We start from the raw sequence: 72,089 nt of genomic DNA on the forward strand, positions 1-72,089 counted from the left end.
AAGCTAGACAATGGATGTCGAGCTATTACTACACGTGTAAGTTCAGTCGAGCAGTCTTGGAGCTCTATGGATATGCCACAGTTATATGATACATATTAGACGAAAGAATAATAGACAAAGCCTTAGACAGACAATAAACTGGGTATTTGGATGATTACTTGATATGCCTACTTTAAGGGCAAAAACAAGTACAGCATAGACCGAAAAACTATATTGACGTCAGATGTAAAATCTCAGATTAATATTTGTGTTTCAACAATGCATTAAAACAGAACTTTGCACGTCTGGTAGCATTTTCACCTTTTTTCTCTATGGAGCTCCCCCTTACAGTTTTTATTGCACATGTGTCATACTGCTAGTGAATAGAGTTAGACAGTGATAATTGTTATTCGAATGATGATACTTATGTTTGAGTTGCAGTATTGACAGGACCTGTTAGACAGGAGCTTTATGTAAAACTATTGCTGAACTGCAGGGATTAACGCAAAAGATAGCAGACCTCCTGTTCTCTAATACAGCAGAGTATACTCAACACTAGCAGTTTAAAATAAAATGAAATTAAATGCAATTTTGATCAGATTTTATATGATCACTTTGTTCTTGTAATTCCACTGTTTTCAATATTTTCAATAAAACTGATGCAAGGCGTGATATCCAAAGAATCCACCTGTTACTTACACAAGTGTTGCAGGCCAAGCCAGGTCCTTTAAGAGCGGGTGTGGCCTTGTGGGTACTGTGTTTGTGTGTGTGTTGTAATATTTGAAATAGGGAAATGGCCCTTTAAGGCATTTGATACCTGCTTACAACAGTAGATATCAAATGTAAGGTTGGAGTATAGTTTATGCTTAATAAACAGACGAGCATTGTGGAACCCCAGTACGCGTGTGGCTGAGTCTTTGATTTAAGCAGCGAGACGATGGGAAGAAGATGGAGGAGAGACAGACAGACAGACAGACCACCCACCATGCCTGCAATTGATTGCTGTGTCAACTGTGCTTGACACCGCTGCTCTTTAGAGCATCACACACACATACATACAGCATACACACACACAGGAGTAGCAAATCCAGTGGTAGCAGAGAGCAGGACAGGCATGACTAATCTATCATCCCGACAACAGGAGTCGACAGGCTGACTCGAGTATTAAAAAACTTCCCCTCAAGACTCCAAATTCATCCGATTCACCGTAGCACTCTTACACATTCACACAGCTCAACACAGTCACATAGAGAAACAATACTCACTTTACTTTTTTGTCATTTATATCATTATTCATTTGCTTATATGACTTAATGTGGAATTTCAGCCATTCCCAAACTTGAAAACATTTTTCAACTCAAAATTGTTGGTTTTACTCACTGATCTGAGACACTTTAACTGTCACAGCGCTGGACTTCTTCTCAGCAGCCATGTGCCACCTCCCACCTCCTCCCGCGCTCTTTCCTCCTTTGTCAATGAAGGCTCGGACTCGGCAGGTGTATTCTCCTCCGTCCTCCTCACCGACTCCCCTCACAGACAGCCTGTACTCCCCGGCTCCTGTTCTCTCCAGGCTCGCCTCACCTCGCTTTCCTTGCACGGTGCTTGAGGACGTGTTTGAGATCACAACCCCGCTGCGCTCCATGGTGATGATGTCACGGTCGCCGGCCAGCCAGGTCACTTCCAGGGCGAGGGCCTGCAGGTTGCTGGCACCGACGGAGCAGAGGAGGGTCAGTGTGTCGCCGGGGGAGAGGAGCGGAGACGAAGACGAGGACGTAGTTTTCACACTGAGGGACTGACCTTGAGAGGACAGAGACAGTGTCAGACCCTTCATCATTCTGTGTTCAGGCAATAAATATAGAGTCTGAGTGTCTTTAAAACCCTGAAATAATTGGTTGTTTTTGTTTACTCATAAAAATGCAGACATGGCTTCAACATATGTTAAAAGACAGATCAATCAGAAAATCCAACACATCTAAAGATAAGGTAATAAGGAAATAATTGACAAATTAAGTCATAACTAAAACATGTGCATTTAAGATCGCGGTTGCTGCGTTCCATTTAAAATGGAAGTTGGAACCGGGAATGACTATACTTCTGAACACTTCTAAATTTTAGTAAATAAATCATTCAGCAAGTAACATTCAGAGGAGCGGATTTGTTCAGCAGTGATGCTAAAGATGTTTCACACGCACTCAAAGTAAAAAAGCCCTACAAATGAAAAGTGGCCATTAGTCTTTTCTGTATATCTTCAAACAGAGTTGAATCAGGGCTTTGGATCTGGTCTCCACTAACAACGCAGACTGCAGTATGTGGGGAAGAGTCTCTGTATGGTGTCTGAGAAAGGACAAAAGAGACAAAGCCCACTCTGTTTGACATTTCTCATCCTCTTTACTCAAGCCGGTGAGTCAATAAGAACAGACTGGGACACAATGGACCTGAGAGTGACACCTCTGTGTGTGTGTGTCTCATCTCTGGTTTCATTATAAACCACTAGGTGTTTTCAAACACTTAAGAGGATATGGTTACCCAGAAGATGTAAGATATGGTGACCACAGCAACCAGAATAAATGAAAGAGAGATGGTGGGTGTGTGTGTGTGTGTAGATATATATACACACATAGATATAGATATACAGCTTCACACATTTAAAAGGCTTTTGGAGGGGTTTTAGGGTTAGTGGTTAAGCATTCAGTTGGTATGACTAAGGATTGCATTGTGTTAATAGTAGTAAGTAAGTAACTGAGTAGGTATGCTGTGTGAGAATGTGTGTGTTCACGTCTTTTAGGCCGTAATTTTGATTCAAACCCATCTTTTTAAAGGGCATATGGGCTGGTACTCACAAATATAATGGGCTTTTCGAGGTTGAAGCACTGGTTTTATGGTTCTAGAGTTAGAATTAGGTTTAGGTTAGACGTTAGGCTTAGGCATTTATCTGTGATGGTTAAGGGATAGGGGTGGAAATATTTAGATAACCTTTGATTACAATTCTGACAGCAACCATTATGATACTAAAGTGATTCTAAATTCAGATTCTAAAGTGACTATGTAATTACATCTTAATGCATTATTTGTTTATTTATTTATTTTTTTATTGTATTTTCTTCCATTAGCATTTATTAATACAAAATTGAACAACATACGGAGAACCAAGGGAAGAAAGAAAAATCGAAATATTTTTTTTCAGAGTTTCAGAGTTTTCTCAGTTTTGAGATTCGTCATTACTTGCTAACTTTTTTGCTGATCGGCAGCAACAGGAGTCGTTTGTTTATCCTCCACCTCCGGGTGGTAATGTGACATCTTGTTGCCCATTTGGGTTGTGTTACCAAGAAATTTTAGTTTGGTTTTAAAGAGTGCACATACTTTTGTTTTGTTGGCTTTTATTCAACTTGCTTCTTCGGTTTATAGTCCAGATTGTGATGGTCTGATTTTACACTTTTGTGATTTCTCGATTATGGTGGTTTCATAATCAATACAGATTAATTTAAGAAAGAATCACAATTCATTGGAAAAAAGATGACTTCTCTGACCTCTAGTAATGGGCTAGGGAACATGGTATGTCTATTGCTGTTTTTCCATCATGGTACAGTTCAGTTTGGCACAGTATGGTACAGTTTACAATGGTAAAGCCCTTTGTAAGGCTTGCGTTCCAACTGCGAACAGCACCTTCATGTGGTAGGCAAGGTGTGGGCCATGTCCAATGGCCATGTCAGCGAGATATGTAGCATGACATTCAACGCGACAGACAACAATGAAGGATAACTTTTTTTCTGCTTGGTTTGTGGCTGTTTTTCTAAACAAGACGTGAAGCTTTGTATGAGAAAAGACTGCAGGCGGAAGAGATATTTGTTGCACAATAAACTGACTGTTGTGGGTGGAGCTGATTTACCCAACATTACCATACTATCTTACTCTGGTACCTCAAGGGAACGGGGCCAAAAAATGGAATGTTAGATGCTGATTATTTTTGGTACTTTTTTTTTGTGTACCGTACTGTGCGAAATGGAATTGTTCCACATACACTGCTTATCAGTGTCCTCACTAAGATTGTTGCACAAGAATGTGTGTGTCTTCTCTAAAGACAAGATGAGACAGAAATACAGGCAGTGAGGGTCAAGAGCCTCCAAAGGGGGGCCAAGTGTAGAAAAAGACAGAGTTTCACAGGGAACATAAATAAAAGACAGGGAGACAAAAAGAGAGAGAGACCTCTCCCACATCCCTCTCTTCATTTTCCCATCCTTCATTTCCTTCCTGAAACCCAACACAGTAGCTCAGAAAACTGCAAACACATGCAGAGCAGTAGCCTCATTTATCAAGAAGCGGGAGAAAAGATTTGAAGATTATCTCTGGCTCCCTACAGGAAAATTATCTACACATTCAAATCTCTATTATAACTGCACACATACGGTGTAATTACTGCTGAGTATGAAGGGAAACTCCTAATGCAGGGCCATATTTAACAATGTCACACAGATTCGGGGCCGATAGTGCTTTAGCTCCTGAACTTTCCAAAATAAAGGTTTTCTAATCATGTAAGAGAGCATTACATAAGTGTAATGAGTGTCATTATGAAGTAGGCCTAGGTAACATATTGATAATGAATAATTGTTTCTAACACACGTAAATGTCCTTCATTTAAAATTTAAACAACTGTTACCACCATGTGGCAGCAGCAGAAAGCATTTAGTTAGCGGACATCATGTATTTTTGCAGAAGTGATGACATTTACGATATTTCTTGAATGCATCTCGAAGAAGCTCCTCCTAGTCAACACACTGTAGATCCCGCAGAAGTGATGGAAATTGCCAAGGTCTTTGAATGCATTTTGTTAGCTGCTCAACGCAGCGTGAACCCTTCCTTAGTTTATAATATTCAGATAATAATGTTTTTCTTACCTGTTGGAATGACTTTAACAGTTCCCATCTCCTTTGTACTCTCCACAATCTTTATCCACTTTCCGCCATTCTCGTTTTCATGCGTCCACTCTGTTCCGTTGCACTCATAAGTCCCATCGTTGGACGTCATCACCCTGGATATCACCAGCTCAAACACTCCATTCTTCCCAGGAACAAGTCGGATGCCTCCATCGGCGTAGCGCCGCGCAAACTTTGCCCCTGTGGTGACACCACCCTGTGGACCAAACGTCAGGATTTCCTCTGATGTTGTGGCGGTCTTCAGCAGCCAGGTAACCGACAGGTAGGTGGGGTGGGTGAGCACCCGGGTGACATTACAAGAGAGTGTGATGTCACTTCCTTCTGGCACTTCTTGGGGCAGGGTCTGCGGGGAGACGCTGAGGGTGTTGGGAATGACTGGAAAGAGATGGAAATAAAAATTTCAAATAAATAAAAACACTCTTAAAAGACGGAAACTGTTCAATATGAACATCAAAGAAAAACATTTTGATAAAGTAAATTAAGCTTAGTCTTCCTTTATTAATGATATTTCAAAAGAGAAAATGAGAGGATTCAAGACACAGAAAAACAAATGGCTGCACTGGAGAGGCAGAGAAAACGGCACAAATAATATTTACGACTATTGACTTTAACTGATAACACACGATATTACAGTACTCTTACATGTCAAAGCTTTTTATATACATATTAAGAAGATGATCTATAGGTTTACAGAGAACGCCCAAAAGTGACATGGAAGGGAAAAAAAAGATTCCCTTATTATTCATAAAGGTCAAGAGACGTCCATATCATTTTGACCCTCAATATCAATACAATATATTTTATATCAACTGTGAGTTAACAGTAAATCCTGCTATAAAAAGCAGTGGTTTATTTTTATTCATTCTTTTTCCATTAAAAAAATAAAAAATAAGGGTAATAAAATTAGTATTATATAAAGTAGGTATAAAGATACTGAATGAGCTAATAGAAAATGGCAAGAATATACATTTTAAATAGACTAAATAAAGTCAGTAAAGTAAAGCATTCTCCATTGGCCAATCCACTATCTTCCACATCATCAGGAGTGATAGTGGAGGTTGTTTTTAAAAAAGATGAATAATAATATAATAACAATTAGCACATTTCTTCTTGTTTAAGTGTTTTATGATGACTCGGGGGAACTACAACTGTTTTTGGACTCATGTAACATAACAATCACGTGTGTTTAAGGCAGAAAAGTTAAAAGGTGAGGGTTCACGTACTTGCTCTCACCGTCCAGCAGGTCAAAGAGTCCCGTCGACTTCTCACTGATCAGTTGAATGCAGCCACTGTTGTCATTGTAGTCAATGTTTTGCCAAGCAATGCCCTCTGACACATAATCTTCCTGGAAACAGAATTTATATTATTTCTGTGGGTGAAGTATGTGGCCCTTTTTCCAACTGTGGTCCCAGCTCGCCTCACCTCGAGACACTCGACACACACAAACCAGTGACTAGTGACTTGTAAAGCAGTTGTTTTCAGTGTTACTGAATCGTTAGAATCAGTTCATTAAAAATATTTGTACAGTACTTCCTCCATGACCGGTGCACAGACTCCGTCTGACACAGTCATTGGACTGAAACACAGCGGCAGAGTTTGTGATGCGATCGGCACTTGCGATCAGCAGTGCTGTCACCAGACACCAAATACACCAGACTCCTCTGTTAAATATTGAGATTTTAAACATTTCCCTGGTAATTGTTGGCGATAAACCCAAATTTTTAGGATGTATTAAGTCTTTTTAACTAATCTACAGTTCGGCATTGTTCGGCTTTGATTTTTGTGTCAGATGTCTCTTCCTGTGACCAATCAGTGGCCGGCAGACTGATGATGTCATGCATAGTATCGCCTCCGCAGGTGCTAAAAATAGTACCTGGTACAAGGTGCTATCGCTAACGGAAATGCAACTTAACCGTGCCAAGGTGCCATAAGTGACAGTCAAACAGCAAATACTGCAATACAGCCAGAGAGAAACAGTTCATGAAACAATGAGTCTGTGGGTTTTAAGGTGTCAACTGATTATTGTCAACTGGATTGGGTTTCAGCTGTGTTTGTACTGTGCAAAAGTATTGAACAATGAAAGGGACGTTTGGCTGAAAACACGAATGACACCTACTTGCTGAACCCTGAAGATGTGCTGGTTGATGTAACACTGCAGTTTCTCGTTGGAGTAGTTGATGCACAGCTGCTCAAAGCTGTTTGTCCGGAGGTTCTCAAATCCAAACATGTCCAACACACCGATGGACAAACACTGCAAATAAACACAGTAGACGGAACAATTCATGTGTCGGAGTTGTTTCTCTCCCCGTTTATACTCCTGGTGGGAGTTTCTATGCACTCTTACTCGCATACAAGCATGCACTTGCACGAGTGTTAATGATCTCTTCATTACTTACTAGTATAACAGCTAAAAGATTATGTGCTGACTCACTCATAGTTACTGTTCCTGAAGCAACATCCGTATTGAATAACAACAAAACACAAGATTGTTCCAGTGCCTTGATGATGTCACTGAATATGATGTCATTTAATATATTCAAGTTTCATTCCCTATTTTAACTCTTTCCATATATTCAGATTTTCATTCAATATATTCAAGTTTCAATTTTCATTCAATATACATATATATACACATATATACATATACATACATATATATGTATATATTTTGTGATGAGTATTGCATTTTTTTAAGGATCATTAGTGACTTACAGAGACTGAATCCTCCATGTCTCGTCTATTGAACAGTGCATGGTTGATATGAAGGGTGATCCAGTCAAACAGAGTGCTGTATAATGACATGGCCATAGAGTCCCGCATTTTGGAGGCCTACACACAGAGAAACAAACAAACAAACAAATCAAATCAAAACTGAAATCTGCCTCCTATTAAATGCACAATAAGATCCCAATAAGAGTGCTTGAAACTTAACCTTTTCGAGTGTGTATGGTGAGTCTATGGTGGCATTAGCGGTCACCACTCTCTTCTTGGTCAAAGTCTTCACCAGCAGCTCTTTTTTCACCTAAAAATAACTTTAAAAGTTCTGAAATACTGCAATAGACACATTCATAAATCATTCAATATGAGGTCTAGCAGATCCAATTGTGTTTTATGAACAAACCTTGAGCAGGTCAGTCAGTGTAGACAGGACTTCAGGAGGTCCAGCCTCCAGGATCTGAGTGTCGTCTGATGCTGTGATCGTCACATTGCCCAGGTGGAGGATGGCGGAGAGGAGGGAGAATATGCTACATGGAACAAACACACACACACACAAATAGAAGTGGTATTACACACAGCCAAACGAAGTCTGCTGAAGTTGTAGCATCGTAATGCAGGTGATGTAGACGGTAGAGGTGTGAATTTTGTCATGATTCGATTCAAAGCAATGATATCTTAAAGAAAGTTTTGAACTGAATGATTTAGAATTCCTATTTTTGTCATCACGGATTCTATAGCTGAACAATCTTGGTGAAAACATCATTGCAAATGTGATTTGAGCTGCAATACAAGCACAATTTTTAAGTGTGTCAGCTCTCGATTAATTCAAGGAATCTCCAGTGTGTGCAATGCAGATTTGACATGGAGACCCTCACCTTCCTTTCACCTGTATGTGGGATACCATGGCAACCATGGCAGTAAATGACATTCTTTGTTGTAAGAACAGACCAGTGTGTGCAGTGCCAGGTGCCGTCAAAACATTCTTTTCAACTAGAATGAGTTGTCATTGAGTCCTAACTGATTCTTTGAGGTGTCAAATTGACTGCATTCTTCAGGTGGTAAGAAGATTGGGCACAGAGAGAAAACACTGAGACAAATATGTCGTATTATTCACATTTGGATTTACAGTTAAAGCCTTGAACATCAAGCTCCAGTTTACCAGGGTCTTTCCGACATTACTTCTGACTGATAACACACACGCTCGCGTGTGCACACATACACATACACACAAACGTCGTACGATATCTTTCAGTATCTTATTTATATCTCTTCTCCTGCGTATACAGCCTCGCTGTTTGCTGCCAGTCATAAAACACAGCTGAATGGAGTCTGGGACTCTAAACATTGCTGTGCTGGTGTAAACGTACCAGTGTCAACCTTGAGCAACTGAGAATTAGCACACTGAGTACTGTAGAAGTTACAGTACTCAATAAACAAATTCCAAAATTCCGACTACAAATGGAACGCACCATAAACATGAAGACAGTCGAGGACGTAGTTGTCATCTTTGAGAAACCCTGACAGATATTTTGCACAATTTTCATTTTACCGCAGCATGAATTCTGAGATTAAGTAAGTAAACTTCTTTTTTACATGTGGCCCTAATACTCTTCCATAGAAACAACTAATCAGTTAAGGGAGAACAAAGAATTGACAGAGGGATTAATGATACAAATGATTGGTCATTTTTTTTTACACTTTACTATGTGGAAAACCAATTTGAATGGAATATCAGAGACTGCACTACAGGTGCTGCTGGTGCAGTTATATGTGCAACACTGTGTCCTGAAGGCTGTTTTGCACTTGCCAACAATGCTCCCTGCATTCTTCTCCTGTTTGACTTGACAAGCTCCGACCTGTTATTGAAACTAACGAAGGAAGCAGAAACTCTTCCCAACAGTGTTCAGTTAAATTGCACAATACATTTCTTGCAGTTTTTAGATCAGTACAATAACATGACACACCATCTAACTGATAAGTAGAGTGAAATGTTGTTGGTGGGGCATTTACAGTAAATACTTCTGGTATTCTTGGCTTTCCACACAGTCTTAGAGGACCAGCTATGCTGTAATAGTATTAGATATTGGGTCTATTTTAACTGTCTGGCATTTATAGCTCTGTCCTTCATGACAAATCCCACCTAAATTCATCCATTACCTATACCTGTTATAGTTTGAGGGTCTCTGGGGAAGCACCGTTAAAACCACCTGATGGTCCCGTCAGAAAATCCCCCACATGCCTTCGATAAGTATTATCACGAAAAGAAGAATTATCCATGAACTCAGTGGATCCCAAACTAAACTGGGGGGCATGGAGAGACCAATGATGACGGAAGCTGCACTGCAAGTAAAGCATGATTATGTTTTTTTTAAAAGAAGAGGCAGGCCCAGGTTTGTTCTTTTTTTGTCGATCGGTTTTGTTTTTATAATTCTCGATTTGCTCTTTGTGAATGAAATGACGTAACATTTGTACACTGTGTCCTTCATCAGAAAACGAGCAACACTATCAGACATGACTACAGTAGCAGTTTAACTTTGAGCAGTCAGATTCACTTCTGAAACTTTATACGGGCGCTTCCTTATGTTGTGAATTTGCAGTTTACTTGCACAATGTTGCTGTTCCGTTGCCTCAGTCCATTTTGACATCAAACAAATCACTTCCTGTGTGCGGCGCTGGAATGTCACCGTGTGACAGGAGATGTAAACACTGCTATACTAAGGAACACAGAGTTGTGTGGAGCTGACAGACTTCATCAGCATTGTGTGAAGTCATTTGACAACATTTTGAACTCAAGTGATATTTATTAAGTTACACACTATAGCTTTAAATTCTGCCTCCTTGACAAATTACTTACTTAATAATGACTTACTTAACACTGAATTACATGCGAGCGTCACTAGGTTTCTGTCGTCCTTCATTCAGGGAATCCCTCCTGACTCTGCTCACTCTCTCACTCTCACTCTTGAAAACTGATTTCATTTTGGTCCCTGTATACACGGTTCAGTCTGACTCCGGCCAGCAGGATTTCACCTGCAGCGTTTCTTATCAAACCCACACATACTGTTTTTTTGTGGAGGCCAGGAAGCCGACCATTTCCATAGCTTGCTGGAGCCTTTTGTACGCCTGCCCGAATTTCTCCACATCGTCTATATGGAAGCCCTGCTGCAAAAGAAACAGAGATGTATAGAGAGAGAGATGAGTGTAAACATTAAGTAAGACAAAGGTGCGTTTCCACCGGCTCATCTTGACTCTCCTTGGCACAGCATGACACGGAACGTGGGATAATCTCCAACAATTACCAGGGAAATGTCTAAAATCTCAATATTTAACAGAGGAGTCCGGGTGTATTTAGCGACAGCACTACTGATGGCGAGCGACATCACAAACCCTATCGCTGTATTTGAGTATATAGTACCCATGTTGAGTAGGTACGATTTTGTAGTTGAAAACCAACCTAAACTGTGCTGTGCCATGGTGAGTTGAGGCGAGACAAGGTGAGACGAGCTTGGACTATAGGTGGAAAAGGGGCTAAAGACATATAACTGGTAGATTAATTCAAAAATCAGAGGAACGGAGTCAAAGAGCAGTTTTAAAAGACGAGTAACATTCTGTGGCAAATTTCATTTACTTTTGTCAACTAACAAATCTCTGAAGTTTGCAATTCTTTGTATAATACTGAGTCGTTTAAATTAGAATAAAAAAAAAAACAACATGCCTGATGAAGATGTAATGTTTTGGTCCGGTATTCAATTGCTTTGAAAAATATCAGCCCTAGACCAAACTTCTTAATATATGCATGGAAAGAAATTAGATCATCATGACGATATAAATTATAAAAACAAAAAATTCCTTAAAATGTGTACAAATTATTTACTCCCTCTCTTGTGTTTCATTCACAGTTTTACATTTTCATAATTTTCATCTCTCTAAAATAACCCGACTTCACTGACAATACAGTTTAGTCTTAGGTTTATTATTATCAGGGATGCAAAACCTACAAAAAAAAAAATCTAATTCCATGACACTGATATCAACTGCACTGAAGTTAAAATAATTCTTTATATATACATACAAGATACAAATATCATATGCAGTGGTTAAATCCTTATTTTGCCTACACTAAATAATAAAAAGTAGCATGAATAAATAACTTTAGAATAAAAATTAAACTGAAGGTTTAAGTGCAGTAGAAGAAACCTGATTTTAAAGTGAAGTAAAGTGCTTTACGATATGTTAGTGGGAGTGAGTGATCCATGTTGCATTGTCACAATAAACTAAAAATACACCTGAAACCAAATAGAGAGACATTTCTTGTTCACTAAAACATAAATCAACATGCTGGAGTTTGACATGTTCTTAAATTGTTAATATACGGAGATGATTGTGAAGAAAAACAGGTGCACTTATAAACCAGGTCTTACAGTTTTATGTGAGCGCACACGAGGAGAGCTATAATTTACCCAAGTTTTTACGATATCAAGCATGTCTTTCTATTTAACATCAATCGCTGGATTTACCTATTTCAATCACATCAAATCACACAGCAGATCATAACCTGTCCTATATTTCTGATGCTGTAAAGACAGTGGAGCAAAGGTACCTGCTTGAGGTAGAGATAATCTTGTGGCTTTAGTAGATAAAAGTCCTCCCGCTCGTCTTTGGACGCTCCCACCAGCAGATAGTAGAACACGTGGTAGTTCCTGCGGGTCAGAAAACAGAGCTCACATACAGTCCACCATGTGACTTTCATTTCAACTCTGTTGTTGACTCAACACTGCACTGAGAACTGAAAACGTGTCTTGAGTTTTTTTGTGGCTTTGAGTTTCACTTTCATGCATTGATATTCTACAAAAAATGAGTACTTCTCCGAGTGTAAGAAACACCAAACTTCACAATAACAGCATGATTAGAGTTGAAACAATTAATCGATGAATCGATTACTAAATTATTCGACAACTATTTTGATTATCGATTAATCGGTTCAAAGCTTTTTTCATGATTAAAACAAGATTTCCGAATTTCTTTGCTCCGGATAACGAAGAAATCAATAAAAGTTAATAATTTTGGTTTGTGGACAAAACAAGACATTTGAGAACATCATCATTTCCAGGTTTGACGAACACCACTCAACATTTAACGTTTTCTGATATTTTATGGACCAAGCGATTAACTGATTAATCGAGGAAATAATCAACAGATTAATCGATTATGAAAATAATCATTAGTTGCAGCTCTAAGCATGATTATAGAGCTCCAGTATCTGACGGCATGCAATCTCATCAGGCAACCAAAACAATGCCATGTTAGTAGGAGGCTGTGCTGTTCAAATACATAGACATTTATAACTGTCGTCCTGTCATGTCGCTTTGCAGAAAAATCAGGCTGTGCCTATCTCAACAGACTACTCAGCTCCTAGTAGAGGCTTTGGTCATCTCACCTGCCAACAGGCCTCGCGACCTGCGAAGCCGCTACAGATGATCCAGAATGCGGCAGCACGCCTGGTCTTCAATCAGCCCAAATGGGCACATGTCACCCTCTCTGTTAATTGAGCTCTATTGGCTACCCTGAGCTGCCTGCATCAAATTCAAATCACTGATTCTAGCTACTTAAATGCTCTTCTAAAGGCTTGCGTTACTCCTCGACTACGCCGTTCATCAGAGGATAGCGTATTCCTCTTTTGTAAGTAAGTAAGCTGGTTTGGATAGAAGCGTCTGCTAAATGCTTAAATGTATTAAATGGCATAACCGGTAACAAATTTATCAAGTAATATGACAGACAACTCGTCTCTTTCATGGCTGTATTCATAAAAACTGAGGATGAAACACACTCAGCAAGCAAAAGAAAATGCAGTGACGGGAATCCAACGCTGATGAGGCAAAGTTTATTAGAATACTGCTGGTCTGAAATAATGTCTGTTCTGGCAGTTTCCATCATGATGAAAAGCACCACATGGACATTATAAGGGTCGATTCAAATTCTGCAATAAATTGTTCGATCTCCATTGATTTAAAGTGTGCAGTGAACAGAACACTGACAGCTTGAAACTGGCACAGACTACACTGTCATGGCTGTGTAAACACACAATGTACGGAGATTGCTAAGCGTCAAGCCCTGAAAATCAATAACTTTAATCCTGTGTAGTGTATAATCTGGGACACCTCCCGCCATACTGATGGAAAAGAGTAGAGTGGAAATTAGTTGCTGTTAAGCTGGGGGATATAGCCAAAAAAATGTCATCATCATAAGAGTAGTTGATATAGATAATTATGATGATAACAGTCGAGATAATTAAAGACTGAGCTTAGCTCCTGGGTGAAACTTCTTCATGGACACAAAGATATTAACGAAGAGAGGCAAGATTGAGATGGTTGGCTCACGTGCAGAGGAGAGTTAGTGATTATTTTGGACAAAAGATGTTGAAGATAGAGAGAGGAAGACCACAGAGAAGGATCATGTTGTGAAGAGGGGGACATGAGGACAGTTGGTGTAACAGAGAGGACAAAAAGGGATAGGGGCAAGATGGAGGTAGATGATCCGCTGTATCGACCCATAAAGAGAGAAGCCAAAAAGGGAAGGACAGAAAATTGGGTTGTGCAAAGTGTGCATTAATTAATTAATTATATATATCAGAATATATAATGTTATTGAACGATCAGCCAGCTCTAACAGCAACTATTACACACACACACACTCTGCTTCAGACATCATTGTTTATTTACAGTCTACTCTCCCATGTGTCTCCCACCTGGCCCCGCCCCCGTGGCCAAGCCCATTTTCCTGTCCACGTCATCACGTCAGTCGTGATGATTGGTCAGGTCAGGTGTTACATGTAGTCTGCCATATCTGTCAGTCAAGTCATTGAATGACTTTCAATGATCACCGAATATGGACACCAATATGTGGCAGACAAAAAGTATGCATCATGTAGTCTGAACTTCATCATACCTCTCTCTCTTATCTCGGGACACCAGGCGGCACCTTTCAAGTAGGTACTTCTCAATGACAGCCCTGCAAGAAACACACAAGAGGAGGATGTAAACAAAGCCTTTGTGAAGCTTAATCCACACTAAGCATTCATGACACAAGAAGAGAAAAGTAACTGTGAAACCAAGCAAATGCTGTACATCAAGCAAAAGTAAATGGTTAACTGTGCTGACGGAGAGTACACAAGCTGGCACCTCACCCTCTGATGACACCGCTCTCCAGATAGTTGAGCTGGATGAACTTCCCAAAGCGACTGGAGTTGTTATTCTCTGCAGTCATTGCGTTGCCAAAGGCCTGTTTAAAAACACGGGGAACATAAATTTCGACTGGGATAAACAGAGAAATTTGTCAACAAATGTAGCACAGACACTGGCACTGATACCTAAACACAGCGTGACCATTTTTCTAGTTGGCATGGCATGGTTTCCACAAGAGTTTGGTTTACAACTAACAGTACAAATACAAATTGGTCGAATACGTGGAAGAAGAAATGTGAGCATCCTCTAGGGCAGTGTTTCCCAGACTTTCTATGAGGACCTACTTTTCATAGATGGAAAACTATATCAACATATAAAATGCGATTGCATAATGCAGTGACTAATAATTGGCAGCCATATCTGTAACAAGTGACATCATTTTGAATTAAGAACACAAAAATAGAAGTAGAAGAAGCCTAATTTTTGAGAAATTGTTAGTATTTTTGGCCTAAAATTAAAAATAATCTTAGCTAGCATGTTTTTCACTCACAAAAGAAACAAAATATCTAACTTTGTCTTCATAGAACATTACAGCTTACAATTAAGAATTGGTAAAAACTACCAGATTTTTAGCCTGTTCCTCATTTAAAGGCACATTGGTAGAGTCTGAAAGTGGCTGTTGAAGCAAGCTTCAAGCTAGCTCTAGCCAAGCTAAAATTGCTTACCCAATTAGCAGATTATTTTTCTTAAAACAAGCAAATTTAAATCAGTTTAAGAATATTTGTTTTATTTTTAACAAGGCTGTTTTTGCAGTGAAATCATTTTCAATTGGTTGGTGAAATTAATAAACATGTACACACGGAAAATTCTGCTTATTTTGTTTGGTCATGTTATGTTGTAGCACTGTCTAACTAATCGTTCTGCACAACTTATGATTATAAAGAGGCAGTCTCACCTATAAAGAAACATTAAGATGCAATAGAAGCTCTATAAAATGTTGATGGCAATGATACTATGATGCAAAATGGCCATTTATTCCACGTCTCTCTTTTTCTTTCTTTCACTTTTTGCCTCCCTGTTTTCTTCTCGGGCTCTCCCCTTTGTCCTCTGCAGTCACACCCACACACACTCACTCACAGGAATCTAAAACAAATCCCTTACAATAAACACTGTTATACCAGATTCACCTGTACTGCATGACTGAACTACATTCTTAATCTGTGACCGTAATAACCCCTAGGCCACTGCACGTTTACTCTTGTGCATTTTAATGAAAACATGTTTAATACTTACTTGTGTATGAATTCCTGTTTTATGTTATTACACTGCTTATTCTATTCAAATTTTATAATTGTCACTTTTATTTTTACCCCTGATCTTCAAGGTGCAGTAAGTGAATTTCTCTGGCATGGCATCAATTAGGTAAAATCCATCATTATGGATTTTTGCCCGTTCAGTCTTCAGGTCATAGCTGTGTTCCTTTTGTTATTTCATCCAATGTGTAACTAGCTCTCATGTCTTCTCATCTCACCTGTACTTTTCTCTGCATATCTCAAAGCTGACTGGCTGATATCGACAGTGACGGGAAGTTTTAACCAGCCGTAACTGTAGCGCCACTTCTTCAACTCTTCAGTCCAACACAGTTTACCGCCAGCGATTGACATGGCTTCTCAACCTTCAGTAATGCGGTCAAACCAGGAGAATCACATCTGTGCACAGGCACAGGTAATGAAAGATAAAGTAGGCAAGATGTTTGAGCAGAAAATAAATAAATATTTTGATCCTAAAATAGGATCAAAATGATCATCTAATAACACAGGTCCAGTTCTATTAATATATCTTGGGTTGATTTAGGCAAATTCGCACCAATGGCATTTCATTTTTTTTTTTTCTTCATCAGAGATATTGCCTACTGCAGCTTTAAGGATCCATTTAAAGCAGCTTTTCATTAACTTGTCACTGGAACAAATAAGTAAATACACTGTACACAGTAAAGGCACAGTTTCCTTTTCAAAGGCTTGTGGTGTCTGTGACCTGCCAGTGCCCTGTCAATTACACTGCAGTGTGACACTTGTACAAAACAATTACCCTGGTCTGATTTTTAACAGGAAACACAGCAGCTATATGCGGGGATGTAGCCACAAGATAAGTGATGTCGAGTTTAATAACCTATCATTATCGTCTGACTATTACTGAATGAAACAGTGAAGCTGATTTCCGCAGTTTTGTGTGGTTATCAAGACTAGAAAAGTGCTATACAGATACAAACAATTTAGCATAAATTAAACAAGCTACAGAAATATGAGTCCGAGACTTGCGTCTGATTTATACTTATTTATACTCAGTCTTTTACTTCTTTCTGGGGCTGCAACAATGATTCCTTTAATCAATTATTAATCAATTAATAAATGACTTGTCAACTACTTTTCGGTTTTGAAGCTGTTGTTATTTAATAATCAAAACAAGCTTTCTGATTTTTCAGCTTCATAAATATGAATATTTTGAAGGCTTCTTTGCTCCATTTGAAAAAATAAATCATTACAACTGATTAATTTTATTTTGTGGACAAATCGAGACTTTTAAAAACATCATTGGGAGACACATGGGAGAGTAGACTGTAAATAAACAATGATATCTGAAGCAGAAAGTGTGTGTAATAGTTGCTGTTAGAGCTGGCTGATCGTTCAATAACATTATATATTCTGATATATATAATTAATTTATTAATGCACACTTTGCACAACCCAATTTCCAGGTTTTAACACTTTTTAACCTTGTCTAACATTTTATGGACCAAACAAGTACTTGATTAATAGAGAAAGTAATCAACAGATTAATCGATAATAAAAAATAATCATTCGTTGTAGCCATACTTCTGTCAACTTTCAATAATCCGTCTGTGTACCAGACATTTGCAGCTACTCTTTTTTTCAAATATCAAAAATCAGACAGTTGCTGATACCAAGTTCTGTATCAGCTCATCGCCTCATCTGTATCATGCTTTACATTTGCATGTCCTGCTTTTGACATGGCTGGCGCCATGTTGAGGCTTTGTAACCAGAAATTCACCTGCAACCAGACTTCCTGTACGATGATGATACCACCACTGTGAATCACACTGGTGTCCATTCGTTTGTAATGCAATTTATCATCTATTTATCTCCAAATGGGAACCTGATTTACAAAAAGTTCTACTGAAGAAAAGCTGAAACGAGCGTTTAACTCAACTAGGACTGCAACTCATTTTATTTTCATGGTTGATTCATCTGCTGATGGATTCATCGCTCGGTCCATAAAATGTCAGAAAACATGGGTCCACCTCCAAATGATGATATACTCAAATGTCTTGTTTTGTCCACGAACCAAAACACTCTGTTTGAATGATTTCTTTATTATATGGAGCAAAGAAACCACAACCTGAAAAACAAGAAAGTTTTTTTTTAATGACTTAAACATTATCAAAATAGTTGAGAATTAATTTAGTAATGATTAATTACTGAGCTGAGGTGATACTGTGCGTGATGTCACCAGACTGCCGTCCACTGATTGGTCAGAGTACCATCACAGAAGAGACATCCAACACAAGAATCAAAGCCAAACAATTCCGAATTATAGATCATTTAAAAAGACTTTAGAATCCTAAAAAATGTGGGTTAACAATTACCAGGGAAATGTTTAAAATCTCAATATTTAACAGAGGAGTCTGGTGTATTAGGCGACGTCACAAACCTTGCCGCTGTATTTCAGTCCAGTGACTGTGTCAGACGGAGTCTGTGCTCATGTCATGGAGGAAGAACTGAACAAATAGTTTTAATTAAGTGATTGTAATGGTTCAGTTACAGTGAAAACAACTGCTTTACAAGTCATGAGTCACTAGTTTGTGTATGTTGCGTGATTAAAGGAAGTCACAGCAGTTTCATACAGCTGTGCAGTGATGACTTTACTCTGCCCACGTTGAGTAGGTACTATTATTGTAAGGGGCTTAAAAGGGGCTTTATTTCCTGGTCGGCTTCAGGAGGACCCTGCAGAATCCTGAATCCTTTTTTTAAATAAATGCTCTATAGAGACAAGAGACTCCACCCAGGAGATATCACTGGGAAAACTGACAAATGCAGGGTTATTTGCTGCTTATTTGACACTTCAGCTGAAACTGGATCAGCCTTCTGGGACACATTTTAAGTAAAAAACAAGCTGAGCCAAGCTCCGCCTGAAAATCTATACTCCTCTTTCTTGTCTGAGCATTGCCGAGGGTCGTGTCTCGACACGTCAGAGTCAACGCCACAGACAGTGAGACAGGTCTGCATACTGGACCGTTCACACAAACACACACACACTCTTGCAGGTGGCGCAGTGAATTGCTGGAATGTTCCCTTTTCCACACACGCGCTCTAAAGGATTTCTTGTGCATGCACGGTGGCGTTATTTTCAACCATTTCGATCCAAGTTATCTTAAAACACATCAGATGTAGCAGGACAAAAATGAAAGGAATGTGGAACAAGAAAAAAAGTATAAAGCTGACATGTGGAAAAGAGAGAAACAGGTGTTCTGGTTTAGAGGTGAGATCCTATAAAAGGTCATTTCTTCTCAGGGTGTACAGGCTCCTATTTTACTTTTATAACATATTCCAGGTTATTAGCAGAACAACTGCCTTCAGAAAAATAAGCGACTGACAGGGTGGAGGGTGGAGTTTCCTGAAGTAAACTGCGTTTGATGATACCTGAGAATGAACTATAACAGATGACCAATTACAGCGTAGTATTAAGTGCTGCCTTTCTTCTGTTTTACATAATTACAAATTGAATATCGAGACATTTTAGACCAATGTTTTGAACAGAACAAGTAACATGATCAATTCAAAAAATATACAACTAATGCATAAGAAACAAGCGTGGCCTTCAGCCCCAAATCCTTTAAGCATCCATTAATCTGGAAATCCTCTGTGACTCACAATAAAATGACGTGGCAAATATTATGAATAAACAATGGGGTTGACTGTTAACTCTGTTCAAATGCCTTTCCAAGACTTATGGACTGGTTACCAATGTCTACTTGTGAACTATAAGTATTGGATGCATATGACGCTTAGTTTTAATGATGAAAACCAAAAAAAATACAACATGACAGTAGTCTTAAAAATAATTCCATACAGAAGTAGTCATTTTTTTTCTTAGCCATGCTGTAACGAGTACTGGTTCCAGAAAACAGAAAACTGTCATCTAATATTATGGCTCAAAAGGCTTTAAACATCTCATTTACCTAATCTCAGTTTGGTCAATACAACGGACTTCACACCAGAATCTCTTTGCCCTGAGCTCAGACTAATCCATTGTTGCTCCTATTTGTATAAACTAACAAGTGATGCTGCAGGTCACCATCATTCTGAGATATGAAGGCAACCACTGGAGCCAACAGATGTGACTGATTCAAACATTTGACCGTTAAAATAACCAGGGGAGGAAGTGATTGATATAAATGTAACTGGAATAAGCAATGGATCAGATCAAAGATGAGACTATCCCCATCTTTTACAGAAGAAGGAAGCTCACATAGATAGAGCTGGTTATCTGGATTAGCCATGTCTCTGACTCAAACCATTGAGGAGGAGTAAAACACGTGGAAATATTGACATGAACATGTGTGGTGTATGAGCTCCAGAGGACTTCAGGGACCTGAAACCAGAGGTTGTCAATATTTCCCTGTGATCAATCACCACCCTAATGGTGCAGCCATGTGATATTACCTGACTTTTGCTGATTTCCTGGACATGATGCACTGTGGATTATGGGATACAGCCGCCGGTCGCAAAGGAAAAACACCAGTTTTGACGTACAACTGGAAACAAAAATATAGCTGTATCTCTTGATAATGGGGCATGTTAATCCTGATAGAATCATGGATGATTCGAGATGACTTTTTCATGTCTGTGACACACCCTCGATAATCTGCCGAAAGGTGACACCTTTCAAATATGGATGAGCCGATACAATGCTCTCCAAAAGTCCAATATATCACATGCGTTACTATGCAAATAAAAATCAGCAACAGCATTTTAGCTGATCCATGTTGTGGGCTGTTTATTTTAAAATCGAGACAAAGATGTCATCTCACATGAGGTGATGAGGTATCTGTGATGATGACTTTTCCTGGTTTTAAAGGCTCTTGCATTGATAACTGGGTTAATGACCAACACCGATACCAAGTACCACACGTTTGAATAACTGATGTGAAACCAAGTCAAATGTCTTTTTAATTGTTATACCTGCATCTTTGGAATGTGTAATTAAAGAAAACACACTTTTCATTTCTGTTTTCACTTCTTAATGCACTTTTGACAATGGAAGTTAATGAGAAAGTAAGAAAGAAAGAAAGAAAGGAAAAGAAAAGGTGTTTATGACTTTGTTGTGTAGGTTTTCCAGCAAACTGGCTGAGCCTGTTCCGACACGCTCCCGTTTCTCTTTTCTCTCCCTCAAAGACAACGCCCTTCACATTCCCCCTGTGGAGCTCAGCACTCTGCTTCCTGGTCAGCAACAAACCAACCACCAGCAACTCAGTCAGACAGACAACCTGCTTCTAACTTCAAATAAAATGTTACTCTAACAGCTACTTACAGTAGATTATAAACAGGCCCTGATTACATGAGTAAGTGACAGTGTTTCGGCATCAAGGAGATCAGCACCAACCGCATAAAGATTCCACTATGAACTCATGCTTAGTGACACAATGAGTTAATTAAATCTAAGTAGAAAAAAAGAAGTCACACTTTTTTGAGTCCAGATAAAAAGAAGGAACATGTTTGACAGTCCGTGACTAATGCAAAGAAAATCCTGAGTTCACAAAAAAAGCAGCCAAAAAAACAGAACCATCAAAAAACCCACAAACAGATTAACGCAACAAATGATCCTCATGACGACAATCTTGGAAAGAGCCTTTAAGCCGATCTCTCTATGTCCTCTGCTTTTGAGGGGGATGAACACAACACAACAAAAATGCCACTGGAAAAAAAAACACTCAAGCTGTTGCTTATTTCAGGGACAAACTTGTTGGACCTGTTCCCAAAATAGGGAGGAATACATGCAGTATAAAGTTACACTCTCTAATTAAAGGCAAGTCCTTTGGGATTGTGTGTGTGTGGGAGCGTGTGAACGGTGTCATTTGGGTCCTGGATCCTTAACGCAAGAGGTTAGAATTGGTTGATGATTAGGCCGCGAATTGATTCAGAAAAGTCCGGGCACAACAGGCCTCCACACGCACTGTTACTGTGCTGTTAGAAGCAAAGACCGGAGAAAATGGTAAAAAGCAAGCAACATTTAGAACAGATATTATCATTTAGATTCAAATCTCTTACTAAAGAGTACTAGTTCATGTCCCCTCTTCCTTTGCTATTCACAGCTTTTAAGAAGAGAAAAGAGAAACAAAAAGTGTGTGTTTCCCATAAACACATGCATCTAACATTTTTTTAAAAAAAGGACATTTGACTTGGTTTCACATCAGTTATTCAGACATGTTGTGTCATTTAACAGAAATTTGAAACAGAAAGCAGAGATCAGGAGGGAAGTGTGGGCAAAAATAGTGTCCTGTTTCTCAATGACATGGTTAAGTGTCGTACAACATTTTGCTCTTAATTAAATGTCTGCATGACAATGGCTCAATATGATCATCCCTCATTTGCTCAAAGTGCCACAAAGTTTAAGCGATGCATCACACTGGTCAACATTTGCCGTGTTTTCTTTTCCCACCAGAACGGAAATGATTGGTGTGTCTAAAAAGGAAACTACATTACATTACATGTCATTTAGCAGACGCTTTTATCCAAAGCGACTTACAATGGAATCAAGTACAATTAGCCAGGGGTGGAATCGAACTTGCAACCATGATGTCTTTGGTACACAAGTGAGGGTCTTAACCACTGAGCCACTCCACCCTGAACTCAACTACCCTCAACTAGAAGGTGAACTTTGTAAAAGAAGGTAATTTTTGGTTTCAAGTCGACACAGCTAGCGACGAGATGTAAAAACAGATAAGAAAACTATGAAATGGATGCAATCAGCAAACTTATACCACAATGGGATTGTGTTGCTGGAGATTCTCTGCAGGAGCTATGTGTGTGAAAGCAAACATCCACAGAGGTTGTTCTGCACACTCTCTTACCAGCTCCCAAGTGTTATCACCAGATAAAGATAATAATAGCAGCCAGAAGACTCTGCATTAGACCTACTACAGGGAGTGAAAGGGCAAGTGTCCCCCACCTGTTGCATGCTGACGCCAGGTGCCAACATCATACCTGGACCCTCAGGAGAATTCTCTGCTACTGTGATCGCTTCTCACCCTGACAATGTCATTTGTCTGAAGTAGTATAGTATAGTATAGTAGGTGGTCTCACTCAGCCACTGTTTATTAGGTTATGATGTGTTTGTGTGGCTCTCAGGAATAGTGAAAAAATTCTACAGTATTTTGTGACAGACCAGCACAATAAACAATAAAAATATGATTAAATGCAGCTCCACTTGAGGATTTACAGATTGAGCCGGCCCCAAAAATGTTCTGTTTAACCAATCATGGATCAATGTCAGGTCAGGTAATCAGAATCTGGCCCTAAAATATAAAAGTGAAACTTTCAAGCCACTTTATTAGGTACACCCATTTAACTGCTTGTTAACAATCAGCCAGTCAGGGGAATGGCCAGGATGACTTCAGATGGAAAACTTAATTTAATAACCACTCTCTGAAACCCAACACCTCAATTCTTGAAGCAAATGGGTGAAGACCACATGGGACACTTCATTAGGCCCACATAAAACCTACAGAAATTGCCAGTAAGTGTTATGATTGAATATTCTGATTCAGAAGGGGAGAAACAAAAGTGTCAAGTTATATTTACTTGGCAAAAGTGCACCCAGGTGTCAGCACCTTCACCTCCCAGTCACCTACCTCTAGCACTGGTCCTGCCCCAAGAATGGTCCGCTCCAGTCCAGTGGAGTAAGACTTCTGGCTGAGTGCAGTCAAGCAATGGATGAGATAACTGCTGCTTTCAGTCTTTCCTGAGCCACTCTCACCAGATAAAACAATACACTGGTTGACCTGCCTGCTGAGCATGGTACGAAAGGCCACGTCTGCTATTGCAAATATATGGGGGCTTAGTTTGCCCAGTGGCTGGTTCTCGTACATCTTGACGTACTTGGGGTTGTAGTAAACAGGCAGGAACTTATTGGGATTGATGGCGATAAGGATCCTGCAGGCATAGGTGTAGATTTTCAACCCATAGAAGCGCTGGCGTAAAGCCTCGAGAATACTCTCCTCAGTCACAGTTTGGAGGTTGCACAGGTCATAGCAGTCATCTGCATTGCCTCCCTTGTTGCCTCCATTGATGGCTTGCTGCTGCAGGATGAAGTGGTAGCCCTGGCCCCGAGGATGCCATCTCTGCGCCTCTGTCGGCCACAGTAGAACTCGCATCAGAGGGCAGTCGTTGTCATCCAGCAGCATCTCCTCTTCACTGTTCCTCCTGACCTCCAGCAGCGTGTACTTTTGGCTGGAGTCCAGGCCAAGTGTGATGATGGCATTGTTGACGACCGACTTCGCCGTGTCATCAACGCTGATCTGCAGGGGACAGTAGGCGGCCGTGTCCTGGGACACCCTGGGGTAGATCTGCACAACACGGTCCTTTCCATTCCGCTCAGGGGCCACAGCTCCATCCATAGTGCTCATCCTGTTTTACAGATGCAGCAGATTTCAACATAACTCACTGTCCCAACTGTCTGCCAGCATCTTCTGCAGAAACACACAGATACACACATACTCGTTTAGGATGAGGTTTCACTTTACTCAATGGTCAAAAACATAATTATTATTATCAAGATAATTGCCAATTAAGATAATTCCAGTCTCAGTTTTGCTCCTGAGTGAGAGCTGAAGGCAAAGTTAATGGACATTTAGGGACATAAAATGACAAACTCGAGCCAAACTAGCATTAATAGCAACTGTGAGTTCTGTCTCAAAGCATGTTTGCAGGTTGCTTACTATTATATCAATATAGAGTGAAAGAATATTCATATTAGGGCTGCAACTAACGATTGTTTTCTGTTTTTCAATTATTCATTCAGTTAATTGAATAATTGCTTGGTCCATACAATGTCAAACAATGTTGATCAGTGTTTCTCAAACCAGGAAATGATGATGTTCTCGAATGTCACTTATTATTATTATTTTCATTATCATTAAACTGTCGATTATTTTCTTGACAATAATAACTGAGCCATCGTTTGGTCCATAAAATGTCAGAAAACGGTGCTTGTCAAACCTGGAAAATCATGATGTTCTCAAATGTCTTATTTTGTCCACAAACCAAAATTATTCACTTTTAATAATTTCTTTGTCACACGAAGCAAAGAAACAAAGAAAATATTCACATTTAAGAAGGTAAAACATTCAGAAATCTTATTTTAATCATGAAAAAAGCTTCAAACTGATGAATGGATTATCAAAAGAGATTTTCCTGCTAAATTTACAATGAAAGGAAGATCATGAAATTCTAATTCTAAAATACAAAATCAAACATTCTTGTTTCCCTAATTAGCATACACTCACTCACACACGCACGCACGCACACACACAGTATTAGAATGCTAACCTGTTGCATTTCCCCCCTTTACCGCCATAAAACCTGCCAGGAGACAAACATATTTAAGAGTAACGCGTGTCAAACTGGACACAACACGTCGAAATAAGACTCACGTTTCCAGCACATTTTTAAAAAGCAGACAGAGAGAAACGACGAGCGTGTGAACCTGCAGTCAGTCGGTCAGTTAGCGTTAAACAAGTCACAATCACACACTGCGTCAGGTAAAAAAAAGAAACTCCTCACCTGAGATTCTCCTCCAAAAACCCCCCAAAAAGGTGAGCTGGTGAAAGAGTCTGTAGTTACACTACTAAAGGTCGTTTCCCAGCATGTCGGCAAAAAAGTAAAAATAAAAATCACAGTTTTATTTGAGAGTTCGAGGAGACTAACGTCCGCTCCTCGTTGTTGTCCCGTGTTGAAAACTTATTCTGGAGTTACTTCCTACATTCTCTCTCTCTCTCTCTCTCTCTCTCTCTCTCTCTCTCTCTCTCTCTCTCTCTCTCTCTCTCTCTCACACACACACACAGTGTGAGTCATGTAACGTCTCTGTAACGTTTACATTTCTCCAGTATTCCAGTATTTTAATGTTTAATATTTGAATTCTGGAAAAAATAAATATATAAGATTCTTAATATTCTTTCTTTCTTGAACAATGTATTATTTAATTAAAAGCCTGTATGTGTGAGACATGTCTGTATGTTATGCTACTCCTGGCCTCAGGGGGCAGCATTGTTTTCCAGAGGGTCTCTCTCACACACACATGAATGACATAAATGAAGCAAGCGAAGGGCCAAGAATAAAAGGTTATAAACAAGCAAAACTTTTCATATTTATATGAAACATATTGCATTTGCATTTCAAATGTAAAAATGCTGTAAAAATACTTTTTTTCTCTTTAGCTGTGCAAAACAATATCTAATGATTATTATTATATTGTCCTCTATCTATCTATCTATCTATCTATCTATCGATCTATCAACATGTCAAGCCAAGGGCACAGGTGATCTGGAGGCTCCCTCTAGTGGATATTTGTGATATTTCAGCATATTAAAACTCACAATATCAATCAATACCAGCCACATTTCAGTCAAATAAAACTTCTTCAAATCAGCTTTAGTTTAAACACTAATTACAACATATTATTTTACAAAAAACGGAATAAATGCATATTAAATATTTAAAACACTTAAAAATAAATAAGTAAAATAATACACAGAGCTCTCTCTCAAATGTTTTTTAACTTGTTAAAAAATAATTTTTTTTCAAACAATCTTTAATGAAGTTTTAATGATTTAGTTATTTACTCAATCGATCAAGCTGGGTGATAAGTACATTTTAACTGTTTACCAATGTTAAGTGTAACAGATGAGGCTGTAAATCTGTCGCTTACCTTGTACACAAATTATTTATCTTGCGACTTTGGCCGTGATAATTTGCCATAATAAATGTGTATAATTTTCCTTTATTTGCTCTTTTATTGCAATGAATGAGTTGTTTCTTCTATATTTTGGTTCTGTTTTTTCACTATAGCCTTTACTAATAAAAGGTTCGATGGGTTTTTTTGCACACACACACACACACACACATATACCATATATGTATATATATATATATATATATATATATATATATATACATATACATATATATACAGTGGCATTTGTATACAAAACACAGAACAAACAAGACATGCAGGGTTTTTTAAATTTATTTTATTTGACCTTTATTGATGGAGTAAGAACACATTCTTATTTACAACTGCAAAACAAAATTAGATTTAAAACAAACAAGACAATATAAACACTATATTAAGTCAACATATTAACAAGACATTCACAGCTAAAGTACACACACCTCGTATGTGCTTGTTGAGTCAACGTTATGATTAATTTTATATCACATTTTTAGTGTTGTGATATAAAGTAGCAATAATTGTGCAGAAGTCACCAAGTTAGAATGTTTTTCTTTTCTTTTTGTTCATAAAAACAAGCAAAGTGAACTTTGAACTGTGCGTATTTACAAATTTCACAAATTCAGTCCAGTTTTAAACATTTTGAGTACTTTTGCTCAGGTGCGTTTATATAGCTGGTGAAAATGAAACAAAAAATCTCATCAGATTGCAGAGGTTGTGCTGAAACAAAAGGATATAAGACACTCTGTATAGCACATTCTTGTAGCCTCTGTATATACTGTACGTTTATAGTAATAGAACATCAGTGTTCTAAGGGTTAAGGTTTAGTGACAGACTGTAATGGCATGTTTATCTGCGGCTCAAATTAAATAGTCTTTAATCCACATTTGACCTCAAACATCACAAAATCAATACAAAAAAATACACCAGTCAATGTTTTCGAGACATATTTTTTGGCAATAACTTAGGGGCGGCCTGTGCTGAAAAAACATATCCAAAATCAATAGTATGATGGTATGATGAGCAGTTTTGCTTATGCTAATGTGCAGCGCCTGTTCATTGGGGTGCATAATGACTGCAAAAAGTGTTGAGCCAGTGCATCTGAGTTTGGTGACACACTGACAGCTTATTATAGTGTGAGGAATGAAGAGGAGGTGATGTAAAGTGTTGCTCAGCACAAATCAGCTGCTGATAGCGACGATCTGCAGAAGAAGCCACCGTTATTCACACGATAGGACGATAAGTAAGGACGTAAACGCACGGATACACAGGCACACACTCTTTGTTTCTATGTGTCACATTTGTAAAGGTTATAATTGATGACTGTGATGCTGTGATGATTCTGTGTTCATCATTTTCCAGGGGGAAAAGATGGCGATGGCCTTGTTAACGCTGACGGTGTCACATTAGGTGTCACTCTTGTTCCTGCTGGACTGAGCCAGTTCTGCAGAGACACACTGATTCCAGTTCAGTAGGCACACGAGTAAACAACCTGAGAGATGCCATCACATTCCTTAAAAAAAAGAAAAAATTTTACGCCCTGCAAAGTAAAGCAAGCCCAGGTTTGACAGAGTCTTTTTCTTGATTGAAATGATTCTTATCCTAGAAATTGTACAAATGTAGTTGACAGTCATCTCTTTTATTGTCTTTTCTTGCCTCTCTTCATGTTCACGTGCAAACAAAGCCCGATGCTATAGTGAAATGCCATCTTCTCTCAGTTTTATGGCCTCGCCTTTTCATCCTGCGCATCCTTTTAACTCCCTCACTTCTTCGTCTGTCGGTGGCCCGAGGCTCTCAGGTATACGCTGAGGTGTGCTCATTCTTTCAAGTCAGACACTGAACTTAGCCACTGTGAACAATCCTTGTTTGGTTTAATGCTCACTAATGAGCTAAGTTCTGCATCTTCAGAAAAGTCATCCCACAGTGACGTTCATGGTGGGAAATCTGAGCTGTCTCTCTCTCTCTCTCTCTCTCTCTGTCTTTTTGGCAAGAAAAGACATTTTTAATGGAGATCACAGATTAAACTGAAGTTACACTCAGTCCTGTAAAAGTAATGATGTTTATCCAAGTGAGGAATCCAGTTCCACTGAAGGCACAGACATTAAACAAGGGGGAGAAAAACTGGTAATTAGCTCATAAAACAAACTAGTCTATACAGTATATTCTGACCACTAATAATGACTATAGAATGTGTGAGCAAAAAGTCAGACACAAGTTTATGGGTTGTTTTTCTGTCTGAATAGTTCTTTTCATGATTGGCACATTAACAACCTTTATAAAAATGAGGGTGTCTCACATTTCCTGGATTCAATACCTTTACTCTAGTAATAAAACCTCCTTCTTAAGTGAATTCACACATGAATATTGATTATTATTATTATTATAGTTATTAATAATCATGCATCATCATAGAAGCAAGATTGAGACTATTTTAAGTACATAATACACATTTTGGCAGAATAGTCGTCAGGAATTCAAGGTGAGAATGCACAATATTGTTGGCACAGTATTTGTTTTTATTTATGTTAATGTTTAGTTTGCACAATGAAGAAAACGTATATCTATATGTGGTGCGACTAAATGACCTCTGCAGTTGCAAAAGAAAGCACTCCCGATATATCGGCATGTCAGACATCGGCAAAAGGTACAATATTGTGCGTCCCTAATTCAAAGTATATTGTAAAATGTTCAATCAGAACTTCAGCAAAGTTATTAGCAACTGTAGCTTTTGTACAACTAAAACGAGGTGGAATAAAAATACCAATATGTCTTCTTGTCTGAAATGTAGTTGACTAGCAGTGTCATCCTGAACACAGTACTTAGTTACTTTTCATCAGTAATTTAATGGTGTCAAACCTGGTCTGAATTTAGCATGTTCTGAGAAACTTTTGTGAAAACACGGTGTTTTAATGCAGATATCAGCTTTCTTTTCTTATATTGAGGGTGTGTTTTTCTCTTTTTTCTCTTCCTCTTCGTCTGTGAGGAGTTTCTACCTTCACCGTTTGTGCTCAGACAATTTGCCCGAGCCTCAGGACACGGGCTCAGTTTTCAGAATAAACTGTTAGTCCTTCCAAAACAGTGGTGTCATGACATCAGCGCTCGGTGAAAAACAACTCACTCTCACGCTCGTGCTGCTTCAGCTGACTCTGATCATGCGTCAATTATTTCTCTATATTCTGTACACTTTCTCACTGGAATGACAGCACCTACATAATAACGTAATAATATCGTAATAATAACTTTTTTTTTTATCTGTACACTTCCCCAGTTTGCACTGGTTTAGTCACAGTAAAATTAAAATAAATAATGACAGAATTCTGACATGTAATTTCTTCTTCCCTTATTTATCCTTAATCAAATAAATCGGATTGTGGCTTCCATTTTCACACTCTCACAGCAGCGCAAGCCTCACCACAACCCAACAGTTGTATTAGTTTCAAGGGTATCAGTGTCCAAGTGAAGTTACCTGAGCTCGGCTGCCATTATGTCATTTCTCACCCTTCTTTATGAGAAGAAAAGGCAGCTGCAGCCTTTGTCATCCTGCCACCTCCTCCTCCTCCTCCTCCTCCTCCGCTCCTGTAGAGAACAAGTGTGATGATCTATCTTGGGATTAAATGAGCAAGACAACAAAGCCGCCACTATTACCTTCATATACCTTTTTTTCAGGTTTGTTCTACTCAGGTAAGGGACTGTTCTTACGGTGGGGGAGCTGAGCAACTCCTGGCAGAGATGGAGAAGTTCTCATGAAAAACAAAAACAAAAACAATGGATGGAATCGTTAGATGGAGAAAGTAAGAGAAAATAAGGGAAGAGAGGGAACACAGGAAAGTCAGCAGCCGGAATATTCCCTCACTAAATTAAACATTTGTTAAATCTCATTATAAATCCCTCCTATAAAATAACCCCCCTTCATGTAATTGTGAAAGTAAGAGAATTTGATGCTCAACTCACCTGTTTCTGAACAACAGCGGGGTCTGATGACATACACACTTAAAGTTGTCAAACCCACGTCATCCCCTGGTGCTGTCGCATGTTCTTCTGTAGAGCAAGACAAACACGACTCTCTAATCCTCGAGCTGCTCACTGTGAGGTGTGAGTGAGCGAGCGAGGGTGTGAGCATGTGTGAAAAGAGAGAAGGCACAAAAGTGGGGGAGGGAAAGGAGGGGGAAGACAGAAGAAGGATGGGAGGAAGGGAAACGGGGGGGGGGAAAGAAGGAAGATCAGACAGGTGGGGAATTTACACACCGTGCTGCACTATTGCTTCAGTGTGATAAGTCACTGTTCTTAATGTGAGGACTGGGTTTCTGAAAGACAGGGAGACACATAAATTGATTAAAAGTTGGCAGGATGTGTCCTTTTAAACTCAGGTTCCTGTTTTGAGATAAAAAAGAGAATATTTTACACAAGTGTTTGAACTCTAAGTGCAGTAAACAATGCCCTGACCCTGAAACTAAGGGAGAAGCCATGTGAGTTCAACTTTATCTATTATACCTATAGATGAAATTAGTGCAATTAACACCAGAAATCAACACCTCTCTGGTGTTAACTAAAGCTATAATTAACACACAAAGACATATGGGCGAGTTGCTTTTCCTTTTTTCTGGCAGCTATCATTCCTGCTCATTTATTTCAAAGTAAGAACTGCACAATGAAACAAGATCAGGAGAATTAATAAGTGCTACAACATTAGTGGGTGGTGACGCGGCGGCGATCGTAAATCATACATTGATTTACTGTTAGTGCCCAGCTGAAAGATAAATCAACACACGAGACGTGAAGGGCGAATCACATTCTAATGTTGTGACGATAAAAAACAAAAATCACCATTCGCCAACACTGTAGTTCCCCAAAGCTCTGTTGAGCCCTTCAGTGTCTTAAAAGCGCATTGTTTTGGTCTTCAACTTGATTGTTTGGGTTCACTCTCTCAGCGTCATTGTGCAACAGCTGTTTGCAGTTAAATAGCGCTGACATCCCACTGTGCATTACTTGGCCAGCACCAAACAAGTTTGCAGCTCGTTCTTGAACATTTATCAACTCAAGAGACAGATCATTCCTCCGGGAGGCGGTCCAGACCAGAAACAGATCTGAAGAAGAGCGAGCACGGTATGCACAGTCATCAGATGTTCCTAAACATGACACCACATTAATAATTTTACTGCATATCTGGTTGATGAGTAAACAAGGAACTGGTTGGAATCAAGTTTGCCAAAGATTGGCAGCCCCCCCCCCCAAAAAAGGTTCAGTTTGTAACTTCTTGTGTGGCACAAACGGAATACACTACCCAGAAGTATTTTTGAATTTGATGTTAATTTCTCCTTTGTCTGCTCTATTTTTTTTTGCCAGAGATGCATCATTTCCTGTGCAGTGCAATGACATGCACTCATCTTTTCTGGCCACTAGCAGAGCTGTTATCATTGATCTCTGTTGCGTGCCATACTTTTTACAACTTGAGACATCACTCAGCAGTGATGGGGACGAGACCGCTTATGCCGAGTCCGAGTCAAGACCGAGTCTTTGAAGGGTCGAGACCGAGTCTTTGAAGGGTCGAGACCGAGTCTAGACCGAGTCCGTTAGGAGTCGAGACCGAGTCGAGACCAAGACCTCCCACTGTGGTCCGAGTGGTCCGAGTCTTTGAAGGAACAAGTCGAATCCGAGACCGGTCTCGAGTACTACATCACTGGCACTCAGTGACATTTATTTTATCAATCGGATCATCTAATCGGCTGATTTAAAGAGAGACAGAAGTAAAAAATGTAGAACAGTAACAACTGTAACATTATCACTGAAAGCGATGTGTTTGCTGTTCTTTTTCTTCAGGTGATGCTGGGGTGAAAAAACCCCAGCGCAGTGCAGAACAATCATTGGCAGTGGCGTAATGGCAGCTTCACTTGGTTTTAAAAGTCCCATTAAAATCTAATTTTAACAAATTAGAAAAAGAGAGATTAAAAGTTGACTTAAGACAAGTCAACTTTATTTCTGTATAAGGTACAATAAGGTACAAAACAAAAACATAAAACACGATAAACCATGATAAAAGTAAAACGGGAACGATAAAGTGTTTAAAATCAAGTTAGATTTGCCTGAATGTTCTAAATGTTCTAAAATGTTCTCATCCTGAAGTGAAGGCCAGAGAGAAGAGGAATGATTTAAAAATGTTCAGCAATTTGAAGGTAAACATTCCATAATTTGTTATTTTCAAATAATTCTTTCTTCACTGAGATCTTTCCCAACATAACAAAAATTCAGAGAAAGTTAGTCAGTGACCACAGTCACACCTGCTGTGACTGCTTTGCTCGGTTTTTTTGTCTCCCGTGTGACAAGCGCCTCTCATCGGGTATTCTTAAACCTGTTTGAAGGAAAAATGTGCAAACTCCAGCCAGTTGTAACAAAGCAGAGAGGAATGGAAAGCTTCTTTTACCCCTCATCATGAGGGTCCTCATGTCACTCACCATACCCTCCATGTACATTCTGCCCTCGCTCCGCCGGGAGGATTGTTTTGCTTTGACGGCTGAAACTTGAGGCGCAGTGCCTCCATACATGGGTGCTACGTGTCACTGTCCCTCCACAGAGAGAGAGAAAAAGACATGGAGGCTGTCTCTCACTTGTTTTCCACCCGTGCCTTTTAAGAGCACTCTGCATCCTGCTCCTCTCTGGCCCCTAATGCACCCAGTCCATTTAGCAAGGCAGAACTGTGAAACCCAAGATCACACGCCTGGTCAAAAACAATTTCACCCTCTGATTGAGCCAATATCCGCTTTACACTTTGAAACAGGAATCCGATATACGCTACTGTACATGTACGACATACACAAGTTCTGCATTTTATAAGTAGCAAGAGCGTTCCTCTCAGAGGGCTCCCCAGCAGTCGTAGCTCGCTCTTTTTTAACAGCATATCTGTCATGTGAAACTGCAGAAATGTTTATTATGTTTCAAGATACCTCACATTCTCCCCTAGACCTTTGTTTGACCTGGTACTCAAGCTAGAAAATGTCCATTTTTCCTTAACAACTCTCTCTCTCGAGTCACTGTTTTGGAGCAAGGGTTGCCCCAAGCACAAAGAGATGAGGCGGCTTCTGTGTGAAACCAGATCTGGTTTAGAGAGTGATGGGCAGTGCATGGCATGGAGTCCTGGATGCATTAGCGCAGGCTAATGGGCTAGCTGGCTCCGAGGGGCCTGATTGTCCATTATGTGTGGCTACGGGTGAAGGATTTTGGAAGTAAACTGCTTTTTGACTGCTCTGATGCCCAACAACCCTCCCTAAAGTCTACAAACATTCATTTATGTGAAGCTGGTTTCTAAAACTGCATCACGTCTCCTGGATATGCAGATTGATTATTCTGATGAAGGCTAGGTTGCATTATGGAGATGGCAGAACATTTTAATAAAAGAAAAACAAGCACGGACATTTCTAAAATCTCCATATTTAGCAGTAAGTTGCAGAGTATGGTGTATTTAGCGACGAGACTGCTGATAGCCGGCGATTGTGAGCCAAATCAAGACCCGTTCAGGTCGTATTTAAGTTTAATGGCCGCATGTGCCTTGACTGTCACTAGTTTGTGTGTTTATGTCACAAATAAAAACGTCTTGAAAAGTTTTGACGACCACATCCATGTTGAGGAGGTACAATGAATGAATGGAAAACGATGTTTCTGATACCAAACCGGGTAAGAGTCAAGTCGAACAGAGCCAAGAAGTGCTAGAACTACAAGATGGAAAAGCGCCATAACATTCCATTCTGGATGCTCAGGAATCCTGTTGATAATCAGCCTTTCCACATATTTAACAAATTGTCCCCAAATCCTGAGAAAAAGTCTGTATTTTTAGTTTTGTCGCCTTTACATGGCGTCAGATTTATGTCAAAAGTTGTGAGAGCAGTTTGCTCATAAGCAAATGATATTACTGCAAGTGCGCAGATATCAGCATCGCGTGCAATATCAAAGCCAAAGTCAGCTTTATTGTCAATTCTTCACATGTACCAGACATACAAAGGAATCGAAATTACGTTTCTCACTATCCTACAGTGACACAAGACAATTAAGACATTTCTGTGGTGCGCAGGCACAACAAATAAGAGACAACAATGAATAATGAAGCAATGAATAACATGCACAGTAAAAGAAGGCGTTTACCGAAACTTAAATAAACAATAAGAGAGTAGGAGTTCACAGTGTAAATGTAAGAATCAGCAGCGAAAAGGTTAATGTATGAGTTAGGAGTTTGTAATAGTGCAAGGGACAATGTAGGTCCCTCACGCACATATTAAACAACCGCGAACAGTTCAGACAGCTGCGTGTGAGAAAAAACGAAGCTGTGCACGTGCAGTGCAGCCACAAGCCCGCCTATGATTGGTCACTTTCAGAAATTAAATGTTGTAGAGATGGAGACATGTACGATAGCCAGATGATGAACACTTTCGGCTGGACATTTAAAATGTCTCAATGGGTTTTTGATGAATTGCCATGGAAATGTTTTAAACAAATGCATCACCACTTTAGAATGAAATGTCATAACTTAATTCTTGTCTTGGCAAGGCAGCTTTATTTGTATAGCACATTCCATAAGCAAGGGCAAACCCCATGTGCTTTTTTTCTTTAAATAAAAACAAAATAACTAACAAAGAGAGAAAGAAAAGCAAAAGTGAGACTAAAGTGAATCATAAAATATGACAGGGCAGCATAAAACAAATAATATGAAGTGCAGAAGATTAAAATGATTTAAAAAGAACTCAAACAAGGAGCTATACAGTTCATGTAGAGTCAACCTGAGAAGGGGCATTAAGCGGGCGAAAGCAGCGTACGCCAGGAAAATCGAGGGGCACTTCGCAGAGGGGAACCCCCGACGTGTTTGGCAGGGCATCCGGGACCTCGTAAACATGAACAGCTCCAGTGCTCCCACCACTAGCACCAGCACTGACCTTGCAGAGGAGCTGAATCAGTTCTTCGCAAGGTTCGAGGTCAGTGAGGAGGAGGATGCCCCCACGCTGCTGCCCGCTGACAGCCTGGCCCTCACAGTGACAACAGAGGAGGTAAGGAAGGTGCTCCGAAGTGTGAACCCGTCTAAGGCTGCTGGTCCTGATGGCATCCAGGGGAGGGTACTGAAGGGCTGTGCAGACCAGCTAGCGGGGGTTTTTACCACCATTTTTAACCTCTCGCTGGCTGCTTGCACAGTCCCCAGCTGCCTGAAAACCACCACCACTGTACCCATCCATCCCCAAGGGGCCGTCGGTCAGTGGCCTGAATGACTACAGACCTGTGGCTCTCACTTCAACTGTGATGAAGTGCTTTGAGAGACTGGTTCTGAGGTACATAAAATCCCTGTTGCCTCCCGGCCTCGATCAGCACCAATTCGCGTACAGAGCCAACAGGTCCACAGGGGACGCCATTAACACAGCCCTCCACACAGTGTGTAAACAACTTGAACACTCTGGCAGTTACGCGAGGATGCTGATTGTGGACTTCAGTTCTGCTTTCAACACACTTGTTTCGAGCAGACTGCTGTCTGTTGCACGGTCTGGGAATCGGCGAGCACACCTGCAGATTGATCAGAGACTTTCTCACTGACCGCCTGCAGTCAGTCAGGCTGGGGGAACACCAGTCCTCAATCCTGTCTGTGAGCACCGGGGCTCCCCAGGGCTGTGTGCTCAGTCCAATGCTGTACACCCTGTACACCCGTGACTGCGCACCAATCCACAGCAGCAACGTCCTTGTGAAATTTGCGGATGACACCACTGTGGTGGGGCTGATTGAAAACAGCGACGAGACAGCCTACAGGGAGGAGGTCCTGAACCTCGCTGCCTGGTGCTCCCTCAATAACCTGGCACTCAACTCCTCAAAAACAAAGGAGTTGGTGCTGGACTTCAGGAGAGGGAAGGAGGTTCTTGCTCCTCTTCTCATAGGGGGAGACCTGGTGGAGAGGGTCAGTGACTTCAGGTTTCTGGGAACGTACATTTCTCAGGACCTCACATGGGGGACTAACACCAATGCCCTTGTGAAAAAGGCACAGCAGCGGCTGTACTTTTTGAGGTCACTGAGAAGGGTCAACGTGTCCCGGGACCTGCTGCTGTCCTTCTACAGGTGCTCTGTGGAGAGCATCCTCACCCACAACATCTTGGTGTGGTTCAGGAGCAGCTCTCAGGCTGACAAGAAGGCTCTGGAAAGAGTCAGAAAGTCAGCACAGGGCACCATAGGAGTGCAGCTGTCCTCTCTGTCAGACATCTACGACACCAGGTGTCTGCGCAGAGTCACCAGCATCACCTGTGACAGCTCACACCCTGGGCACAGCCTGTTCTCACTGTTGCCCTCAGGAAAGAGGTACAGGTCCATGCAGGCCCGCACCTCTAGGTTTGCAAACACCTTTTATTCAAGTGCAATAAGAGTGCTTAACACCAAGTAACTCTTCCAATCTGTTAGTGCAATATTTCTTACACTTCTTATCCATGCAATATACACACCCCACATACATCCACTCTGCTGTACAATGAACAATGTAATGTATCATATACTGCACATTTCCCTTACTGGCTCCCACTGTAAATACTTTGAATACTTTCTTTTTTTCTACGTATCCTTCTAATTTTGTTTTGTTGTTTATTCTTCTACTCTTATCTCTTCACTTACACTACTAGAGCTGTCCTTTAATCTCGTTGTACACTGTATAATGACAATAAAGGTGATTCTGATGTGGAAAATAAATGTTTTTCACCTGGATTTAAAAAATATTCACATTCATATTCCCAGAGAAAACCCTAATAGGTTTGTTTGTATTGTTTAAATGTTTCACTATCATATTGATTAATATGTTAACAGGTTTGAATTTACACAGATGTCACTGTTTTTATATGAAATATTTTTATTAAAAAAGACAAATCAAGTACGATATTTGTTTTTGTTACAGGTTTCAACTTTACAGTGACAGTGAAACATTACACTTGGGACAGTTATCTCTTATTTGTCTTATCTGATATTTAAAATCCAAAATGAGCAGCGTTGGTGGTTTGTTTCAGTGTGAGCTGATATAGGAGCGTTAGTGTGTGCTCTTCACTGAGCCTGAGCGTGGGTTTCTGGATGACTTGGATCCAAATTGCTTGTAAAGGTGTGTTGTGTAATTTTGTCTCCACATGGTTTACAAAGGGTTTTATCTTCTGTAACATTGTACGTGAAATTCCCCTATTTCTTCTTTTTCTTCCTATAACACCATCATTTCTATCGCCCAATTTCCTCGCTTGTCCTCCTCCACGTTGACACCCGGGTAGATAAATCTAACCTCTGTACCTTCCTCCGACCTCGATGCATTTTCATCTAGTTTTTATTTGTTGAGGAAAGTGTCAGTAGACTTCATCATAGTTTTTGTCCACATATCAACTTTATATTTCTTTATTAAAGTCTTGTTTTTGTTGGTGACAAACATTTCTCGTCATAGTTTTTGTCACTGCGCTGGACCAGACATAGGCTTTATAATCACACTGGATAATAAACAATAAACAGAAATCAAATTTAAAAAAGGAAAATAACCTCAGACGAGCTGATCCAGTAGAAATCACCAATCATGCATCCAATCTGTCAAACTTATGGACTTGGATATGCACAATAATGACTTGAGACATTAGACAGAACGTGAAACGATCACTCCTTCACTCAAAGGTGACTGTAAATAAATAGTATAACGAAAGGATGGATGATGAAGGATGTGTAGGTTTTCTGTGCTTGCAGTAAGGGAGAGAGAACTCAGATTTTTTTTTCTCTACTGCAGTATTTTGGAGGATGTACTAGAGGGTGCTGTTGTATCAAACCTGAAGATGAAATATGCCTCACTAAGAGTTTAACAGCCATGACTGAGAAAGAAGGAAAATGTACCAGGGACAGAAAAGCTCATTTCACTCGGAGGGGAAAAAGCATGCATAAAGATGTCAGTCAGTCATCATCTAACCACTTTATCCTCCACCAGAGGGTCGCGGGGGGTGCTGTGCCAATCTCAGCTACATCGGGCGATAGGCGTGGTACACCCTGGACAGTTCGCCAGTCCACAACACACAGGCAAGTTAAAGATAAATGTAATAATACAAATGCCATTTTTAAAGACACTTTCAGATCTTACACTTTGCCTGAGTGCATTCGATTACATACAGCCCATCACTTAATATCATGTTATAATGAGAACATGGCCCACAACCTCCTCAGAATATAATACTAACTATATTAGAAAGCAATATTTTCACAATTGTTAAATGTATTATATTCAGCAGCAATAGTAGTGTTTTAACTACATTTGCCCATGTTGTTATTTACTTCATTTCACATTTGTCTGTTTTTGAGAGATGTGTGTGTATATATATATATATATATTTATTTTTTTTATATCGTGAAGTATGCATTATTCCATAGCAAAACAAAGACTTTTACTTTGAAATTTGTATATCTTAATTGCGATATGATGGAATATTGTGGTATGATTTTAAGATTCTCTTGCTCAGCAGTTGTTTTCCCCCAGTTTGTCCTTCCAGAGTGGCCCCCTCTTGACCAGACTACATACTCATTGGTCTCATTGATCATTTCATTGATCATTTCAATCACTTTAAAATTATAAAACCTTCCCAATTGTATTCAGGTGCTGTTTTTTTGCTTTTTTAAGTTCAGAGAAAGAATGTATAATATAAGACGCTTGTGTATGTAAAGGTTAGTTATCAAAGCTATCAAACAGTAGACGTGGCGTGTAGGAGGGCGCAACACATTTTGGAATGACTTTATAGTGACATCATGACAAAAACTCACAGGTTTTTAAATTTCCCATCAGATCCACAATGTGCCTATTGGGGAATTTTACAACCATTGGCATGCGTTTAAGTAATGTCCAGAAGAGGTTTCTAGAAACAGCTTTGTGCATTGCCAGGAAGTGCATAGTGCTGACCTGGAAGTCTGATTCCCATCTCCTCACAGCTTAGATGTTTTTTTTCTCAGTTTGTATGTGGGTAGGACAGGAGAAGGATCTGGAGCCATGTTTGTGTATTGTCTGTGCTGTGTATGTCTTGTTAAAATGGAAAATAAAAAAAATTAAAACATTCCCTAACCTTCAATTTTAAAACAATTAAAAGCACTATAAATATAAGGAGCATACCATTTGTATTGTTTTTCTCATGGATTGTATAGATTGATTCAGCCTATTCTATATTTTTAAATTAGTGGTTGCATATCATATTTTAATCATACAAACTGCTCTGTTTTAATTTCTGCAGCTGACGACTCAGTTTTCCCGGAGTCTCGGCAGGATGAGTTGAAATCCAGTTACCCAACAGCACAGGAAAAACAACATCTGTGAACATGGCTGGGGCGACCTTTGACTCCCCTCCCAGTGGTTAGTGCGAGTCGGTGACACTCGCACATACCAAGCTGTGAGGTCGTCTGCACCACTCGTCTCTGCGGCTCGAGTGGTGTCACACAGGAAATGCAGGGGAGTTAATTATAGTCTGTAAATTTGAAGTGAAGCTTCAAAACAGGTGCTTAAAAGTAGATAAATAATCAGTCAGAGACGATCGCGTCACAGGACACATTAGTGAATGCTGTGCTGTGACTTTGAGTATTTCTACTACGTCTGAAAGTACAGAAATATCCTGATACATGTTGTCTATCCTTGCTTTGTCTGATTTTATTTGGCCTACGACTAATGATTCTTTTGTGTTTTATGAAGCTTTCAACTTGTAAAAAACATCCTAAAACTCAGTCAGAATGTGTCAAAATAGGGTGGAACGATTATTAAATTATCAATCAATCACTAAATGAATCGGCAACTATCTTGCTAATCATTTCATGGATTCTAGTGTTTTTTTCAATAATTAAAAACAAGCCGTTTGATTTTTCATCTTCTTAAATGTGAATATTTTCTTGGTTCTTTTAAACGGAACAATTTTTGGTTTGTGGACATAACAAAGACATTCAAGAACAGCATCATTTCCAGGTTTGGGAACAGTTGTGGGCAGGGCCGGTCCAAGGCTTGATGGGGCCCTAAGCTGAATTTCATTTCACAAATTCAAAGCTCACCAGACAGTCCAGAGAATAGGCTGACAGAAACCAGAGACACTGAGGCAGAAACATGGTAGAAGGCCGAGGTGAGATCCAGGGTCCAGGCAGAGGCAGGGTCGGCAATCGAAAAGTCAGCCCGGAAATAAAACGCTGGAAAGACTCGCACTAGGGCTAAGAACTAAGATCTGGCAAACAAGTGAGTGAGTGAGGAGCTGGAGTAAATAAGGAGATGAGGAGCAGCTGTGATCACAGGTGAGTGGTATTGGCTTGATGAGGAGGTGTGTCTTGGCAGGTAGAATGGGGTGGAGTCAGATCTGAATGAACTGTGACAGGCAAGCACTTGAACCATTGTGGAAAAATGAACATAGTCTTCTGGTTTCCTCCCTGAAGCCAACCCGCGAGAAAGAATGTATTGGATAGCTACTGAAGGACGACACTAGCTACAAAAAATTTGAATTTAAGTCTGTGGGGGAAATTTGCCTATTTCTCACTTGCTTTATATCACACAGACATTTTCCTGAGGAGCTGATGGTCTGAATCGCTAGTTTCAGATCTTCTTTAAGCGTAAATAATAATAAAGTTTATAAATTATATTCTCATAAGTGAGTGTCTTGTTTACTGTATTGTATGCAATGAAACACAAAAGCAGTGAAACCCTCAGGGGCGTATGAGGGGAATCTCTCCTCAATTTCAAATATTAGCACAAAACAAGACAAGCAGCAATGTCATCATCCAACAGGTAGGCAACATAAATCAAAACACTGTATTGATTCAGAGACTGCTTTTGGGAGAAATTGAGGTAGAAGTGTTTAAACATACATACTGATGAGCTTCGGCCTCAAGCTTTGATGTGTCTCCATCAAAGCCATTTTAAAAGTTAAAAAGACAGAGCTGTGAAGGTCACGGGTTCAAATCCTGGTTAAGCCTTTCTGTGTGACGTTTACACGTGACGTTCTCCCCGCGTGTGTGTGGCTTTTCTCCAGGTTCTCCGGTTTCCTCCCACAGTCCAAAAACATACAGAGGTTAATTGACTGTAGGTGTGAATGTGAGAGTGAGTTGTTTGTCTCTATGTGTCTGGTGACCTGTCCAGGATGTGACCCCGACTTTCACCCTATGTCAGCTATGCTTGGCTCCAGTGCCCCGTGACCCTCATGTGCGGTAGACATTGAATGAATGAATGGATGAATGAATGAAAAGAGAGAGCTATCCTCTTTAAAACTGTGTTTCAATGGAATTAACTTGTTAAAGACGTGTTTACTCTGGAAACGACTCATTCAGGTCCGGGTATGAACAGGACTGACCCTGATTCTGAAAGGGTTCTCATACGATCGTCATTACACTTCTAACAATGATTTACAGGACTTTTAAAAAAAGACTCTGTGCTCTCACAGACAATGCTCTGTGAGTGCCGCGGCACTAAATAAGACACCGTCAGTTGAGAAAATAAGAGACGTCGCTTAGCTGGAGCCAAGATTGAACACTGCGTCAGCACAGTGTGTGAAACCACACTCCCAGGCTGAGCTGCTTTGTTTAACTGGTTCACCCAAGGTTTTTTAGGGCTGCCATTTTCTTTTACCAGCTAAATACCCAGCATAAGAAAGTAGCAGGAGTAGAACCCACTGTGGTTCTTCTGCTTCTGCAGTTTATCTTTGTCTGACCATTGTCTACTGATCTCTGGCATCAACAAGGCATTATTTACCCAGTGAACTGCTGCTTAATGTTCATTTTCTCTTATTTGAACCATTCTCTGTAAACCCCATATATTAACATGTGCAAAAATCCCAGTTGATTAAATATTCAGCCCAGCCCGTCTGGCACTAACAATAATGCCTCATTCAAAGTCACTTAAATTACCTTTCTCCCCTATATTGATGCTTTGTTTAAATGTCACCAGGTTGTTTTGACCATGTGCTATCTGCTTTATCCTCCACCTGAGGGTCTTTGCCAATCTCATCTGACATAGGGCGATAGGCAGGGTCACACCCTGGACAGGTCGCTAGTCCATCACAGGGTCACACAAAGATACAAACAACCATTCACTCTCACAATTACACCTGTGGTCCATTTAGAGTGTCCAATTTACCTAATCCCCATATTGCATATTGTTTTTGGACTGTGGGAAGAAACCGGAGAAAACCCGCACACACGGGGAGAACATGCAAACTCCATGCAGAGAGACCCTTGTTCCAACCCGGGTCTTCTTACTGCAAAGGCAAGAGTGCTACACCAACTGTGTAGCCCAAATTCTATTCTCATTTACAGGAAATTGTCAATAAAGTACAGCATATGTGAGATTGACAGCTGTTATTGTCCAGTAGGTGTCTGGTTGCAGGTGACACCAGTGAAGGCGTCACCATAGGAGTCCAGATTCATGACCGGTTGCCACTTCAGTTGAACAGATGTACGTAATAAAGTGGCCTGTGAGTGTATGTTGTTGACATGTTTCTCTTCATTTGTGGAACTGCATCATCACACCACCAGCAGGAAACCACAGTGACTTTGCCATCTGCTACAGTTACACAATAAAAGACACAGGGAGTGAAAAAATGAATACAAAATGTATGAGGCTGACTTAAAGCTCTTGTTTGCAGCAGATGTAAAAAGAAGAAAATGGTGGACTTGGTGGATGTTAATTGCCTTCTTTGTGGGGATGTGGCCCATTATCATGACAGATCTGAAACAAAGCACAATCAAAAGTGAGCGCCTGTCAAGATTAATTTAATAAGTTCATTGCCACTCATCTCAAAACTGCTAAGCCTGGAGGCGTCGCTCTTTGTGTTACGTAAATTAGAGCACTTTCAACAGCTCCTTCTTTCACCATCCACCATCCACCAATTCAAAAATGATTCAGCTGACGCTGTTGTTGGCCTTAAGCGTGAAGGACAGGGCAATGTGTTTGGAGACTTGTTGCAAAAAACATAAAGCAGTTGACCTTATTCCTTTCTGTTTAATGTGTATTACAGCATTTATTTTCTTTCCTTTTCAGCAGTAACTGCATGTCTCTTATCAGTTTTAATTTGCTGGGTCTATTCAGTGTAATTAGCACAGCCTCTAATTCTCCACTTGTGACATCATCAGTTCTTTTAAAACGATTTGCTCTGTGGTGCACTACAGTCTCAAGGATTGCACCTATTTGAAGGTTTGCGACTAGATTTTGCCGTGTGTTCACAGAATGAGTTTCAGAAGCCTGGAGAAAAAAAACAAAAAACATAACAAGGGTTCACCGAAAAGGAAGAAAAGAGAAATGTCAGTTTCACACAGAGTAAATGATCTCCACAGCTACAGGATGTAGATGTTATGTAAATTAATTCTGTACAGGTTTCACAGAGGATTGAGTCTATGTGCTGATGATAGTTTAAATAAGTCATAGTTCTCTGAGGGTGAACCATGTTGACTTTCATGATTAGACTTTAAATTTATCATCCCCATGAGACTAATGATGGTGCATCCTGTTTGTAGGAAAATCACCAACCTCACCAACACCGACATGGGATTCCAGGACGTTCCACAACCATACAAACACTGCTATTTCTGTCTATATATACGTTGCTACTCTGGTTGTGTGCTCAAAATACTATGTAAAGCATTGGTATTGCTAACCTGAGATGATGTTTTGAATTTCTGACCTCTTAGCAGCAAAATGTGCCAGTTCGCAGCCACTGCAGCACAAAAAGACACCTGTGGATTTCCTTGGATGTGAAAAGCCAAAGGTTTATCATTCTCTTTCTTCAGGAATCTTTCAAGGCACAAACGTGCTCAAACGTCTATTCCAAATGTAGAAATAATTTCTGCTGTAACATTTTCAAAGGTCTTCTTCTTCTATACAAGAGCAGTTCAGCTCTTTGAAAGTCTCTCTCTCTCTGTAAGACGCTGACCTTTACACTGTTGTAAAGCCTGAAAATATCAAAAGGTCGGAGAAACGGCTCATGACAGTCGTCACACACTGTTAATATATCATGCGTATGAAAGAGATTATTTTGATATTGTCTTAATGTTGAACATGAGGTCTTTCCTGTAAAACTCTTTACTGGTAGCAGATCTAAAAAGTAGTGAACTGTCAAAACTGTTTTAGTTTTGGGAAAGGTTGTCACAAATGCAGAAGTATGAAAGTGGAGGCTTACTCAAGGGTTCTTCCTCTTTTCTTTTTTTAAACTAATGTTAATAAACTAATAAATGAGAAAATACCTAACAGTAAATCATTACTTGCCCATCAATTCAACAGCAATCAGATCATACTGCAATATCATGTATTTTTGTACAATAGGACACTTTCTTACACAGTGTATTGTAGCTTTAACTAAAGTATTAATGCATTTAGCAGAGGATCTGAATATTTCTTCCTCATTTTGCTGTCAGCAGACGTTTGGCAGTAGTGATTTCTAATTTTCTGCATTGGAGCATTAATGACCAAAGGCCTTGGCACTGTGCTGTTAAATGAACAATGTGGCGTGAGCTTATTGGAGTCTGTTACTGCTGCACGTCAGAGCTGAGTGAACTGAAGTCAGACATTAGGAGTCAGACGTTCTGTTCTTGACGCAGTGTCTTGGGCTCATGGTGCCACCATGTTTACTACACAAATACAACCAAAAGTAAGAGCCGGTTACTTGGATATTTTCACTTTTATTTATGGTATGTCATGTATAGTCTCCAATGTGTATGGACTTGCTTTTTTGTGTATTTATCTTTCTTGACAACTGCATTTTTCTGGATCATCAAGACTTGTCGCAAATTTGCCTGAAGGGCCATTTCGATCCAGACAAAGAGATCTCATTAAATATTGGATAGATTGTGATGAACCTACATAATTGCTAACCCATACTTCAAACACCACCTTTCTATTTATGAAGCTATTTATCACCAACACCTGATCACGTTCCTGTTGTGTGAGAAATGTAAAAGTATCAAAGACTCACCAGTATCAAAAAAAGAAAACAAGGCAATACCTTGGTTTTGATTTAATGGAAGCACAGGACATGTTTTATATCTATATACACTGTGAGAATAGGAACAAAAACCTACAACTGCTGTTTATTTTTGCATATGAACTTTATACTTGGTGGGTGCCCTGGACAGGGGTTCGGTCGGGGGGGGCCTGGTTTTTCCTGGACACAAGTAAGGGGGGCTTCTAGGAGAAAAAGTTGTGAACCACTGGTCTAGTGCATAAGAATTAGTGACATATTATGGAGAGACTGCAGACTGTGACAAACGGCTGTAGAGACTCCTCCACTTACCCATCCCTTTCCTTTTCATTCATTAGCAACAGCCTTAATCGCACACATTCACTGGGTATCACAGTGCAGAGCTACCCCCCCCCCTTTTGTCAGCAGTCAAAAACCAACCCAGGTACGCCCCATATCTTTCTGCGTCTCGTTCTCATGCCCCACCTCTTGTGCCAACAAGGTGAATTTAATCATTTTGTTCCCGTTTTCTTGCTGTCAACCATGGCAACAGCCTCCCGTGAACCATCTCTGCTGTGCTTCTCAAGGCAACACTCACTCTCACCAACCATTATCCTGTCCATTAGTGCTTTTTGCCTTTGTCATTTGGATTCCAGGCCAGTTTTAAAAGCAGCTATAGTCCTGTGTTCTTGATGTTCTGCACATAGAGACAAATTAGCAGCACCTGCAGGTCCGACATGTGCTGTACAGATTCAATGACATTACACTGTGTATTGTGAGATAAGTTGCCTCTAATGGTTCACTGTGTGTCGATGACTATTTACTCTTAAAATAAAAAAAAGAAAATAACTGTAGGAAGTGGATTTGAATCTTGGGCAAAGAATGAAAAAAAGGACTTGTAGCAGTGATTTACCCTGTTCAATATCCCACTTTTGTATTTTAAAGTAAAAGCATCCAAGCCTGAGAAAATAAAACCATGCTATACACTCACACAATATTTAGCCTTTGAATTACATGACACACCATTTTTGTGGCATAATACAACTGGGTTTCCTGGTTTGGAAACAAGAATTGTTTCATAATCCAAATTGGAACACAATAGCCATTCATTCCCTCACAGCAGAATGTGTGCTGACAGACCGAGCACTGATATCAGATAAGAACTCAATGGGTGTTAGAGATCACATGGTGGACCAACTACGTGTTTCCATCCACTTTCACTTGGACATTTAAATACCTTTAATAAGCCCCAATATTGGAAGAGATATGGAGAATCAGATGAAAAGAACATCAAGTCATATGCATAAAAAGTCTTTTTTGTGAGTTAATCCACAAACCCTTCTTCATTTTATGTCCTCTTCTGTTACACCAACTGTCCTCATGTCCTCCTTCACAACATTCAATTAAACTCAATTCAATGTTATTTGTATAGCGCTGAATCACAACATGCCTTATCTCAAGGTGCTGTGCATAGAAACAGAAACCCAACAATTCACACAGTGAGCGAGCACGAGGCATCACCTGAACATTTCTAGGTAAAAAAACCCATATGTGAATTTTTTTTTTTTTGGCCAAAATGGCGTCCGTGCCAGACGTGTCTGCAGAGTGAATTGCTGGCACACTCAGTTGGATTTACAGAGGCTACTAACAAAATACATTTATAGATAATTTAGAGGTTTGTTTGTTTTTTTTAAAAAAAGGTCATCCTGCTGTGAAATAATATAACATTGAAACAAACACGTTCCCCTTTGTTTTCCAACAACACCCCACATAATAAACAGAATAGATTTGTATGTGACCTAATATTTGTCCCATGTCTATATCCTCAAATCTCAAAGCTTCCATTTTTCCATTTTTATTTCCCAAGGGAAGAGTTATATTGTTATACACCAAAACTAATACACCAAGTCAAAAAAAACACAGAACAAAAAACAAGCCATTGTTTCACAACACATTACTCTGTGGGATTTTAAATCACTGGATTCATGTGCCTCCTTCGATAAAGAAGTGGAAAAACAATAATGCCCTCCCAGGTTTTTTTAAAAAAAATTCACTTCTTTAGTCCTCACCAATGCTGTCCTAATGATGTACATGTTGTCCAGTAAGAAGATGTCTCTACTCACGTCTCCTTTTAGTGCTTATCCTAATCTCCAAATGTTCTGCTCCCTTCCTCTCAGTCACAGTCACACCACATTCTTGGCTGGGAATCTCTATGACTAAGCATTAATTGTGCCAGCTTTTAATATTTTAAACACACCATTTGTCAGGTTTTACTTTTTTTGTTTTGGTAGCATAAAAAAATCTCAAGGCTTGGTGGATATGTTGCTCTGTAAAATAAATCATGATTGGAGTGTCTTAGGAGAACGCAATGCAATCATTTACTCACAATAGGAGAGTGGGACTAAAGTCATCTACAGAGGCCAGAACCATTCGCCATCATTAAACCACTCAATGTATAATGAACGTGCAGTATCAGTATATTGTCTGTGTTAGTTGTGGAGGACAGAGGAGCAGAGGAGTTCTGCAGTGTCCCACAGATTCTCCTTATATTTTATACATTCAGTGAACATTAAAGCGCTGATGTGTGCAGCTTCATGAATGATTCAAGTTTGAGGTTTCCACAAGACCCTCAAATGGGCAGTGAAGAGTGTCTCCATAGTGTGCACTGTCAAATGTGTTCTCAGTGTCTCTTAACAAGTTCATATTCTAGAGTTACTCTACTACATTGTTATTCAGTGCTGACAAATGGCGCCTTGGTTTTTAACACTAAATAACTTTTCTGCTATTTGATCAGCGAGTTCAGATCTATTTAAAAAAAAAAAAAACATTGTAAATTGCATTATAAAAAGCATTGTTTATCCAGCAAAGATTTCATTGATGATGAAAACAACTTGACTAATCCATAAAATACGATTCATGTAGCGGATAGACCCTGTGTTCTGGAAGTATTGCTCCTGATACAAAAACCTATATCAAATCTTGAGAAAATATTGCCCGCTGCTATGATGACATAATGAAGACTTACTATTTAATTTTTAGCACTGATTCCTAAGTCATAAATTGAACACAGTGTTGTCTGACAACATTTTTATATGATGTAGTACATATAAAAGTCTACATATGTAGGTACAAATACTGTAAACAATATTACGCGGCTGTATTTTTTGACATTTGCCTTTTATTGAAGAGTGCAGAGGGGTGGATGTGAAGCAAAGGTTACCAAGTGCATCCATGCAAATGCATGTCTGTGAGCTTATGCCATGCAGTGATGTAGTCTAAGATTTCCGTATAAACACTTAAAAATGCGCACTGATGAGAGGTCATTTTGACAGAAATGGCACTCTTATAATTTGTTTTTGGCAATAAAAGTCATTTTCATTAAAAAAAGAGAAATAAATATAATACAATGAATCACATGTGCTCTGTTTCTGTAGGTTATTGTGCTGGTGGTCTGGCAACCCATGGCTTAAGGGGACAATGCTATAAAATATACTATTAGAAGGAAGAAAAGCACAGGCTTAACTTGTTTGAGGACTAAAAAGATAGACATTTGACACACAATAATTATTTAAAGGTGGAACAGAAACAGCTGAGGTAAATTCTCTTGGCAGAAGGATTATGATTGATTGGACACTATAAATCGAGCGTTCTGTCACAGTATGTTGGCCCTGCGATGAACCGGTGACCTGTCCAGGGCGTACGCTGCCTTTCACCCAATTTCAGCTGGGATTAGTTCCAGCCCCTGAAAACCCTCATGTGTAGGATAAAGTGGGAGAAATTGAATGAATAATGATTGCAGACCTACTGAAGGACCGTGTGGCTCTAAAATGTCAACAGTGTCGTCTGTGTGTCTTTTATTTGCGTCAGCATATCTGATAAGATAAAACGCTCATCATGTATCATATCACCAACATTATCTCTTGCACACTAAGGCCTGCATCCGAGGCTAAATAGGCCACAAACATCACAACAACATATTGACTTCTTGTGATGGATTCAATGAGAAGGACACATACGTGCTCATGAGGTTTGGGAAGTACAGAGTGGCAAGTGGTGAAGTGTGACTCCCATTCTCTTCACTTTGTGATTGCCCTGCAGTCATACAGTGGAGTGGGAAGTGGGCAGGTCGGCACACAGCGGTGTGATGTAAGGGCTGCACAAGCTGGGAACTTACTTAGGGAACTCACACACACACACACACACACTAAGGTGCAGAAGGTACCTGAAACCTTTGCTATTCCCTTTGTAGTGTGTAGACAAGGATCAGCCTTCGGAGCTCCTAACTTGAAATACGGAGATTAAGATGACAGCTTGAGATCTTACTGCGTCTCCACTTATCAACTATCTGTCAGGATTTGTGTGAATATGTATGAGATATATAGCGTGCTGAAGTGCAGGGTTTAAAGTCAGAAGTGGAAACTATCCTAAAATGTCCCTCTCGGGGTGGAAATATTGCCACGTCAATAGTTTGTTCAAGTCAAGGACACTGACAAAAGTTTTCTTAAGTGAGCAATGATGCAACTCCAACCAGCTCTGAAAGGAGCCGGTTGTTTACTGCCTGTAGCTCCACCTCTGTGTTTATTGAGGGACTTACAAAATATATATCATATAGATCTCATGATAAACATCTACTCAGTCACAGGGACAGCCAGTGTTCTAACTAGCATACTTATTCCCAGCCTTCCTTATAATTTAGTGTAAGTGCGAGTGTGCATATAGATGTCCTGTGAAAATACATGTTGCAGTAAAGTACACTTGAAGTCTTTCCAGCTTTACGTGTCGTCTATAAGTTTCTTCCAGCAGCTGGGACTGGACTCCTGCTCATCCTCCTGCTGGGATGGATAAATCCTTTTTATCCTTCCGTGCTGTTATTCCCAGAAGTTTTTTTTCGTCTTTTCTTTTTTTACAAAACATTATTTTCAAAGCTTCAGTTATTTTCCTTGAAACAAAAAAGAGTAGTGCATTCTTTAGTCTCTGAACAACACAGAAACCTTGTACTACTTTGGACAGTGAGTGAGGTTGATTGCTTTTACTGCCTTAAGGATAAACAATTGGTACCATTCATCTGCAAAGTTGCTGTCCATGGATAGCAGAAATTGTGAACTTGAGCACTCTTGTATGTGGCTGTAACGGCTATTTCATGTGCTTAATGTTTTTTTTGGCATTGATGGACAAAAAATATCCTTTTGGCATGATGTAGTTCAAATGATTTCAATGAGCATGGCATTTATGCATCTCCTATAGGCTCTGCTTTAAAGCATTACAAGCAAATATTTAGTGTGATGAAGGCGTTTAATAAACAGATAACAAGACAGTTCAGAGAGAGAGAGAGAGAGAGAGTGGACACACCTATCGACTGTTTCACTTCACTGACTCTGCATACAGGCCTTTTGAAAAATATCCAGTGCTGCAAAGAAACCTAAAACAGGTAGCGTGTCTAAAAATGAGTCGGATAATAAATGGACCAAAACGTGTTGGCGCTGTGATGGACTGGTGACCTGTCCAGGGCGTACCCTGCCCTTCGCCCTACAGTAGGTCAGCTGCGATTAACTGGCTAGACAATGGATGGATGTATGCACTCAAGTGTGATTGACATCTTGTATCATCCAATTGGAGTCTGGTTGCAAGTGATGCCTCTGAATCTTTGTTCAACGGGAGATTCTTATGGCTGGTGTTGTGACCGCTTGTGTCTTGATGTGTCTGTGTCAGTCTGATGAAAAAAGCACTCAACACTTTATACTGTAGCTTACAGGCAGACCAAACTACAACATTACTAGAGTTCACATTTGCCCCAGTAGAGGAAGAATTCACTTCCCACCAAAATAATGACAAAGTTAGAATGACTTGCAGGGGTTTAAAGGGGGATGTATTGGTTGAGAGAGAGGCAGGACATAAGGAGACATAAATTTGTGTAAATGTGTCTCTTGTAAAAAGGCATTGGCTCTGTCTCCTTTGACTCACAGAGCTGTCTACTCCTTGTCTATATATGCTCGAAAAACCCCACCTCCCCCGGTGCTTCTCCCCTCCCCTCCTCTCTCAGTCTCTGGCCACGGAAACCCAGACAGTATTTAATTGCAGAGTGCAAAGGCTTCAGTTGGGCTAATGAGCGCAGGACTCTCTCACACACTGTCAGGGAGACAGAGCCCCATATGGAGTCCTTCAGCAGAGGAGCCGCACACAGTGGCTGGAATTCAGGTGGAGGAGAAACTACAAATCCCCAAATTCAGGTACTGTCGACTATGTGAGAGAATATACCAGAGGCAAGAGGCAGAGTAAGAGGTGGAGAAAAGAAGAGAGCGGGAGAGGGGAGGGGAGGAAACAGGAAATACACAGTCAGAGAGAGAGAGAGAAAGAGAGAGAGAGAGAGTGACTGGAAGCCTGCAGCAGCAAATGAGATAGAACAACGAGGCGGGAGAGGTAGGAACACAGACAGAGAGGGAGGGAGAGGGGCCCCGTGTTGGAGAGAGGGCTACAGGCTGAGGAGGAAGAAGAAGGAGTAAGAAAAAGTTAGGAGAAGTAGGAAAGCGGGTGTCCAAGGAAGGGAAAGAAAGGGTGCAGAGATTAACAAATACAGGAGAGGAAAAGGGGAAACAACAGACAGGAAGGAAGGAAGGGGAGGGAGAAGTCTTGGGTTAAACGAAAGGAAAAAAAAAGAACTGAAGAAAAGTTTTCTAGTGGGAAGACGCAGATGAGGAAAACAGAGCGAGTGAATGACTGGGCTGGAGAGAACAGGGGGGGAAGGAGAGCAGTTGTTCTCTAACGCGATTTCCACACAATCCTCTGGACGTCTTTGGACATGTACACTGAAAGCGCACAAACAGCGGGACACCACCGATTTTTTCAGCATAAAAGCGCCCCCACCCCCTGCCAGCACTGTGTCCACTATGAGCAGCCACACAGTCATCACGGGGGTGGGCTGGGATACCAACCAGCATCAGCCAGACAGACGGACCACCCATCACTGGACTGCTGGAGAGACATCCAGGCTCCTCAGGTTAAGAACGTTGGAGGCAGAGCTTTCTTAGTGGACAAAGTTGAGAGAAGTGGTCATCGCAGCCCACAGAGGAGGCCTGTGTTTGTACAGCCTGGCCCTTACAGTCATTCTGATGACTTGAGCCAAGTTTGCCCGTGGGACTTCAACCCTGCCCAGTGGAGTTACGCACTGGAGTCCGGGGTGAGACACTGCCCGTCTGTCAGAGAACAGTGTGGCTGTGTGGTACACGGTGACACCAGGGCGCACACCTTTAAGCTTGGGACACCACATCCTCTGCCTCACCTTCAGTTCAAAGGTCAAGGATACAGACACAGGAGGACTGTCAGGTATGTCTCCGTGGATGAGGAAGAGGAAGTTTGTGAATGCAGCCATCACGTGGAGCTCCATGGTCCCCATTTGACTCATTTGCCAAATGGCCACTGTGGACCAAGGCCAGTGCTTTTCGAGGGAGGGGAGGAAAGAGATAGTCATCAGGACTGGAGCAAACAGAAGGGTGGATCAGAGGAAGGTTATAATGGACCTGAAGCCATACACAGAGCATTCTTCCCCACTGAAGTCCCACAAAAACAGTTGAACCAAAGCAGGAGGAAGGGGTCGTGCATCCCTCCCTCTGGCATCACCAGTACGGAAACCTCGAAGTTGACAAACAACGACGAACACCAGCACCAGGGTTCAGAGGACGTGAAGCCAAAGAGGCAGGAGGACTCAGTGAGGGATCAGATCAGACAAGTTGTGGCAGGTCTGGAGGATGTGCTGGGGGGTTTGAAGCAAGTTCATGTGGAGATGAAAGAGGTAGGAGGCTCTATTGTATGTCCATTGGTCTTTTTGTGGACACACATCAGGTGTCTAAACGTGATGAAGATGACGCAAACTTTCCTCAGCAGACATTTGAAACAATCGACACAAAGCACAGATGCTGACAAAATGAGATCAGTTTGACACAGTTTGTGTATCTGTGTGAGCATGAGAGCATGTCAGGATGTGTGTGTGTGCCTGCTGACGGCATTGTCTGTGACTTACTCAACGTCTCTTACCGGAGTGATGATTGAGAACGATTTACCCTGACCTTTAGCAGAACGCTGCTGAAATTGGCAGTGTTCCGAGCGGCGCATAAAAAAAGCCTGGCTTGCGACTGTTACTAAATTATGCCCTGCTCTTACAGTATCCATTTTGCATGCAGCTGTAGAACTGTAGCACTGGTCCACAGCCGAATGTCTCCATGTGGAGCCTGGCTTTGTGCGGAAACATTTGGAAAAACAAAATGTCCATGATTGTGCATTCAGAGACAGTTGGAAACAATGGAGGTCTAAAAACAGCTTTGGTTGGAGGGTTAGTTGAATTGCTGATGATTACTTCAGTTTTAGCACAGTCAGAGCATGTGGTTGTAAATATGGTCCTGGCAATGGTAATGGTAAAAGTCCTGTGATAAAACCCTACTTAAGTAAAAACACAGAGTTTTATCACCTATAAATGTCTAAAGAGTATCTCAAATCAAAGCAACCATACCTGGAAATTGGCCACTGACATCACATAGAGTAAATAGCATTTGCTGCTGCAGGAGGTTGAGAAGGAGCCAATTTTAACCACTTTATAGTCACTTAGATAGTTTAGGGTTAGGGTTAAGTTTAATTTAGTAACTTCATTTCAACACGTCACCACATAAAGATGGGCTATAAAAATATGTTTGGAAACAACACATTTAATCTTACAAATATGATGTGCGTTATACATTCACAGTGTGTCTTTTTCTAAGTAAACTAGGTAATCATTTAACAGCTTTCGAATGAAGGATTTGGAATAAAAAGAAATATTTTCCCCTGACATTTAGGAATATATTAAAGGTCCAGTGTGTACAAATGATTGACAAGTAATTGGGCGGCAGTGGTCAGTGGTCGAGCGGGTTGTTCTACAATTGGAATGTTGTGGGTTCCATTCCTGGGCAAGACACCTAAACCCAAGTTGCTCCTGATGGCTGTCCCAGCAGAGTGTGATGGATGAGAGATGTGTGATTGAAAAAGTGCAGCACATAGATGCACTGTATGAAAGTGTGAGTGAATTGGTGAGTGGCAAAAGCAGCTTTGAGTGAAGAAATGTGATGTTTATTGACAGTCAAAATGCAGTCTTTCTTGCTCACTCCTCCCTCTCCCAAGCACGTCAGGTAACTATGGTGGTTTTCACATGCCAGAAAAATTTTTTTACTTCTTCCTTTGCATAGAAAGCTGCCCTTTAATAAAACATAATGAACAATATAGCTAATTTGTCCATTCAGGCTCCTGTAGGGCGGTGATGCAAGTCTGTCGCCTAAATAAAGTAACTGCATATAAAAGGTTTATTCTAAGGCTGCAAAAGTCAAAGATCTTTATTTCAGAGTGATTATGCACTTATACAAACACACTTATGGGTAGTGCATTCAATTTCAGCCAATAAACTCTCCTAAATATACACACTGGAATTTTAAGTGACATTTGATGGAAGAATGCAGGGGAAAGTTGAAGTGTTTTACTGCAAAACTTAAGTACAGTTCTTGATTTAAAGTACTTTTTTGACATCGCAGCACTTTGGACAAGTATTGACCTTCTTTATTATCATTCAGGTGGTTGAGCAGATTGATCGGCTCACGGCCAATATCGACCTCAGCGAGGAGGCGGCCTGCAGCAGTCTGGGGGTGTTCAATAATTTTGACAGCTCAGCTCCTTCAGGTGACAGCAGGATGGTCCTGCTCACCAATCACAAGCCTGCTCCAGTTCAGGAGTCACAGCACGACGAGGAAGACCGCATCATCTTAAGGACTAACGCGCCCTCCCCCGTCTACATGGCATCTGTCGTTAAAACCAGCCGCTTCACCCCACCCATCCACAGTAAGAATGTCAACCATGAAAGGTCAGGTGTAAACGGCCATCCGCCTCACCTGTACCCCTACAGTGGCCCAACTCATTCAGAGCCCCTCCCACAGAGTCTGGACCCTAAGGTCATTATTGGGAACAGCACGTCCAGTTCAAGAACTCAGAAGCCTCCACCTTATCCTCAAAATGGGCGGTGTGGCAAGGGCTCGTACTCGCCTCCGAAACCTGTGAGGACCCCTGCCTACCCTGGGAGAGGCCGCCAGAGCACCAGCATGGTGTGAAGGAGAGGGGAGGTGGTCTGCCCTGGTGCCACGGGGGCCTGAAACATGAGATCCTACTGCAGTGAGTGGCGGTCAGGAGGGAGCAGGCAGGGGAACAACTCATGGTAAGCTCAGATACAAAGGGGACGTGTTTTTGTTTTTCTCACCCTCTACTTTTATAGTGTTGATGTTTCCTCGCAGCTGATGACGTTTGCCGTGTTTACTGGCAGCGCTGTTTTCACAGTCAGTAAATGAATTGCAGTGTTCCTCCCCCTGTTAGAAAAAAAGGGTTTGTGTGTGTGTTTGATGTACTTGTGCATGTGTGTGTGTGTGTGTGTGTGTGTGTGGGCAGAGGCAGAGGGGGGCTTAAAGTGTCTGCCTTTGCCGATGTCACATGATTTCCCAGTCTTCAGTACACTGCAAAATGTGTCTGTTTTGGCAAGTGAGACGAGAAATGACTTTCTTCTTCTGTTTGTTTACACATCAGCCAGCAGGATGACATAATTTCATTGGCTGGGGTAAACTTAGACATGAGTAGATCTGAGGAATTCTCTAATCTTCCTCGACAAATCTATTAGTCATTGAGTCACTATGTATTTTAAAAAATGAAAATATCAAAATAAAGTATTATTCAAGCAACTTATAAACTAAGATAACAGCCTTGTTTTGCAGTGTATCTAAAACTCATCTTTATCATTGAGTTGGCAGGAGCTCAATAATTTTTTTTTTGTTATAGCAAAGTGAGACCCTAGAGCCACTTGACTCAAATCAAGAGGAGTCATTACATTTACTGGATGATCATAGCTCTGACTCATAACTGGCATCATTTTCTGTGAGGTGGCTGATGAGGAGGAACCAAGCCTTTCTTGTTGTGCCACAATCAGATGTGAACTAGAAGCAGACTTATTAACAAGAAGACATCTGTGAAAAAAGTCCCTCTTGCCCAAGAAGAAAGTTCATCAGTAGAGGCTGTACAATATTCAGTATTCCCCTAGAAAGTCCACCTTTGCAGATGCTGCAGAGGCAGACATGCATGTTTCTGTACTTCCCTCTTGTGCAGAGTATGCGTAACTGCAATCTATTTTTCTGTGCCTCTCCAAGTTGGGCAAGCACAATCTGGTTTTAATCATAAAATCCCCTGGCTTCATGCCACTAAGGAGTGAGGCAAACTCTTGGTATATTTGTGACGTCCATATAAACAGGAGCACCTCTGCACAGTCGAGCAGCTCTCTACTACATTATGGTGACGCACTCACGAAGGCTGCAGCTTCAGGTTGCTGCTGCTGCTGCTGCTACCAGAAAAACACAGTTGGGGGAAAAAAGTGCATGGGCATCAGCTTCTATTCATTTAGGGAGATAAGAGTTTAATTAGTAAGTGCAATGTAGCTATAGTTCAGAACTTTTTTCTGTTAACTTTATTGCTTCTGACATTTTAAAGGACTGAATCATGTGAGTTAGTCACACGGTGCAGGTTCATTGTTATGATGTGTTTCCAAGGTCATGAACTCAGAATTTTCAACTTGTGGCACAAATCAGATATGACCCACAGTAGGAAAAAGAAAAGCATGTGTATTCAGATAGCAGACAAGTCAAAGAGAGACAAATCACAGGTAAACCTATCTCACAAGGTAACATTTGTTTAAAAGAAAACTCGTAAACATGCAGCTGTGTTTGGATCAACACCAACAACTGCAATCTCTACACCATAACCAATATTCTCACACAATTTCATCATTCCTTCGATCTTTTACTTTTTGAGTTATGCTGCTCAAAATCAGAGAAACGAGGCAGAAGACATAACCTCGTATTAATGAAGGCTGAGTTCCATTTAGCTGCCTCAGTTTCAGGGCACATCTTGTCACACTGTCCTCTGTGTGACAATGAGCCAACACGTGACACCAGTTACACCCGTGTTTTTCCTTCAAACAAGTCAAAATATCTGCTACCTTATTCAGCCTCCTCTATGAACAGTCCAATACCTTTATTATTTACACACAATATTTTGCTATAAAAAAAATAAACTGGCAGAATGGGAATGGAGAGGAAAATAAGAAACACACAGTAATGAGACTCTTGATTGCAAAAGAATATTGAATTGAATGCTGTATAAACGAGAGTAGGACATTCAGCGGGGATTTAATGTTATTCTTATGTTAAACAAGGACTGATGTCTGATGGACAATGAACAGCAGAGAGAGAGTTGTGGCAGGTCAGGTTGGAGGGCTGAGGAGAAAATGACAAACAGCTGAGCAGGGAATGAGGTTTAAGGAGCTGGCAGGAGGCTGGTGATGGGGATTAGGTTTTGGGGTGGTGGTGAGCTGGCAGGCAGACAGATATGGAGGAAAACAAATGATAGAACAAGAAACTACACAAGGAGATAATAACCTACACAGAACAACTCAACTAGTGGATGAAGAGCCAGGGTTTAAGTGCATGCTGGGTTAATAAGATGATAACCAGCAGGTGATGAGGCTTTCAGGACTCCCTGAATGTCCTTCCTTCCTATGGATTATTCTTTCTAGCTAAGTGACTACATGCATGGCCTCTTCTTGGTTTTAAGCTGTCAGAGATGTTTCTACAGTTGGCGTTTGCAGAAGTTACCAAGAAGTGTTTAGCAATTCATTACATAATTTTGCAGAGGCTGTGCACAGAGGGACGCAGCAGTGCTGTTTCCTCACAATGCTTTAATTTCCATGGCCATGTTGAATCCCCCAGGGCTAACTAATACAACAACTCCTAAAAGACAATGTAAACAGCAGAGGTTTAAGTGACACTTTGTGCTCATGGATGTTGTCCTGCTCCAACACACATGATTCAAATGAATGGGTCATTATTAGGCTTTTTGCAGAGCTTGCATTGAGAAACACTGCATTATAGTCAAATGCTGCAGTAAAAGTGTTAGGAAACACGATGCTGTTGTTTTCACGATGCTGTTGTAGAAAATGACAGCTCAATCTGCACTACAACTGAGTGGTTTTAGTTCTAAATACATCTGAGTGAATTATTAGAGATGGAACTGAAAACATTTGGTGCCTAGAGACATCCTTACAACACTTAACACTGATTTCTAGAAATGCGTTGCATGGATCAGCAAAGAAACAAAATTAAAACCCCAGACGTTCCGCTGGTTGTTGAATACTTATACAGACAGCAACAATCTTATCTCAAATTGGAGGGGGTTATAATTTAGTTAAAAAAGGTTCCTGTTTATCCGTTTGTGGTGTGAAACCGTGGAAGAGTTTGATACACATATAGCCCCATATTTCCCACGATATAGGGATGAGGGTCTTTGACTGATCACCAGGTGTTCACTGTTGTCAATGCATTTTTCTTCTTTTATTTATTCACATTATTTTTGCTAGCACAATCCAGAAATGTAACACAAATTTATAGAAATAAGAAAAGTCATCTGAGAGGAATACAGAGATACAACATTGTTGTTGGAGTTAAATATGTTGTACTTCTTCCCCCTCTTTTCAGATGTGTAAATTAAGTCATTGTATTGTTTTCTTTTCTCAGGTTGTCTTTGATTGTGCTTTTGTATTATTAATTTTTGGTGTTGCTTATTTCACCCTGTATATATTTTCTGAATAAAATAACACTGCAGAAAGCGTGGAAAAGAAAACTACAGGCACTCTGGCCGCAGGTGAAATGATATTATACATTTATTTCTCAAGCATTCAGTTAAACAAGTAAGAGTAAGTATCAACTTAGAGTTTGAGACCAAAGCACATCATCCAACTCTTACGCCTATGTGCTAAAGAAATAAGGGCACACTCTAATTTAATTTGGAGAAAGAGTGATTTAGTTTATTCTCCATTCTTGTCTGCAGTATTCAACATCTAGTAAGTCTGGGCATTAAGTTTGTGTCAGCTGAAGCCACACAGCATGAAGTGATCGATCATGGAAGGTTGTCAGTCAATAGAAGAGCACAGAAAATCCTCCTCCTGGTTAATCTGGCCATCATTAAATGTATATGTCATTCACAGAGATGGGGAATGCCATGTCTGCACATTTAAGGTGTAAAACTTCCAGAAAACAAACCTCCGGACATACGCTACTGTTGTGTTCAGTATATTTAATAATGTATTGTGTGTGCAAAGCTTATGAGGGTGCTGAGTTTTAAATTTTGAATTCTTTTCACCCTTTTTTGTTCAGCAGGAGCTGATGCGAGTGAGAAGACCTGACAGCTGATGGAAGCAGAGCACGGCCTGAAGGTGGAGATATTTCCAAAGGGAAAAATTCTCCATGAGTCGACCTGTGACTGTATGTCTTGCAAGCACAGCAGCATGGACGAGTGGCAGTCAGACCTTTCTGAGAATTCCGTTTTTTCTTCTGTTGCTGGAAATGTAGTGGCAAATAATTCCGAACAACAATAAGCTGAACTGCTATGAACACAAATAGAAACATAATATGGTAAAATAATCTATTCATGCCAGTATTAATTTATTTTTTACTACATTTTTTATTGCAAAAACATCTATTATCAGGCAGCTTACACCAGTCTGGATGCTACAAATACTATAGTATGCTATATAAAGATGTATGACATCCAAACTATAAGAGATCATTTACAACTCAAATCGTCGCAGGTAAAACCAGCGATGGCAGAGAAAAGTTGGAGAAGCAGAGTGGGGATTAAACTGCACAGATCAGTTAGACATCTCAATTATCGCACTGTAGAGATGTTGTATTGACTGCCTTGTAATAAGGAATAAAAGAAACAACTCCAGCATTTTATCACACCCGACTCTGACAAATGATTCCTGCACTCACTGCGTCTTGACAGAAGTTAGCGTCACAAATGATGGTGGAAGCTGGAATATACTTCTCGGGCTGCTCTGGAGATGGCAGTGTGTGATCTCTCATGGCCTAATTCTGTCAGGAGCGCTTGTTGCTGTAACCCCGGGCCAGTCAAGCCAACGTCTGAGTCAGTGTTTGTTTAAATCTTGTCTGAGACTTTCACCACACTGCTCTCACAAACTCCTGCTGCTATCAGATCACACCGCCTCCATCCGAGAACTGGCATAATTCATTCACCATTATAAAACAAAACAAAACATGTCCCTCACTCAGACTCTTGGTGTGTGTCACTGGCAGAGATGGTGGATGACACATGTCCCACTCTGTATGTCTGCAGCCTATAGCTGTTGGAGTAATTGTATTATAATGGCTGCTGAAGTTTAGATTATTCCTTGTCAAGAGCAATATTCAAAATGAAAAATGGCCACAGGCATCTAAACAATTGATTAATCTAAACAGTGTTTTCTAATTTAATAATTAAGCCTGTAATGTCACAATTGGTGATAAATGCCCAGCACTCTATCACAGGTGACAACAGAATCAAAGTGGCAGATTTATTACGTTCATTCAAATATCATTTAATAAGTATGCTTTGAGTGATAAAGACAAATGGCCTTTCTGTAAGGAGTTTGCATGTTCTCCTCATTTGTATGTGTGGCTTATCCCCTGCTAGTCTGGCTTCCTTTCATAGTTCAAACACATGCAGAGTAGGGTTGGGTTGGAGAATCTAAAGTGACCGTAGGTGTGAATGTGAGGGCAAATGGTTGTATATTTGCCACGTTTACCTAGTTTAGCTTATCTCTTGTGCAAATAATACGATTAACGCTGTTTAATTGGACGACTGATCTTGTCCCAGAATACAAGAACTAGCTGTGAGTCGATTTCTTGAAAGAGGTGCCTCCACCTTCATTATGCTCAGTGGCAATATGTCTCAATTTCAGCTTGTTGGTATTGGGCATTTGTCAGTTGACCTATTACCTCACAAACCTAAAGAACAATAGCTGGTGGCTAGTTGTTAGCATGTCGACTACTATCTTTAAAATATCAAATTTCTTGAGCTGGCAGGCAGTGTTGCCAACTCCTCAGTAAGGACGCTGTAGGAGACAGGGTCAGGGTAAGTTATGTCAGTTTAGGTTTTTTTAGCACAGTGATTCATTTTAGACAAAAAGTTTTGCATTCACGGATCAACATGGAGAGGACTGGGCTGCCTGTGACTGCTTTGGGACGGACAAGGGGCCCACAGCAGCACCCGCTGTTTGTTAAGAAGTAAAACGATCAAGCTTTTTACATCAGTCTCCAAAAGTCTCACCTGAAAGTCGCTAGTAGTTATTTTTGAAAAAGTGTCGCTAGAGCACTCATTGTAAGTGATCTCAAATGGGCTGGACGAGTAAAATAATAAGAATATTTTGCATTTCAATAGGGCTCTACACACTTTGTGCTCGAACCCTAATAACCTACAAACAAGAACTTCAATGTTTTCCCTTTGTTTTACATTTAATGAATCTTTTCACAAAACATTATAAAAAACCTGAAAATGTTACACTTAAGTTTACCATTCACACACGTGCATTGCAACTACCAGATCAAGGTGGATCTACGAAAGGTACAACACATTTAGTCACAGGTATCTGGAACTAAAAATTCTAGTATTTCAGAACATGTCAAGATCTAGAAATTATTTTCAGGAATACTACACATCTGCTCCAGGTTAACACCCTTACTTCCACAGATAGGGGATGAACAGACGGACACTCAAGTAATCTGGAAGAGTCAGAGTGTTTATTTCTCTCAACAGGCTTGGAACAGAACACATATTTACCCCACTTCATAGAGACTAATGCTAAGTCTGCCCGTAAGCCGGCTTCTCTCTCAAAACACACACATACACAGCGCTGCTTGCTCATTATCTCCCCCTCGCTACTCGTACACTTGTCAACAGTCATTTTTCATAAATTCATCTTGCGGGCCAGATTGGACCTTCTGGTGGGCAGGTTCTGACCCACGGGCCGTATGTTTGACTCCTGTGCACTAGAGGAATCTGAATACTCGCTAGGGAATAGGGTATTCCGAACTGCCAGCAGAAGTTCTGCTGGCAGAACCTGAAGTTGGTTTCCTTTTTGTGTTTTTCAGACTGTTGTCTTCGTCCTCTGTGTCCTCAGCTTCTTCTTCTATTTTCAGGTCAAATGCTGTGTTCAATTTACATTGTAATACAGAAGTCAAAAAAGTGCTATCAACTGTAAAAGGTAGCAGTGTTTGTATAGTAGCAGCCATTTCTCCCACTCCCATGTTGGGGTTGTTGAACCTGGTTTCTGAGTTCAGGAACCAAGGAGTGGCCCCAATTGTATTTAGTTGAATTTCAATTTGGTAAAATTTTAGTTGGACTGACGTGTTTACATGTATTCTAAAAGTCTGGTTGCAGTCGAATTAACAATAGTTTATAACATCACGTAAACATTCTGAGGACTGGCTGCATGGGGTGTCCATGTACTTGAAATCACAGGACAAGATTGTGATAATAATGCAAAAATAAACAAATAGATATATTTTAACCAAACAAAATGTGCAAGTTTCACATTCTTACATGGCAAATATATCAGTAGGTAGTAGTTTTGTGTGTTTGGCATTATGTGCTTGGTAAATGGATGAAGCCACAGATTGTTTCCCCTATTCTGAATACAATACTGACCTTTCTTTTTTTTTCTTCTTTTAAACATAACCTGTCATACAAATGTAATGTGGAATGCTCCATGACCTTGAGAGTAATGCAGTCACATCAGAACAGAGAATCACATGCTTAAATCCATTACATACTTAGCCCATTTGTTTTAGTAACAGACCAATGAATAATGAAATCCTTCTAAATCAGTGTCTTCTTGCAGGAGCAAAAATTGAATATTTGAATAGCTTAGTCATGAACTGTCTATTTTCCATTTCCCAGACACAACATCACATGCACTTGGAGAAGTCTGATTTTTAAGTGAAATAAGAGTCTGCTTTTTACATGATCTCTCTATGAACTATTGTGTTTGAGCAAAGCCAAACTTTTTTAAACAAGTAGAGCAGTGTATGGATATCAACCATCAGTTCTCATAGTGGACCTAGTAGAATCTGTGGGCCTGAATCTAAGATAATGTGTGCAGAACCCAAAGCCTGGTGGACCTTGACAAAGGCCATGTCTTGGCCTGTGGTCCAAGTCTGGCCCTTAACTCATACCCTGTGTGCAGATCTTGACAGACAGAAAGCACAGCGGCTGAGCTGCTGGCCATGCTGCCTCTGTAAATACTGGAGTGACTATGGAATGTCAGACAGAGACTGAGACCAAGAACAACACTCACTCTGAGTACTACCACTTCCCACCGGTCTCATCTGCCCAACAAAAATACGTGAGAAGGATGCTGTCAATACCACAGGTGTTCGATGCTAGTCCAATGGAATATTTGTTTCCTGATCTGTTTAGGAGTTCTGGATTGAAAACCACAGCTCTTTGAACAACCAGGTCTTTGTTTCTTGGGCCACAGCCTGATCCTGAAAAACATCTAGGTGCTAACAGATCCAACCAGCCTCCTAAAACACAGGGTCAGGCAGGGAAAGAGAGAAGCTGTTTCAGATAATAACATGTAGCTCTAAACTTAAAACAACAATTACTGTGGTTTGTTTAAATGACTGGAAAAACAGGGATTTTAGTTATATAGTGTTCACATAGTCTTGTATTATGGCATGTAACAGCTCCTTTAAATGCGTTAGCTATGCACCCAAAAAAAATTATAACATACATAAATATATATTACATACAATCTAGCAACCAAGAACATGTTAATTATATAAAGATATAGTGGAGTGATAAAGACATTGACAGAGAATGAAGTCTCCTGTAACAAATGTAACACTGTCTATTGTACATGAGCTGTAGTGAATGTCATGTACTTTCAATTTAGGCCAAATCAGAAAATATAGTTTTGCCCATGGAGGATATGACATGGACAACAGTTAGAAAATAGAGTAACAAAATTATTATTTATTGGCAGGATGCCACTCTTCAATTGCAACAAATGAAATAGTTCAGCTATGAGTTAATTGATATTTCTCTATATATCAAAACCCAGTCATCAATAAACAACCTCAGTTGTAAACAACAAAATAAACAAATTTACAATATGAACAAAGAAGTAATGCTGTTCAAAGTGCAAATAAAATGGAAAAAATGGGCCCAAAGTAATAAACAAAGCAGTCCAATAAAGTGAACCGTCCAGATAAGTCAGTGTCCACAGTTCGTCCGAAATCAGTGTGTGTGTGTGTGTGTGTGTATGCATTAGTCCTTCTCTGTATAGTTGGGTAATTGCTCATGTTGTAATTGTTCATCTACCCAGGTAGTGTGATGTTGTTTCTTATCTTATGATGTGATAGATGTGCTTTCTCCAGATGATCGATGAAGCTGCTTCCGACGTCACACCATCCACACATGTAAGCTGGTGTTCTGCTCCATGTTCCTCAGGTCCGGGCTCTGGTTCGCCATCTGATTCGATTCATACACCAAAAAAACAAAACAACCTGCATAGAGGAGCAGTTTTTTTTTTTTTTTTACATCTATTATTTATCTCTCTTTAAACATTTATCTAAATCAATTGTACAGTAATTATCCTCTTTTATATTTTTATGTTAAATCAACGAACATGAACCATTCACATTGACAATGTATCATATAGAGCTATAAAATAAATTTTTAAACAGCCCCCACACACAAAATGGTGTGTATATGGAATATTTTTTAAATGTCCTTAAATTTTACCACCGCATAGTGCACACAAATTCTGTATGAAATCAAATATAAATCGTGTTTAAGAATGATTAATTGAATTACTGTCTCTCAATAACAAAATGCACACAACTGCATGTGTTTTGGCTCAGAAAACCAACTCGTTTAACTTTGTAGCATTAGCTAGCAGATAGCAATAGCACAGGATCATATATCAGGTTGTACAGCAATAGCCCAATTACTAACACATAGCATTAGCAGACAATTATCCACACAGAAATAAAAACTAACCACATTCTCAAATTCAACATATTCGTATATACCTCCGGTTGGTTTTAAACATTTGAGTGAGTAATTAGCCGTGGTCGGCAGCCGCTAGCAATGGTTACTACTCACCGGAGTTTTCTCTCGACAAAAACACGATAAAACGGCGATGTGCGGGTACCTTTCAGAACCAATAACTCAAAACAAAATAAAGTGTTATCCACTCTTCGTCTAATTATTAACATTAACTATCTTTCTCTCGACCGTAGCGTGTCCGTTCTCATCGGTCTCGGTGCAGGGAAAAAAACAACTTCCGAGCCGGGAAAACGAACGAACAAATGAACTATGACCGTGAGGTGCGCTTGTGTGTGACTAATGCGTACCCTGCTGGTGAAAATAAGGAACTACAACAACATACAAACTATGTTTGTACACTGTGTGTAACTAACTAACCTGAAAAGATACTACATGTCACGAGAACACGTCCTGTCCTTAGCGACTTCAGACACAGGAGTCAGGAAAAAAAAAAGAAATGTTGACGATTAACAGTGCAACTGAATTGTAGAGTAGAAAATAAAACCTATTTACACAGACACTATTTTTAGCTGAATGAACAATAGAGATGAGTGATTGTTCCACACATGGTCAGCTGCACTGCACATCCACAGCTTGTTCTTGTCTGTGACTCTGTGTTGTCTCTGTGGTCACACTGTTTCCGTGTGTGTGTGTCTACAGTCAGCAGCAGGACTTTCTTTATGATAACTTTTATTTTCTTTATTTCCCCTGGTTTGGCTCATCCTGTCTCAATTTTCTGTGATTATAGACATTGTAACGTGTTGAACATCTTCTCCGTTTTTGGTGTGACGATACAGCTTGGCATACGTACAGGGTTTTGAGTCATTTTGTGTGGTTTTGTGTGGATGGAGACGTTTCCTGAAATGATGCTGTGTTTGAAACTTTTTCAAAATGACAAAGATCATTTAGTTGCGGCATCTAATGGTGAGACTGTTAAGTGCAGCAAACACATGAGTCCACCTCCACTCACCCCTCCCACTTTCCAAATAAATCAGGGAACTGTGATGGCCTTCACATACCAGACAGGACATCAGGACCTTTTCATAACTGTCGCTCTCTGCTGTTTCCTCTGTTTTCTTAATTGGTCTAAGCATCAAGTTTATGTGGACAGAGCAATTCGTCTTAAGCAAATTGTAAAATAGAATGGTGGGATGGGGTAGCTCAATGGTTAAGAATGCTGTAGTTATTTTTTGTGCCATGAAACCTCAACCTGAAGTGCCAATGCAGGTGATGCACACTTGCTTAGGCTTTGACAGAGGTGACATTCATCCCGTTATGAGTTGTTAAAGTATCAAAATAATATTGGAGACATTATTTGAAAGTTGTGTCACTTTAAGGCTGCTGTAGAAACGTAGCAGTGCAAGATGGCGGCCTCAGTAAAGTGATTGTTTTGTTTAAAGCAATGTTTCTTTTATACAAACATTCTTATTAATCTTCTGCCAATAAACCCTCCAGAATTTTACACAAGGCTAAATAATGTATATGTATATATATATATATATATATATATGTATATAATGTGTCTCTGAGCCAGACATGATAATGTCAGTTAACTTACTGTCAGAGACATCTTGAATGGCAAATATTGCAATTGAGAGATGGCTCACTGCCAGCCTTGCCATGGAGAATATCACTTATTAAAAGACAATTGCCCAAGGACAAAGCTAAAAACCTTGGTGTCTCTCAGCTCAAAACAAAACATTTGTGTCATGCCTGCAGGTGAGGCATTTTAAAGTGAGCAACACAAATGAAAAACAACTTAATACGAGTGTTTGAAATGAGAGATGAAACAATGCAGCATTACATTTAGTATCCACTACAGACACGTCAGAGAATAGCAAATCTTTTGAGCCATATCCCTCTCCTTATACCACCCAAGTCACAATACAATCCAGCTTGAAAGAAAAACCGATTCAATCATCAATCCCATGCGGAGATGGCTCCTCTGTGTTCTGCCTTCACGCAGTTTTCACTCTCTGCAGATACCTCACTGTGTCGGCTGGTTGTGAGAGTGACCCCAGGAGAGGAAGTAGCCCGGTGTGTCTGCCCTCCACGCCCTCGCCGCTCCATTTCTGACCTCAGCACTGTTCTTAATCTCAGTGGGATGACAGAGCTGCTGAGGAATTTCTCTGCTCTGTGGCTGAACCCTCCTGTCAAGACACTGCCTGCAGGCTGAGCATGTTTCTTTGTTACGTCCCTGCCAGCTCTCACATGGCCCCGCTTTGTTGAAATATGACCTGAAAATACCAAACCCCTGCCCTCAGTAACCTCTCTAAACACTGTCCGTCGACGTGCAGATTCATCCGGAAAGTTGCCACAGTGTGTCTAGTGTTGGCTGCAGGCAAATGGCAAAAACCCATCCCCTCCTCACCTTACCTACCTGCACGCCAGCTTGTGTTTGTTGACACCAAATGAGAGGTGCCAACCTCTTTTTTCCATCTTTACCCATGCTTGTGTAAGGCTAACGAGAGACTCCATCCAGATGTTGGTGTGAAACTCCACAGCTGAGCAAACAGGCAGTGTCTTCTCTACAGCATGGCATGTTTAAAATGACATGCTGGTCCAAAAAGGAGAAGACCAGCTGAGTGTGGAAGAACTGAGTCAGATCAACACTGGACACCTGATCAGCAACAGGTTAAAGTTCAACATGCCTGTGACTTTTACCTGGTCTTATAAGGTGACACAAAAGTGGTGGGATGTTGTTACTGTACCACACCTAAGTTCCAAAAAACACCTCTCTAAAGACCTTGTTTTCGGCAGAAACATGTAAGCAGACTATATATCACTATTGTTTTTGTGAGCGATTTCCGGTGTGCTATTTCCAGTGTGCAGTTGTGTAGTTTCACAACTTTGACAGATAGCATGGCTTCTAGAAAAAACAGGTAACATGTGTGATATATCAGCTGGTTTAAAAGGCTTTAAAAGACTTTAATGGAACATGAATGCTTTGATCATCAGCTGCAAATGAGACAGGATATTTCGTTTAAACTTTTTTTCCCCTCCTCTGAGGAATAAGAAAAACAGAAAATCATCCAGTACCAGAAAAATGGCTTCACTATGAAACGCTAGTAAAACCTTCAAGATGATGTCAAACAGCCGCAGGTAAAAACACAGTTAATTATGAATGATGGCGCTTTTCCACGATATAGTTCCAGCACGACTTGGCTCGGCATAGCTCGACTCTACTTGGTTTGGTATCGTTTTCCATTTCTACAGTCCTCATCGTGGGCGGAGTCTCTGACCAATCAGTGGCCGGCAGGTACTATCCGAGTCATGCTGGAGGAAAAGCGATATTAGTGGTCTGAGTTAGCGTCCCAAATACTGCTGTTATACTGCTATTAATTCATTAATTGATTTCATTCATACATGGTTGTGGAACTGACCTGCCATTTCCATTTGTTATCGATCGTTTGAAGTGTTTTTAACGACACTGTTAAAGCAGACCTATGCAGGTTTTCAGCAGATTCATCCAGCTCCGGAGTCGTTGTGATGGTTAAATGTCTTGTTGCGGGGAGATTGGGGGCTGTCTCCATTCCCCCTACTGTCTGTTAGAGGAAAACCAGCCTTGCAGGTTCAAGAAAGCAAACTCGCACAGTTCAGGAAGTTCAACCCCGAGTTTCTTCCACATTCAAAGAAAAAATTGGACAGCAAGACAGGTTAATGTAAATGTAAACTGCAGCCTCATTGCTAAAGTGATCATCCTGGCTTTGGCCAAAACACTGAGGCTGGAGGAATCAACTGAAATGCTTGTCATTGTCATTGCAGTGTCTCGGCTCGCAGAACTGCATTGTGGGTCTGTTGCTTTGCTTTGCTCGTGTTGCCAGCAGATTGTTCACAAGAACAATGGCCCTTCAAATGATTGATATGGTGTTGAAAATGTTTTTGGAAGCATCGTTTTCTTCATTCTTTTCTTCACTGTTCTTGAATATACTGATGTACTGTGGATACACTCAGAAAGTATTTTACTTTTATTGCTTGAAGTAAATTTAAAAGCAACTTAAAAACTTACTTTTACTCAAGTGGAAAAGTTAATGTGCCACATTCTTCTACATTCTTCTTCGTCTATTTGTACTATAATTTTAGTAAGATGTTTTTGCTAAAGGGTAAAGATATTCTTTCAAAATTAACAGAGCCAGTGTGTCATCTTTTATTTTAATGCTTGATGTTGGCTTTAATGAAAAGGGAACCTCAGTCAGAACAAATCAAACCTCATTTGCACACATCTAACAATGTTCTTAAGCACGCCAGCATTTTAACTCTGGAGCTCCAGTCACTGCTTGATTGTTCCAATACTTTGGTCCAGACTAAAATATTTTGGTAATTATTGGATGGATTTCTATTAGATTTTGTGCAGATGTTCATAATCCAGCGAGACTGAATCATAATGACATCAGTGGCGGTCTTCTTGTAAAAATCTCCTCACAATTGTTGGCTGGATTGCTGTGAAATTTGATCAGGCCACTAATCCTGCACTCCTCATGAAATGTTTTAGCTGTGATGTCCCATTATCTTTCCATCTAGTGCCATTAAGGTCATCTCTTCTCCACAGAGAAACTCTGCTGGAATAGTCGCTGTGTGCAAACATTATCCTGAAAATTCCTGGACGGACAGGAATGGAGTCGACTAAATAGGAATCGGGGGGATTTTTCCAGACACTTTGAATAACATTGACAATCTACTCTGGCAGGGACGCACCATGGCAACTTCCAACGTAAACCATTTTGATTATGCTAAATATCCCTGCTTCGCTTAAGCTGTGACTGAGCTCTTTCATCCTAAATCCCGACATCTGTGCATTAAATCACGCATACATCATCTGTAGGCTGCGTGTTTTCCAGCACACTATTCATGATATATATACACTTTGATTTGTTCAAGGTAAAACATCTTTAAATCAGGTGGGGGCACTTCCCACTCCGGAGTGAGTACAATCCGAGCAGGATCCCTTTGCTGTTTGAAACAGTCTAGTGCCTGCTGCACAAACACATTTTGTCTTTGGTAAAAATATCTTTGAATGACTTGTTCTCTAGTGGCTTTGTCAAACCTCCAACTCAAGACAAAATGTCTTGAGTTGTCTTGAGTTGGAGGTCTCCGACAATCCCGGACGCATTTGAATGAAGATGATGTGGTGCATTCTGGGCGAACGGCACAGGCTTGCCCAGAATGCTCAATTATATGCAGCGCAGAGGAGGAAAAGAGTAAGAAAAAGCCCCCATTCATCGTGCGTTGGCTGTGTTTTAGTGGATATGGCAGGGTTGTATAAGATCCTGCCAGTTGTGTCTTCACAGAGTCCTGTCAGCAAACATGCCACCAGTGTCTGTCTGCAGCCCTGTTTGTCTCTGAGGCATCACTCAAAGCAAGGCTCCTCCATTTAAAAGGACAAGGACGAAACACTGACTCAGCCCTGCACAGTGCGTCTGTCCAGCATGGTTTATGAAAAGAATCTTTTAATTAAAAAATGTCATCTAATCCTTTCATTATCTTTTCATTAACGGTCTTTTTTAGAATTGGATAATGTAATAAAAAAAGGCGCCTGTCTGAAATTTTTACTTATGCTTCTCATTTTTACAAGAATTTGGAAAAATGTAATTGGAACTCAACTCACTCATCGTCTTTATTGCATTAAATCAAATTAACATATGAGATAAACATTCTGAACAACACTCAAGCAAGGTCAAACAGTTTTACATCGCAAATGACAGCATTTTCCATCCACTCTGATATACACAGGCACACATCGACACAAACATAAAACATATGACACACGCCATTTCAATTATCCATGATTATTGGGAGCTAAAAGATTACTGTTTTCTTATTGATAAATTAAAAATGACCTACATCCTTAAGTCAGAAACAAATCTGCCTTCTTTTAAAAAAAGAAAAGAAAACATAAGAGGGCGGTAATGTCACAAGGTGTTCAATCAAATTTCTGTGACTTTGCAATATAGAATATTTCACTCTATAAATAAACCTGTAACAAATAATGATGTGCAAGTAACAATTACGCCAAGCAGACAAATCAATGACACATTTCAAACTACAAAACATGCATTCAACAAATCAACCTAAACAAACACAGTACCATACTTGAATTTTTTTGATCTCAAGTGATTTACAAAATTTGTGTACATTTTTTTTAGCATTTAATAATAACAAATGCATCACATGACTCTATGGCAACAACAGTGTTGTATTCAACAATTCACCAGTTACACTTTTCTGTTAATCTGAGAGTCGATGTTGCTCAAAAGTTCCCGGGCGAGATGTTTGCTCCTGAAGAAAGGACTGGAAATTAAGTTTTCAACCCCTGGAAACAGAAAGAGATAGAGATGTACATACACATAAGGCTA

General features: G+C 40.2%; 3 protein-coding genes across 4 annotated transcripts in view; 1 reads left to right on the forward strand and 2 right to left on the reverse strand.

Annotated features, from left to right (window-relative positions):
- Window positions 1-1,351: 1,351 nt before the first annotated feature.
- LOC122759957 (unconventional myosin-IXb-like) lies at window positions 1,352-25,858 on the reverse strand. Its single transcript, XM_044014977.1, has 13 exons — window positions 25,669-25,858; window positions 23,739-24,513; window positions 14,812-14,906; window positions 14,574-14,636; window positions 12,229-12,328; window positions 10,690-10,790; window positions 8,032-8,155; window positions 7,843-7,932; window positions 7,623-7,739; window positions 7,027-7,161; window positions 6,138-6,255; window positions 4,872-5,285; window positions 1,352-1,776 (listed from the first exon to the last, which is right to left on the reverse strand). The coding sequence occupies exons 2-13, from the start codon at window positions 24,510-24,512 to the stop codon at window positions 1,352-1,354; spliced, it is 2,556 nt and encodes an 851-aa protein (XP_043870912.1). The 5' UTR covers window position 24,513; window positions 25,669-25,858.
- A 26,211-nt stretch (window positions 25,859-52,069) lies between these two features.
- Window positions 52,070-60,581, forward strand: LOC122759956. 2 transcript variants are annotated; one of them, XM_044014975.1, is made up of 3 exons: window positions 52,070-53,530; window positions 55,332-55,966; window positions 60,000-60,581. In XM_044014975.1, exons 1-2 carry the CDS (start codon window positions 52,541-52,543, stop codon window positions 55,860-55,862), a joined length of 1,521 nt encoding a protein of 506 aa, XP_043870910.1. In that variant the 5' UTR covers window positions 52,070-52,540; the 3' UTR covers window positions 55,863-55,966; window positions 60,000-60,581. The 2 variants fall into 2 exon arrangements, with proteins under 2 accessions (XP_043870910.1, XP_043870911.1); XM_044014976.1 differs by having other exon boundaries at window positions 60,003-60,581.
- A 10,751-nt stretch (window positions 60,582-71,332) lies between these two features.
- LOC122759948 (protein-lysine 6-oxidase-like) overlaps window positions 71,333-72,089 on the reverse strand; it is a 6,486-nt gene continuing 5,729 nt past the window's right edge. Inside the window, exon 7 of the mRNA XM_044014966.1 lies at window positions 71,333-72,046. Within this exon, the coding sequence (XP_043870901.1) occupies window positions 72,040-72,046 (7 nt within the window). The 3' untranslated portion in view covers window positions 71,333-72,039. The remainder of the gene's footprint in view (window positions 72,047-72,089) is intronic.

Source organism: Solea senegalensis, unplaced genomic scaffold (genome assembly GCF_019176455.1).
Source record: "Solea senegalensis isolate Sse05_10M unplaced genomic scaffold, IFAPA_SoseM_1 scf7180000012694, whole genome shotgun sequence".
Taxonomy (NCBI): domain Eukaryota; kingdom Metazoa; phylum Chordata; class Actinopteri; order Pleuronectiformes; family Soleidae; genus Solea; species Solea senegalensis.

Coding starts and splice junctions, on each gene's coding strand:
- LOC122759956 (XM_044014975.1), top strand. CDS start 52,541: ATGTACACTGAAAGCGCACAAACAGCGGGACACCACCGATTTTTTCAG. Junction 53,531..55,331: donor TTCATGTGGAGATGAAAGAG/GTAGGAGGCTCT, acceptor ATTATCATTCAG/GTGGTTGAGCAGATTGATCG.
- LOC122759957 (XM_044014977.1), bottom strand. CDS start 24,512: ATGAGCACTATGGATGGAGCTGTGGCCCCTGAGCGGAATGGAAAGGAC. Junction 12,329..14,573: donor TCCCGAGATAAGAGAGAGAG/GTATGATGAAGT, acceptor TCTGACCCGCAG/GAACTACCACGTGTTCTACT. Junction 7,740..7,842: donor CACCATACACACTCGAAAAG/GTTAAGTTTCAA, acceptor CTCTGTGTGTAG/GCCTCCAAAATGCGGGACTC.